Source organism: Balaenoptera acutorostrata, chromosome 1, assembly GCF_949987535.1.
Source record: "Balaenoptera acutorostrata chromosome 1, mBalAcu1.1, whole genome shotgun sequence".
In the NCBI taxonomy this organism is placed as follows: domain Eukaryota; kingdom Metazoa; phylum Chordata; class Mammalia; order Artiodactyla; family Balaenopteridae; genus Balaenoptera; species Balaenoptera acutorostrata.
This window is the reverse complement of record NC_080064.1, coordinates 78091569-78163657: the sequence shown is the minus strand read 5'-3', so window position 1 is coordinate 78163657 and position 72089 is coordinate 78091569.

The window sequence follows — 72089 nt, the reverse complement described above, 5'->3', positions numbered from 1 at the left end:
GAACAAACACTGATCTAAAGACTTTTTAAGCATCATCTTATTAAATCTTCAGAACAACATTATGAAGAGTTACCGTTATTACCCCCATTTTACAGATGAGGAACTGGGGCAAAAAGACTTTAACTTTCCCAAGGTGGAGGCAGAAGTAGACTCAGTCTCAGCCCCCACTTAAGCACTGTGCCACACCTCCCTAATTGAAATAAATAAGTATTGCTGCTTAAAGTTAAAATCTCAGTTGTCTAGAAATGTTACTTGTATGAATTCCTGATGATGCATATAAATGAGATATTTATGCATATATTAAAATAGCCTTAATTACAACTAGGCTGCAGTTATGTTGCCTAGTAAAGTCATTCCCAGACTTTCTTTAGTGATAGATAAGAATGTTTTTACAATCAAAGTTTTGAGTGTTTTCTGTAGGTGGAGGTTTACATACAGCATGAAGATAGCTTCAAGGTTGACAACTTGCTGTCAAGATACTTAGGAGAATGCTGAATTTACCCTGGAACTTGAGGTTTACAAAATCATTAAGCCTTGTTTATGTTATTCCTTTGCTTCACAAAAATATTTTTTTTACAGACAGTACAGAGGTAAACTTGAGCTTTGCTCCTGTCGGAATTATCTAATTTCTAATTAAGGGAGCCTGATTTAATGAGATTTTCCTGAATAGTTTGGATAAGGCTTGGATGACTGACTTTAAGTGATATGTTGGGTTTTTTTTGTTTGTTTGCCTGTTTGTTTTTTTACTAATCATTTGTTGCTTTCATAATTGATCAGTCCAGCATTTCTTGTAGAGCCGGGTAATTAGGCATTTGTTATAGACACAATGGGACTATGAGATGAGAGATGAGAAAGAAGAGCCCAAAGGGACTCACAAGCTGCTGAGGGTCCTCACCTCTCTGCAGGCTGCAAAGGGGCAGGGGATTTGTGGCAACCAGAGTTGGAGGCCCACCCGTGACACTGGTCATCACCAGGTGAGGTTTCCTGCTCACTACTTCTGCTAAATGTTAGAGTCTGTTCACACATTAGTGTCTGAAATTTGGTGAAGTTAGTGCTAATATCAGCTGCCAGAGCAATTGCATTTCTCCACAATCTCTTTTTATGTACACAAGACTATTGTAAATCACTAAAAATTAGGGAGGAGACAGCCATCTGAAAATCTATTGGTCATCATATTATTTCAAGATGATGAAGGGGACCACAGAGTAGAAGATCCCGGATGTCTATAACAGTTTATCAGAATTGGTTAAATTCAATTCATTGCTTTGATAGTTATGATAGAACAAGCAAACAAAGTGATGATGTTGGCTACCAAGTCATTTATTTAACCTTATTTCACCTCAATTCTATATTAGTCATGTTCCTGACTTTTAATAAATATATTTCTAGAAAGTGAATATGCTCTGGGTTTTCCAACTCTCTGCATATCCATGGAATACACCAGATTTAAAAAGCAATGCCTTTAGGGAGACCCTGGTTTGTCAGCTTGGAGAATTTACTGTGAACAGACAAAAGACAGCCCAGCACAAACTGCAACTCAGCCCTCACACATATAAACACGTGCTCCCATAACCCATTTCTTTTAATGAGTAATGAATTACCTCCCCTGTTTTCCTGAACTTCAGTTTTTTTCCAAAAGGCTATGCAGAAAAATGCATTGAAGTGGAACACCCAGGTAAGATGAGACAGTCAGTTCAACCCATGTTATTAAAGAAATTGGTTCACCTTTTTGATTCTGTGTCATTGTAGTTTCAGCCATTAATTTGTTCAATAAGCAGTTTGGTATGTTCTGGGAAATAATGAATATTGATCATAAAATCGATCACTTATTAAGAAACAGACTAAGGGAAATTGTTTATCCAATCAATTGTAATTTTTGATTTGTTATTTATACTTTCCAATTTTGTCCACCCCTCCCCGAGGCTCTCCTGTACTCAGGAGCACCAAGGGAAACGCATATAGACACTGGCTGAAACTTCTGAAAGAGCACAAAACCCCATACATTCGCTTTAGAAGATAAAACACTTGCACCCAGTTAAAATGTCTGTAGGAGCTCACAAAGATTTTGAGTAAGCCTGGAAAGAGAAGTTGATTACTTTGGATACATATGATATTTGTTTTACTTGAAGTGTTCCTATTTTTTAAATGTTTTGGGTACAATAGAAATGAAATTCACCACTCTTAGAATTTTCTGAAGCTGTAACAATGAAAATGTGCCCAGTTGGGGCAGGTTTGAAATAACTAAGTGATACAATGTGCAGATGGATCTTTCAGGGATGTAGGGGGCGGGGGGTGGGGGGGAAATACATGTCCTTTAAGATCCTGGAAAAAGGGACCACGTTCCTCTTGTGCAAAATATTGATGAGTACTTTGATGAACCCTCTGAGGAAAGACTGAGTGAGTCCCGCTATGAAACAGCAGACCTGATCGCCATTCTAGATGTCCTTGTTAAAATGAGGAGTGAATCAGGTGCAACCTCAGAGCACATATGTTTCTAGTTTCATTTTCCACTTATGTGGAAAACTAGGGCTTGAAACCAATGTATAAACTAATCTCATTCCTAGCAGAAGTGATTCCAACTTTTTGCCCTTTTCTCACAGTGCATCTAAGGTAGAGAAAATGTAACTGCATCCCCAAGTGGCTAATTAACTTTCCCTGGGATTTGTGAGCACCAGGTGAATATATTGCTGATGCTCATACTTCATCTGAAATGTGATTTTGAATATCCCTCTGGCCGCAGACACAGATGAAAATTGCCTCTCTCTCTCTCTCTCTCTCTCTCTCTCTCTCTCTCTCTCTCTTTTTTTCCATACTGTTTTCCAACTTTCTTAAGATCAGAGCCCTTCATTCACAGCTTGTGGTAGCGGGCCTAATTTACAACTGAAGTTGCAAGTTTAGATGGTTAGTGGATATCTTAATGGTTCTAAAAGCTGGGAGTCCTTTGTTAAAGAACTAAAAGGATTGCCAATTTGATGTTATTAGTTGGACATCCCACTTGCATTTATCTTTAGACTTGACTACTCTTTCATTTTTCACCTGCTTTTACCTGTTACCTTTGCACCTTTCCTCTGCGAACTAGTCTTCAGTTTAGTTAGTTCATACGCCTCCTTGCGGTAAACCTGCTTTCAGTACAGGATTGAGAACTACTAATATGTGATATGGTAACAGTCTTATGAGCATTGTGTCACACTGCGTCCTTGTGACCATCTCTTCAAAGTGATTTCTTTTATTAATCTGCTTCATGTCTTTTTATTTCCTCCTCCTGGTTTGTTTTCCTCTCTTCTCTTTCACCCTACCTCTCACAGAACCAATCATCACTTGTCTTTTGCATCTTCAGCAACTCAATCCTCTCTGGATCTCTCCCTTTTGCGTATAAATCAAGGATCTCCCTCTCCTTACAAAGCTTGAATACCAGCCCAGCCTCACTATCCACCCTGCCTCTGCCCTACAAGCTAAGGTCTTATTTCTCAACTTTCCTTCCTTGAAAAACTCCAAGAACAGGTAACTGATGCTTACCACCTTACTCTTCAGGATATTGCTGTTTTGTTTCTAAAAAGTGGACCTTGTATTCACTGCTTTCACTTTTTTTTAATTAAAAAAATTTTTTTTTAACTTTTTATTTTATATTGGAGTATAGTTGATTAACAATGTGATAGTTTCAGGTGTACAGCAAAGTGATTCAGTTATACATATACATGTATCTCTTCTTTTTTGAATTCTTTTCCCATTTAGGTTGTTACATAATATTGAGCAGAGTTCCCTGTGCTATACAGTAGGTCCTCGTTGGTTATCCATTCTAAACGTGTACATATCAGTCCCCATGCTTTCACTTCTTAATCATCATTCTTTAACCATCTACACTCTGGTTTTTGACCCTGACTCTGTTTTTAGAAAGAAGCAATGATCATTTTATTCCCAAATCTTTTGACCCCTTTTTCATCTCTAAGTTACATGACTTACCTGCGGCATGTGATATTTTTGGACCACACCACCCTCTTTTGTTCCTCTGACATTTATTGAGTGCCTGTATTTTTCTAGACACTGATTTGGGCACTTGAAATGTATCCATGAACATAGCAACTAGAAATTTCTGTCTTTGTATTCTAAAGGAAGAATGCAGACAATAAGTAATTGATATACTAAACAAGAACCATATTATCAATTGTGAGACATACAAGGCTGGCAAGTGAGATGCCTCAAAATTTAAGGTGGCACTCACTCCCAGGATTGGCTCTTGTCCTACCTTACATCTTTAAATTTTGTGCCCTAGATGTCTCACTTGAACTGAAATGGGGACAGCCAGTGCAAAGGCCCAAATGCAGGAGTGTGCTTGTTAGGTTCTAGGAGGAACAGTGATAGAGTGGAGAGAGTGAGCTGGGGCAAGTAGTGGGAGATGAGATCGGAGAGGCAATGCATGGAGAGGTCAGGTGGGCACTCGTAGTTGTTGGTCATTATAAGGTCTTTGGCTTTAAAAGACTAGAAGCAAGTGAAGGGTTATTGGGCAGAGGACTGATGTGATCTGCCTGCCAGTTAAAAAGTCCCAATGGGATTGCTGTGTTGGGTTGAGAACATTGTGGGGACAAGGGTAGAAGCAGGGATGATTGCCTCGATCTTAGGCACGAGGAGATGAAGGCTTGGATGAGACTGGTGGAAATGACAAGGGTGAAAAGTGGTCAGACTCTGAACTGATTTGGAAGGTTGGGTCAACCTGATTTCCTGATGGACTGGATACAGGTGTGAGAGAAAGAGAGGAGCTGAAAATCATTTCTATGTTTCTGGCCTGTACAACTGAGCAACGTGCAACCCTCCTTCTCTGGCTTCCAGGAGAGCATTTTCCTGTTTCCTCTTCTATGTTTCTGGCTTTGTTGTCTTTTTCACATGATCTTTTCTTGCTTCTGCCTCATTATCATAACTCTTACCTCTGCTGTTTCCTCAGGCTTCTCTCTCTTCCTGTGCTCTCGCCCTCATTCCCTGTCATGACCTCAACTCTATCTTGAATGCACCCAAATTCCTATCTCCATTGCTAACCTCTCTCTTGGGCTCTGATGCTGTATTTCCAGCTCTTTATTTTCAGATTGTCACCCTCCCAGTCATCCAGGATTGAAACTCTTTGTCCTTCTTGAACTAGTACCTATGTAACTATATAAAGAAAATTTTCTTCACTAGGATTTCTCTTGGGGAGAGGCCAATTGATGCCTGTTTGCAGAAAGTGCTTAGAAAAGATATTAAGATGAATGGTGAGCACCTTGCAGGGCTCTGTGAGTAACGGAATGTGGTGTTTGAGCTCCTCTCTGAGTGGGGAGCTGAGCCCCAAGACTTGATAAGCATGGCCTTGGGGGGTTGGGCTATGCAAAATCTGGAGTAGTAAGTAAGGACAGTGCTGGTTTGCATAATAAATTTGCTGATAAATTTTAAATTCTTAGGGGAAAAATCCAGAAATGGGAGATAAATGCTAACAAGGCTAGATACTATGTTGGAGAGTGAAGAGAGAGAGAAAGGCAAAGTAAAATTTCATATACATCTTGTGACAGGTGGGTGAGAAAGGATTGGGAGAAGGTAAATATCTGGTTAGGGATTTTTGAAGGCAGTGACTACCTTGATGTACAAACGTAAGGAAATCTCCACCTGTTTTCTTCATAAAATCTTCAGTGACAACTCCAAATACACTAATGGTTTGATTTGTTTGTTTTTTGAGATTGAAATCTTTGGAAGAGTTCAACAGATGCTGAGTCCTGAGCTTGGGTTGTGGAGGCTCTAAAAATAAAACATCCCTTGGGGGTGAAATGACTGGAAACAAGCGAACAGCTGACTCCTGCCTTACCCCACTCCTCTCATTCCCACAGTTAAAGACTGTTACCTTTCCTCAGTAATGTCCCATGAGCCTTTTTCTCTCCGTGGCCACCAAATTTATTTTCTCTCATCTGGAGATATGTGGTAAGGTCCTATTAACTGGCCTCCTTGCCCCTTGCCTTTTTCTTGACCAGTATATTCTTCTTAGGACTTCAGATTAATTGTCTTAAAACACACTTCTAATCATATTAGAGAGAGAAAGGATGGAGTTTCATCAGCAGAAAATTGCTCTAGCCTGAGTGGGTTTTGTTTGGCCTCAGCCAGATAGCACATTTTCCCCTTTAATTTGAATGCCTTTATGTATATCTCTTGTTTGCTATAGTTTCCATCACTCCCTGTTGTTTGACACCCAGCCTGCCTCACTTCCCTACATTGTTTGTATGCCTCTGAAGTCATTTGAGTTTATACTCTTACAAGTTAAGACCACAGGTGTTGAAGTGAGACAGATGTGACCTTGAATCCAGCTCATCTACTTGCTCTGTGATCTTGGACAAGCTCTGGGAGTAACCTGAGCCTTAGTTTTATTCTAGGTAAAAGAAGAATAAAAATAACTATTTCTTTATGAGGTTGTGATGATTGTATAAAATTATATTAGCCTCTTGCATTCCTATATACTAATGATGAAAAATCTGAAAGTGAAATTAAGAAAACACTCCCATTTACCATTGCAACAAAAAGAATAAAATATCTAGGAATAAACCTACCTAAGGAGACAAAAGACCTGTATGCAGAAAATTATAGGACACTGATGAAAGAAATTAAAGATGATACAAATAGATGGAGAGATATACCATGTTCTTGGATTGGAAGAATCAACATTGTGAAAATGACTCTACTACCCAAAGCAATCTACAGATTCAATGCAATCCCTATCAAACTACCACTGGCATTTTTCACAGAACTAGAACAAAAAATTTCACAATTTGTATGGAGACACAAAAGATCCCGAATAGCCAAAGCAATCTTTTTTTTTTTACTTTTATTTTTTTATTTTATTTTATTTTTACACTGTTATCTATTATTTACAGGCTTTATAACCGTATTTTACTTAACTATAATAAAAATCAAGTTTACATTTTAAGCCTAGATATAAAATTTGTTTTGTTTTCTTTTTTTTTTCACATACACACACTATATTTTATTTTTACAAGAGATAAATAGACTGACACCAGGCATTGTACATGGATGACCACAACAAAAGCAACAATGATTGCAATTACCAAACATGAAACACATTCATACTATGTCATAATATTGACATTCAGTCCAGGAATCCTCCACTGTAACAGCTCCTTTACTTTGCAGTGAAAATTGATTTGTATATTCTTTGCCTCTGAGTCCTTGTGGGATTTTTTTTTTTTTAATTTAGACAGAAAGTCACAAAAATTATACTCATCCTCATCAGTTCACTCAGTCCCATGTAATTAATTTTTTTTATCTTGATCTTTTGTTAGCACTTTTATGAGTTCATCAGTTTTTCATTAGAGTTCTGAAAATGCTTATTCATTCAGTTCAGCAGTACAGTCAGTTACCAGAAACCAGTACTTGTCAGAGTCTTTTCCATGAATTTCTTAAAGATGAAACCCTTTTATAGGAACATATTTGCAAAAGCATCAGAGTACACCCAGAACTGTCTGTAAATGACAAAGGCTTAAAAATGACCACAGTTAAAGATTTGATGAAAGTTCATAATAATGCAGTTGACAAGAAGATTAGTTATTTCTGAGATATACATTTTAAGGTAATAACTAGGATTATGACTTATAACATTATACCAGAACATATAAGATTTTTAGAAATTTCATGTAATGTCTGAAACATTTATATTAACATATTTCCATACAAATAACCCAATGAAAGTTTAGTATTAGTTGTTTTGTTTGTTTGTTTTTTTATACTGCAGGTTCTTATTAGGCATCAATTTTATACAGCCAAAGCAATCTTGAGAACAAAAAATGGAGCTGGAGGAATCAGGCTCCCTGACTTCAGACTATATTACAAAGCTACAGTAATCAAGACAGTTTGGTACTGGCACAAAATCAGAAATATAGATCAATGGAAAAGGATAGAAAGCCCAGAGATAAACCCACGCACATATGGTCACCTTATCTTTGATAAAGGAGGCAAACATATACAGTGGAGAAAAGACAGTCTATTCAATAAGTGGTGCTGGGAAAATTGGACAGGTACATGTAAAAGTATGAAACTAAAACACTCCCTGACACCATACACAAAAATAAACTCAAAATGGATTAAAGACTTAAATGTTAAGCCAGACACTATCAAACTCTTAGAGGAAAGCATAGGCAGAACACTCTATGACATAAATCGCAGCAAGATCCTTTTTGACCCAGCTCCTAGAGAAATGGAAATAAAAACACAAATAAACAAATGGGACCTAATGAAACTTAAAAGCTTTTGCCCAGCAAAGGAAACCATAAACAAGACCAAAAGACAACCCTCAGAATGGGAGAAAATATTTGCAAATGAAGCAACTGACAAAGGATTAATCTCCAAGATTTACAAGCAGCTCATGCAGCTCAATAACAAAAAAACAAACAACCCAATCCAAAAATGGGCAGAACACCTAAACAGACATTTCTCCAAAGAAGATATACAGATGGCCAACAGACACATGAAAGAATGCTCAACATCCTTAATCATTAGAGAAATGCAAATCAAAACTACAATGAGGTATCATCTCACACCGGTCAGAATGGCCATCATCAAAAAATCTAGAAACAATAAATGCTGGAGAGGGTGTGGAGAAAAGGGAACACTCTTGCACTGTTGGTGGGAATGTAAATTGATACAGCCACTATGGAGAACAGTATGGAGGTTCCTTAAAAAACTACAAATAGAACTACCATACGACCCAGCAATCCCACTACTGGGCATATACCCTGAGAAAACCATAATTCAAAAAGAGTCATGTACCAAAATGTTCATTGCAGCTCTATTTACAATACCCAGGACATGGAAGCAACCAAAGTGTCCATCATCGGATGAATGGATAAAGAAGATGTGGCACATATATACAATGGAATATTACTCAGCCATAAAAAGAAATGAAATGGAGGTATTTGTAATGAGGTGGATGGAGTTAGAGTCTGTCATACAGAGTGAAGTAAGTCAGAAAGAGAAAAACAAATACAGTATGCTAACACATATATATGGAATCTAAGAAAAAAAAAAAAAGGACATGAAGAACCTAGTGGTAAGATGGGAATAAAGATACAGACCTACTAAAGAATGGACTTGAGGATATGGGGAGGGGGAGGGGTGAGATGTGACAGGGTGAGAGAGTGTCATGGACATATATACACTACCAAATGTAAAATAGATAGCTAGTGGGAAGCAGCCGCATAGCACAGGGAGATCAGCTCGGTGCTTTGTGACCACCTAGAGGGGTGGGATACGGAGGGTGGGAGGGAGGGAGATGCAAGAGGGAAGAGATATGGGAACATATGTATATGTATAACTGATTCACTTTGTTTTAAAGCAGAAACTAAGACACCATTGTAAAGCAATTATACTTCAATAAAGATGTTAAAAAAAATTATATTAGCATAGAATAAGCCCTTAAAATGATAGTAATTAATTTGTATTTTATTCCTCTATACTGAAGGCTTCACAATTGCTTATTATCTTCTAAGAAACCAAACTTATACCAGACCTAGCCTCTGGACCCTAATGCTTTGACCCTGATGTATCTTTTCTAGCTTCATCTCTCTCTATACTCCCATGCTCAGTGTATCCATCAACCTGTTTGATGTTCTTCAAATAGGCCCCATTTATGTCAGTTTGTGTGGACTTGCTTATGCCTTCCCCATCCATTCATATGCCCTCTTACCATAGCTTTTCCTGTCATAATCTTCCTCACTTTCCAAGACCCAGTCGAAATAGTCCTTCACAAAAACTTTCCTCTTCCCTACAGGTGGAAATCATTCCTACCCTTGGCCAAGACTTGATGGCCATTTCAAGGCATAGATCACACCTGCCTTGCACCTTGAGAATTTAGTTTCTTGTTTCCTTGATTATCAGCTCTTTGAAGCATGGACCATGTTTATACCATGCTTGTACATGGTGGTTCCTGGCAGTCTACATTTACCTCTCTCATTCCCCAAAAGATCCTGAATGCCTAATCTGTGTGGGCCTCCAACACCATACCTGACACTCAGCACGCATATATTGAATGAAGTAGTAAACAGGTGAAGAAGTGTGTTAGTAAATGAATGGTCAGCCAGTGAAATTCGTGATGTCCTTACTCTTGATTCCTTTTGGCAGTGGAGTCAGATCAGCGTCTAAAAATCTAAGGTATCCTAGTTCTCAGGAGCAACAAAGGGAGTTCTTTGGAAATGTAGGTTCTTTTAACCGATTCTGGTCTCTAATAATTAATATCAAGTTATTATGATTTTTGCTCTCAGCTGCCATTCTTAGCTTACCTCTCTTACAAGTACCCAAAGAATAAAACTCTTATGAGTCAGATCATTGCCTTTTATTACCTTTGTCCTTTCTCCTTTTCTTTCACCCTGTCTTAACATTGGTCAGTTTCTCTCCATTCCCTGCTATTAAAGAGAATTTTATTTTGTTATTTCCTTAAATATTAGGGAAAGTATAACTCTCTTAAGATTATACATTTGTGTATAACATACAGCGTGTGTAGGGAGCCATATACATAACTCTCTAAAGGTTATGTATATGAATTTGCTTTAAACAAATATACTGCATTTCCCTTGCTCATCCCTTTAAATTTCAGGTTCTTAATATATGCTCCAGCAGTGTTGAGCTGTGTTAGTTAAGAGTTTCCAGGAAATAAAGAGACACATCGCAGTTTCCTTGGCTATTGCACAGATGCATGGAAATAAGGAGAACAGGTACTCACTCTAGTGATTGAGCATTCGGCTTCTGGACACCTGAACCATCATGTGGGAAACTATTCCAGCAGGCTGGTAGCAACTCCAGCGGTATGCCCTTCTTGTGTGGCAGATTCCTTTTGACCTTGCTCCTCCCTCTGTTTCCACTTCCCTTTTCCCTGCTGCATTCACTGGTGGCTTTTCTCTCTGTTCCTCTCTCTATCTCATGGCTTCTTTCTGTTTAATTGTTGCTTCTACTACCATATGGCTCTTCCTAATTTGTGGCTTCAGTTCTGCCCATGTGTCTTTCAGAGTGTGTGGCACACAGCTCTTTATAGATCTCTCCACATGTCACCTTCAAATTCCCCAAGGTGAAGACCTGATTGACTAGTTTAGTATTCAATATATAAAGACACTCTTGGTTAGAATTTTGCACTGAGTCACTGTATGGACTTCCTGTACGTCAATTCCACAAGTGGCTGACTTTGGAACAGGTACTAATTCCTTGTACATACATTTAAAATAAAGATTTTAGGAATAGAGATCTGAAACTGCAGGGTAACCCATGTATAACTAATTAGATGTGACTATTCAGGAGAAGATTTTGTGTCTAATAGGTTCTCTGGGTAGACAATTATTTACCAATTTTTATTTAATTTAGAAAATATTTTCAATTATTTATTTATAAATTATGTCTATATAGGACAAGTAAACCGGAGACTTTAGTTCTCCTATGAAGTTGCTCACTATAGGTAACAATATCTGATGATATATAGGACATCCAAGAATCATAATGCTGAAAGGGGTCATAGCAATCATCTTATTCAGTAGTTCTCAAACTTATTGATCTCAGGACTACTTGACAATCTTAAAAATCACTGAGAACCCCAAAGAGCTTTGGTTTGTGAGTCGTAACTCTCATTACTATTGTATTAGATATTGAAAGATAAAATTTCAAGTATTTATTAATTCATTTAAAAATAATATTAATAAGTGCGTTATCAATAAATAAAATAACATATTTCTACGAGAAGCACTATATTTTTATTAATGAGAAGAGTGACATTGTTTTACTTTGTTTGGTAAATATTTTAAGGTCTGGTTTAATGGAGGATACCTAGATTTTCATATCTGCTTCTGCATTTACTCTTATTGTGATATTACGTCTTAAAAGATAAACTGAGGCACATTAAAATTTTCAAGAGTTTTTTTGAGCATGCATGGATTCAAACTGGTCAGTGCCAAACAAGGTGGTTAGGAGCAGTCCACCAACAGGAGCTAGGGGCAAGGTTTTTATAGAGAAGATGAGAGCAAAGCAAAGAAATTATTTGATTGCCTATAGCTTAAGGTTGCCTTATTTGGGAAAGCTAAGTTGGCTGTTTGTGATTGGTGTTCTTAAGTTTTAGTTTCTTGGATTTGGGTGCATTGGCTCTGGCTTAGATTTTGGTTTGCTTATGTAGGCTACCAAGGCATTAGAGCTACCTCGGTCTAATGGCCTCCTCATGTAGCCTCTGGAAAACTCCAGTGGATGCTTGTGAGCCAGTGAGAGTAAAATGGGCAAATGACCTTTTAGTATTATTATGAAAAGAGTTTTGATCTCACAAACAACCTGAAAGGAATTCAGAGGCTTGCAGTGTCCTTGGACCACACTGAAAACAATTAAAGAATCTCATTTTATAGAGGAGGAAACAAAGGCTCAGAGAAGTGAAGTGACTTGCCCACGGGCACACAGTAAGTTGATGGCAGAAGTGGGGTTAGAACTCAGCTATCCTGTTTCTTCACTGTATCTAGATTCAATTACCAAAGGAACAACTCAGCCCACATTGTGACTTGAGGAGTTGACAAAATTCGAGGTCTGCACTTGTTTCCTACTGCAGAAACTTGGCTTCAGGTAGTTCACTAGGCTCTGGGGGATGGAGTGGTGGTATTACACAGCTGCCAGAAGGTACGCAAGGATGAGAACACTCGATCCAGGAGACATCATCCTTTCATTAGCCTGTGTGTGCTGGAGTTTCACTCTAAAGCCTTATGTACTGAAGGTTTATTATAGAAAAATAGACAAACAAATCAGAACATAAGAGGACACGATTGGTTCACACCAGTCACTTCAGCATTTCCCAGGTTAGAGCAGACGGGTAATTCCTGAAGCACGAGTCTCCATTATTGCCTTTAATTTCCCCACGGCCCATGACGAACATTGTCCTGTCCCTTTGTTTCTGCTCTTGGCAGGAAGCCATTTCCTCCTGGTTAGACTTAATTGGAATCCAACCCAAACGAGGATAGGACGGGCTGCCATGTTTTGGCACTTTCCTGAGCCAGTTCTTTGGGGAATATCTGTGTTCAGTGATATAATGATGTAATACAAGGCTTATTGCACAGTACGTGGTATTAAAGGAGGAATGCAATTTTAAAATCCTTTAAAGTTAATTTTAAGGCAACAAAAAAGAAGTATATTTTTATTCAAATTTTCACTCAAATACATTTATCTATATGTAATATGTATATATGTAATATGTATATACATGTGTGCTTGTCTCTGTGGGTATATGTGTGCATATGTGTGTGTATGTATATATGCATACATACATGTTTCATCCTGAATTTGAATGGTCTCTAAATAATTATAGTAGTAAACACCCTCTTTTTAGAGCAGGTGCATGTTGCTTTTGGAGAAACATATGAGAAACTATTCAAATTATTCAGTTTTTTGTTTTTTTTTTCTTTTATCGCAGTGCGCGGGCCTTTCACTGTCGCGGCCTCTCTTGTTGTGGAGCACAGGCTCCAGACGTGCAGGCTCAGCAGTTGCAGCTCACGGGCCCAGCCGCTCCGCGGCATGTGGGATCCTCCCAGACCAGGGCACGAACCTGTGTCCCCTGCATTGGCAGGCAGATTCCCAACCACTGCGCCACCAGGGAAGCCCAATTATTCAGTTTTAAACTTGGAATTTAAACTGTGACCTTTCTATTGACAGCACCTGACTAAGTATATGTGCTTTAACACATAAAAACCTTCAGATTATCTGAAGTGATTAATTTCTAGAAGTTTTCAGATTCAAAAATAAAATGCTATTTTGTGTATCTAGTGGCTTTTTTCCCTTTTGAATGAAGAATTTCCATATTACATAATCTTTATGCTTCATGACTTGAAATGTAAGGGTCCAGGTACATTTTGTCTCACAGTGTTTATGCTGTTGAGAATGTAGCTTATTAACCCCTGTGCTATGAGGTGGGACTATGCCCTCTTCCAAAGGGAGCTGGGGAGAATGACTGACCAGCGTTCTGCGATTCCATTTTCAATTTTCTCTGATTTTGCAGAGTATTCTAATCTTCTCCAGATGAGTGGAATTGCAGCCCTTTTTACTTGACAGCCAAAGACAAACACCACGCTGTCCAGAAGATCGAGTGGCATTTTATTCCTCTGTTGACATTCCTGATGAGATGGGCAAAACATCAGGAAATTCTCCTGCGAAGACTTTCTAAGCTTTTATAATATTAGGACTAACATTTTCAAACTGAACTAGTATACCATAATCCTTTTTTCCCCTGAAAATATTGATAAATTTTCCTTACCGAAATAATTATAAAGAAAGAAGGTTTTGCCTGCTATTTACCAAACAAACTCAAAATGTTGTTCTCTGATTTACGGGGTTTGTTTTTCAAAGATTTCACAGGAATTTTGGAAGTCTTTTATCTGCCTTTGTTTTTGGCTGTGTTGGGTCTTCGTTGCTGTGCGTGGACTTTCTTCTAGTTGCAGCGAGCAGGGGCTACTCTTTGTTGTGGTGCGGTGGCTTCTTTTGTTGCAGAGCATGGGCTCTAGGCACGCGGGCTTCAGTAGTTTAGGCACGCGGGCTCAGTAGTTGTGGTATGAGGGCTCTAGAGCACAGGCTCAGTAGTTGTGGTGCACGGGCTGTGTTGCTCTGCAGCATGTGGGATCTTCCCAGACCAGGGCTCGAACCCGTGTCCCCTGCATTGGCAGGCGGATTCTTAACCACTGCGCCACCAGGGAAGCCCTATGTGCCTTTTTAAATCTCATTTTCTCAGCCTTGCATCCCCCAGGTAACCATAACCTGAATTTTTGGTTACTCATGCTTTTGGGTTTTTTTTATCTGCCAATTTTTAACATTAAATAAATGGCATATGCTCTATTCATTCCCCTGTGACTTACTTCTTTCCTAAAGTGTTACGCTCTTGAGATTCCTCCATTACTGTAAGTTTTTTTTTTTTTTTAATGGAAGAAGACCAGAAATCTAAGTTAAAAGTGGTCATTTCTCTGTTACCTTTTTTAGATGATCTCATCAAGTTTTTAGTTGCTTGATCACTTATTCCTCTCAAGTTGTGCATGTTGTGGTTTATTTGTATTTTATGAAAGCAAATATTACTCATCCATGATTAGTTGAGAGGCCTTCGGGGCCCACCACTATCAACCACAAACAAAAAAATATCTCTAAAAATGCCATGTGTACTTACAATTCAAGTATGTTTCCTCTGCCAGGTTAGTTTAAAAATTGGGTTAAGTGTCTTCAAAAATATTTACAAAATGGGGAGATTGTGAAAGAATGGAACAATAGTGTTTGTAGTCTTATATATGCTAACAAGAAAAAAGACATTTTTACAAGTTTGGAGGCCTAAACTGTCCCAGTTCTGATGAATTGGTCCTTGACAGTTATGAATGGTGGACTAGTTGCATTAAAGCAATGAGAGAGCTAATAGCAGGTTTGAGACTGGGTTTGAATAAATCATCAACCAAGCACATAACAGTGCTGGAAGAACAGGCCATACACTGTGTGCCCATGTGCTCCCTAGTTGCCTGGAGACCATGAATCTTGGGCATCGTAGAAATATTGGAAATATATATTTTTTGTCACCTTAAGTTTCCTAAGCCCTTTAAAGTATAGAAACTATTTAAATATTAACTATATTTAGTGTAAAGTTCAAAATATATTTTTCTTTAACACTGACACTATTATACATAAAGTGTTCATGATTATATGTAAGGTGTTTGGTAGCTTTAAAATCAGGGACTATATTTGAAATCTTAAAAGGAATTGACCTTTCTATCACTTTTGAATAGATGCAACACGACTACTCTGCTACCTTCTGGAATCTTTTTCAGAGATGGTAGAATTCCTTCAATATGGTATCATTAAACTTGTAGGAGGTGGAAACCATTACAAAAAGCCCATTCAAATTTGGTTAAAACTCTTCTGAAAATGATTTATTTAATTTATATGTATAAATAATATAACCAAAAAGCAGGAAAAGAGTTACTAAAACATAAGTCTGTACTAAATTAAAACAGAGTGTTTTCATTTTGCCTCTCTTATTATGACAGTTGAGTAATATATGCTGTACTAAATGGATGTCTGGTATGAAGAACAAAGATCAAGAAATGAGTGTTTAGAACAGTAAATTATATGTTAAATATCTATAAATAGCTTAATAAATATATTCTTTCATGTAAAAAGCAGAAAACTGCAGACTACAAAGTAGATTATCCAAATGGTGCTGTTTTGAACTCACCTTTGGAACAGTACACATTGTCTCGTCGAGTTTTAAGTTTCTGCATATAAAACTTCAGTTTTAAAAAAGTAGGTACTTTTGAAATGCATTTATTTATTTTTTTCTTGTGTCTCATTTCATCCTTGAAATTATTTAAAGTGACTTATAAATAGCTTATTCGGTTCAGGGGGTCAGAATTTATAGTTGAGATAATCAGAGAAGAGAGAAAATAAGAGTTAGTAAATGAAAGCCAGTGACCAAGAATTCAAAGATATGTATCCATGGTCCTATGTATTTGCTAGCATATTTTCTTTTTTTTTTTTTAAATTTATTTATTTATTTATTTAGGCTGTGTTGGGTCTTCGTTTCTGTGCGAGGGCTTTCTCTAGTTGCGTCAAGCGGGGGCCACTCTTCATGGGCCACTCTTCATCGCGGTGCGCGGGCCTCTCTCACTATCGCGGCCTCTCTTGTTGGGAGCACAGGCTCCAGACGCGCAGGCTCAGTAGCTGTGGCTCGCGGGCCTAGTTGCTCCGCGGCATGTGGGATCTTCCCAGACCAGGGCTCGAACCCGTGTCCCCTGCATTGGCAGGCAGATTCTTAACCACTGCGCCACCAGGGAAGCCCTGCTAGCATATTTTCTATAGCACAAATATATCTCTGAGTTTCCTAGCAACCAGGGCAAGGAGGGAAAGGTGCTTGGTTTTGTGAGTCCATCAACAGAGGAATGGATAAAGAAGATGTGGTACATATATACAATGGAATATTACTCAGCCATAAATAGGAACGAAATTGGGTCATTTGTAGAGACATGGATGGACCTAGAGACTGTCATACAGATTGAAGTAAGTCAGAAAGAAAAAAACAAATGTATATTAATGCATATATGTGGAATCTGAAAAATTTGTTATAGATGATCTTATTTACAAAGCAGAAATAGAGACACAGACATAGAGAACAAACGTATGGATACCAAGGGGGAAGGAGGGGGCGTGGGATGAATTGGAAGATTGGAATTGACATATATACACTATTGATACTCTATTCAATGCTCTGTGGTGACCTAAATGAGAAGGAAATCCAAAAAAGAGGGGATATATGTATACATATAGCTGATTCACTTTGCTGTACGGTATAAACTAATACAATATTGTAAAGCAACTATACACCAATAAAAATTTTAAAAAATAAATAAAAACAAACTTTCTGCTCTGGACCAACTCAGATTTTTGTGATACTGAGAGCAAGGAAAATTTCTTTTAAAGTTGTATAGCTAATCTAACCTCTAACCCTTAGATTACCCTTAAGGTTAGCCCTAAGATCTACCCTATTTTTCTGTGAGTATTTTTATTTCATTTTAATGAGTAAATAGTTTAGAGACAGTGGAACTCTCCTCAGCTTCAGGATAAGGATGACTCATTTTGATGCCATAGGAGCCCCCAAAAAACAGAACATAGTATTTGTGCTGTAATTAATTATAATTCAATGGCCTCAAAATATAGAGTTCATTTTCCTCTGATGTAACAACCCAAGCTGAGCAGTTGAGGTCAGCAGGTGGCTCTACTCCACATTCAGGATCCAGGTTTTCCCATCCCTTTGCTCAACCATTCTCAGGCCGTTCCCATCATTTCACAGGTGATACAAGGTTGCTGTGGTATCTAACCAGCTGAGGGGCGAGAGCATTGAGAAGGCACACCCAGTCTCAAGGACTAGGCCTGGAGGTGACACATTTTACTTCCATCCATAGTCCATCGGTGAGAACCATCATGTTCCAAGATTCAAGAGGGGCTAGGAAATATAGACTAGCCATGTTCTCAGGGAACAGAGAATAATAGATTTTGGTAGAAAAGTATCAATCTTTTAGAAGAAATATTTTCATAGCTCTGAGGTCTTGTCCGTCTGCTGAATACCTAGTAGCGTATTAAGTTGAATTTTGGTGATCTAACCTGAGGGAATGCAGAGAAACTAAAACTAAACTCATTTCTTCTGGTTTTGATTCCATATCTGCTCTTCGTTTCTTCCTTATTTTCATTTAATGTTCTTTCCTAACTTTTTGTGCTTCATATTCCTTAATCAGGTTGATTCTCTTCCTTTCTTAACTTCCTATATCCAGTCCATTACAATCACTGACAATACTACCCCTATAGTCTCTCCCAAATCTATTTCACTTGTCCACTGCCACCACCATTGGCCTAGACAGGCATTTCCTTCCTCTTGTCTGGATCATCGCCTTCTAAATAGCCTTCCTGTCTTCAGTTTCCTTCCCCTTCATTGCATTCTACACATAGCTACTCTATATCCTCCTTATTTTTGACAGCGACTGTTGTGTTCCGGAAACTGTGTTAGGGGAACAAGGATGAAACAGATAAGAAAACTGCCCTCAGAAAGCTTGTTGTTTTAGAAGATAATGCATGCACTCGCTCACATAAACTACACTATAATGTAAAAAGGTTAGTAATGAAGTTGGAGATGTTTAGATCACAAGATTCATGGTGGATTACCTACCAGATGAACTCTGTGACATCGAAGTCTTATTTGGGGGCTTCCTTAGAAATAGGGGGAAAGAAATTTGGGGGCTGAGCACTATAAACTGTAGTAAAAAATAATCAGAGGAGAAAATGGCCACATTAGCTTTTCTAGAGTCATGCTCCTAGAAGTCCCCTGAGGCAGGGAGCAGAGGGGCTGTTCTATCTCTGGGACTCAGGGCTGTGGTTGGTATTGCATCATTCCCTGCTAGGCTCTGAGGATTTGGCCTATGTTCCTGGAGAAGGAAAATTAAATTTTGGATAAGAAAAGGATTGTTTATTCATTCTAAATGTGTAACATCTAAAATTTTCTGAAATAATTTGCATGCCAGGAGAGAAAATTCTCCTGAAAGGCGAGCAACAGTAAAGCCAGACATGGAAACCAAAGCAGGTACAGCATGTATCTTGTGCAGGAAAGGAAGCCCCCAGATAGTCTCTCTTGCTTTTATACTTTTTTTAGGAGAGAAGTGGGACAACTTCTAGACCAGTGGGATGGGGTTATGGTGAATTTGGAACATTGGTATACTTTATAATTATTTCTGAAGTCTTTGGTTTTCCTGTGGCCAATGGAGCAGAATGATTCAACAATTCTAGTTTTGTAGGGATACAGAGAATGGAGGCATGGATCCTTCTAGAGGATAAGCTTTATTTTTATCCCAATATACAAATAGTTGTTTACAAGTTATTTCTCCTGTGTTATCATGCTAAATTATGAGCTCATTAAGGGAGTGGCAACATTATCATATAAGATGCTTTCAACTGTTACTCATAAAATAACCCAACACAACTGGCTTAAACCACAAATAGTTTATTAGCCCACATAAGAAGTCCTGAGGTTGGATGGTCCTAGGATTGGTTAATTCAGTGGTTCAGTGATGTCACCAAGGACTCAGTCTCTTTCTAACTTTCTCCAGTGTCTTTCTCAGCAAGTCAGCTTCCTTTGTGGTGGAATGAAGTGTGATAGAAGGAACAGATTCCAGGCAGTGGAATGACATGAACAAAGGCACAAAGTCCAAAGGCCACAAGGCAAGATAGGAAATAAGAAATTGTCTTATTTGACTGAAATATAGTAATTAATGGGGCTTATGTTGAAAAAGGTATGTTGTAGGACCCCGAATATGCAACTAAGGAGTTTGGACTTAATTCTATAGGCTATTTAGAACCATGGGTACATTTTAGCTAGGGCAGTGATAGAACCAGGAAAGGGCTATAGGAATATGAATCCAGCCTGTCAGCATGGTGGGCTGGAGAGTCGAAGGCCTAGAGGTGGCCTAAACCAGGATGAAGCCTAAAGCAATAGCTCAAACAAGTGGAAAGAAGGTCTGAAATAGGGTAGAGGATGGGAGAAGGTCCAGAGAATTATGGATACAAGAGCTAGTACAGAGATAGAATTGACAGGATTTATTCACTGGTTTGGTGGGAAAAGGGAGTTGAGGTGTCAAAATGAATAAAATATGTCATTCATGCAAATAGGAAACACAGGAAAGGGTATGGGAAACAACATTTGTTGAGCATATCCTCTATACCAGGCACAGGCATTTTGCTACAGTGCAGTAATTCACTTCCAGGACATATCAGTGAAGGAGGTTTATTATCCCATTCTACAAATGAGGAAACAGGCTAAGGGAGAGGTTTAAGAAATGTTCTTGTGATAGAGCAATTAGCAGATGGAATAGCTGGAATTTAAACTGGTTCTTCTTAATTTTGAAGTTCATGCTTTATCCTCTCTATCTTCTAAAATGCAAGGAGAGACTGATTTGTTTTTATTAATTTTGCTCTTCTGCTCAAGAGTCCTCAGTGGTTCTACATCACCCTGGAGAATGTCCTGTTACAGGACATGCAAGGGCACCCAACCTCTGACTTCGACTTGCTTTTGCAGCCTCATCTTCCATTACAATGTCTTACTACATCCACCCAATAATGATGATTATTATTTGGAATTCCGTAAGCACACCAAATTTCTTCCTTCCTTCCTTCTTTTCTTTCCTTTACTCTTCTTTCTTTCTTTCTTTCTTTCTTTCTTTCCTTCTTTCCTTCTTTCTTTCTTTTTCTTTCTTTCTTTCATCTCTCTCTACTCCTTGTTACCTGCTTTCTTTTCCTAGAATGCATTTCCTTAACTCTCCTTCCTGTGGGAATTACACATATCTACTTCCTCCATCACTCTTTTTCTGATTATTCATTTTTACTCACTCTGAATTCCCAAGTACTTTATTTGTGATTACTTTAGTAACATATGTACACATCTTCCTGACAAAGCTATAAGATCCTTAAGGGCAAGAGTGGTTTCATCAGCCCTCTTATTCCATGTAGAATGTCTTATGAGACCCTATGTTTATAGGAAGTGAGGGATGGAGAAAGAAAGGAAAGGGGAAAAAAAGAAATACAAGAGAAAATAGAAGAGAAGAATGATACAGAAAAGAAAAAAGTAACTTGAAGGTTACTTTCAATTATATTTGTAAAGTATACTTTATACTTATTAAAGGGTTATGCTTATTAAAGAATGGGAAATAGCCTTTATGAAGAAAGACTTGTCAGAGTAGTAAGGAGATTTTAACAATAGGAAGTGGATTTATATTAGAATATATTCCAGTGTGACTTAAGGAAAATCTAGTCAACATTTCAGAACTGAAAAGGATTCTCAGTCATCTTCTAGAACAAAACTATAGTAAGGAATAAAGCCACAACATGGAACAAAGTACAAATATCCCAAATATTCCTAGAAATTTTTGAAAGAATTGATAATCTATTCTGAGAGATTCTTTCCTCCCCTTGTGATTCATGCCACATCATGTTCGACTTATTTTATGTGTCTCTCTCCCTCACTAGGGGCAGAGGTTGGGTCTTACTAATCTTTGTTTTCTCAGAGTTCAGCACAATGCCTGGCACCTGGTAAACACATAATCAGTCTTCACTAAATGAAATTATCTGTACAATACACAGCCATGACACAGGCTAAGGGGATTGCCAGTGCTGAGCTGTATTCACAGGGAATAAAGCAGGTTGGAAGGTTTGGTAAAATCTAGCTTTTGTTTAGCCATTGATTTAAGCAATATATCAATCAGTATACTATTAATTTGGGGGTTTTATTTACTATTTTATTTACTGAGCACAGTACTAAAGAGGAGATAGGTGCATACAACATGGATCCTGCCTTCCAGGAGTTTGTTCTTTGCAGTTAACCCTAAAGTGGGGAGATACAACCAAATTACAAGAAATAAAAGCTATACCGTACAAAACTATAGTTATACCTTGATCGAGGTCTCTGCTGGAAATGGAGTTTCATTATAACAAAGTACACATGAAGCAGAAATAGAAGAATTGGTCTTATGGACAACGTCAAATTGCCTCTGTACAGGTCTTCTCTGTGTAACCATCCAGCTGAAATCACATAGGACTGTTACATACCCATGTTGACATTCATGTCGACTATTGCATTTTGGTGTCAAGGAGTCTTATCTCCGCAAATGATTGCCTTGTAGCAATTTAAAATTTTGAGCTTTAATTAATGAAAAGTTTTGCCTTCTATTAAAAGAGCTTTATGAACTAGCAAAAAGGTATAGAAATTTACATAAGTGCATATCTATTTCTGGCTGGCTGTCTATTTACCTATCATCTAGCTATATTTGGCTTGGCAGATAGTGGGGCCTTTGGGATTCCATCCATGGTCTCTCCCTCAGAAGGGCGCTCTTCTCTCTTATAGGGATCTTGGCTCCTCGTGCTGAAAGCCTGATTAGATGCTTCTTGGGGAAGAGGAAGCTGTGTGTATTCATTGTCAACTCTGTCAGGGGCTTGCACTCAATGTTGTTTGATCCCAGATGTACTAGCCTGAGGAAGCTTTTCTTTTTTTGCGTTTCTTCTTTCTAGTCTAAATGCATATCAGATAAAGGCAGTAAACTCTCCTAATCCTAATCAAATTATTTCCTCCCTTTCTTTGCCCTAGAATGCATATTTTATGTTCCCCAATATTCTTGACATTCTTTCAGTTCAGTGCATTTTTGCACAATAGCCCACCTATTTGACATTTTGGAGTGCACATTTATGCTTCTAATATTAGTTTCCACCTCAGAAAGTTATTACATCACATGCAAATATTAACTGAAAAGACATGGCCCCAGCCCCGAGGTGCTGAGAATCTGGGAAATGTTTTTAGCAAAGAAGTGTGTTATCAATTGCAAAGGCCCCATATTAATGGAGGAATCCATACATAGTGATAGGAGCTAATTGTGTGGCACACATGCTCAGTGTTTCTGGGATGCAGGGAAGGAGCATTCAGTCATGGTTAACAGCACACCTGGAGGCTTCCCGGGTAGGTAATCCTCATGCAAAGGCCATGAAGAATAAATAAGATTGAGGTTTATCTAAATCATAATCAATACAGAATCATAGCTTCAGAGTAGAACAAGCTTCAGAGAAGAAATTGGTGACTTTGGATTCAGAGATGTTTTGTCATTAGGAATGTGGGTAGATAGTCTTCCCATCTAAGGATTCAAACAGGCATGAATTCAGAGTGCACTTGAATTAGGTCTTAAGTAGGTATAATGAATACACCAATTATTTTCTTTTTGTAAACTAAATTAGTACAGGTTCAGCATTTCTTTATTAAAGTGCTTTTTTTTTTTTTAAAGGGAGTTCAGTCAACTGAGACTTTTTTTTTTCCCAGAAAGCTCTGCTTTGCATAAAGCAGCTACATCATAAGGGGAAAAAAAAAAAAAAGATGGGAAAGAAAGCACTAGCTATGGTTAGGGAGAGAAATTGAGTGAGTGAAACTAAGGGCATGTGAAGAACAGTCAATATCCAGCAACAGCGGCAAAACAGTTTCAATTTTCTGGATTATTAATTCAAATTCACACGCACATGCCAGTTAAAATTAAAGGCCTCTTTTTACTGCACTAGTTTAAATTAAAGATTATATTCTGCTCCACAAGTCTGAATTAAATTGCTTATTTTGCACACCAAGCTCTCATTTTAAAGCTAATAAAGAAAAGACATAGCATGTACGTGCAAGCTTGAGACAGGAAGGGTCTAAATTACTACACCTGTTTCACTTGGGAGCTACTTTATTAGTGTTACAAAACTTGGCTTTCAATTTGGCACTCAGCAGCACATTTAGAACAAGGATTTCTTTGTTTTGACAGAGAAGCCATGGTAAATGAATGACGTTTGAGCTAGGTGTGAAATGTGAAGGTACAAAATTAACTGGTAAGGTAATTACTGTTCTAATTCTGCATAAACAAGCGTTTTGAAAATCATTAATAGTTCAGGGAAATAATGTTAGTGATTAAATAAGGTGGCTTGCATCACTGAGCACAACTAAGCTCCTTTAATTACATTTGAAAGCAAGGGAAAGCAGCTAATTAAAATTAGCACAAGGTTCCTGAATGACCAGCACTGCACTGTTGCTCTAACCTGTATAATTGTGTGTTTATTAATACGTCTTCATTTTCCCTCTCGAGCATTTAACAAAATTATTTAAAATAACTAATAACCTTTAAGGAGTAAATGTGACTGAATTCAGTTATCAAAATGAATACTGCAGGTCTTGCTTGGGCCCACTATCAATTCCCTTTCCTAGTGCCCATTAACATTGCTGGGAGCTCCATGGTTGAAACCCAGCAAAGCGATGCCAGGCACTTTGTGCCATTGGGGGGTTACCATCCCTGGCAATGCTTTATGGGATCCCGGCTTGACCACTCATTGTCCCTTTTAGGGAAAGAACAATGTAATTTGGGTTTAAATGTCTCACTTGTTGACTGTTTTCAGAGCCATTCATTCATCCATGCATTTAACTCGTTCATTTGTTCATAAATGTCATTCCGTCAATAAAATTTACCAAGCTTTTAGTACTGTTCCTGGGGTTATAGAGATGAAAAAGACATAGTTCCAGGCAGAACCAACTATATAATTTGCAGGGCTAATGCAAAATGAAAATGTGGAGTCTCGCGCAAAAATCATCACGGATTTCATGACAGAGCATGAAGTCAAGTGCAGGGCCTGTTGAGAGTGGGACCCTGTGCAACTGTACAAGATTTGCACCAGTGAAGCTCAACTCAGTGAGCTCAAGTTGTAAGATTAATACCCAGGCAAATGGCGATAAGAAAATATGATTCCTGTATGCAGAAGTGCTTGTGGGCAGAGGAATGGTTGTCCAACCCTTGGAAAGAGTTCTCACGTGTGCTGGATTATACAGATGACACCATGAGTCACTGCCTGCTTCCACTGAATACCCAAGCGTTTACCTGCTGGAACCAAAAATCAGTCCTCAAACCATAAGCTTCCCAAAGAGAGTAACCCTGGTTATTTAGATGGAGATAGAGATTCAGTAAAAGAATTTAAAAATGTGCTCAAAATGTGTTGACTGTTGAATAAACAGAATAAAATGACCTATTATGATAGCAGCTAATTTTTTTTTTAGTGCTTGTTGTGTGCCAGGCACTGTTCTAAGTACAGTACAATAATGATTTCATTTAACGTTCCAAGCAACTCTACAAGGTAACATCTTATGGAAAAACCCAAACTAACTTTTTGGCCAACCCAATACAATCATTATCCACATTTTACAAATGCCAAATTTGGGGAAGAGAATTTAAGAAGAAACTAAAAGTGACAGAGCTGTATTTGAACTCAAATGGTCTGACTCCACAGCCTGTGTTCTTAATCACCATGCTAAAAGATGACAGGGGCAAGGATGATTGCTCTGGCTAGGTCCCCCTTTTCTGCATTTCAACTTGTGAGTATAGATAGACTTGGATTATTTGAGAATCTAAAATGTTTGTTGCATGTCAATCAAATAATTTTGGAGACATGAGATACAAGGGGGAAATTTCAATTATTTTTCAACTTAGGGAAAATAATTGTTGCTCTAGTGTTTGAATGGGAATTTATATATCAGTGGAAATTTATGTTAGTGTTGTCATCAGCCCCCTGTGAAGTGGCCCAGTGGACATGGTAACTACTATCAGGTCCAACATCTCTGGGAGACACCCAATGGTATTCAAGTTTTTTCTTGCCCTAGAAAAGGTTCTAACCTCAGGCTGTATACCACATGTAAGAGAAAGGCTGCAGAAAATTTTAAACGTTCTTTTGTGTTTTGAGAAATTTGAGTTTGCATAAAGTTTACAATAAAGTACTGATGTGATGTGTAAAGATGATCCCTGATTGTCACACTAGCCTCCAGAAATTTTTTTGAGAAGGAAGAATGGCTGTAGGACTTGATCTACTCTAAGACCACAAAGGAAGCCTGGAGGGGAATACTAAACATCTCCGTATAACTGTTCTAAACAAGATTTGCAAGAAAGTCTTTGCTTGCCCTCTCCCTTTTTTGTGTGTGTGTAAAGGAGGTTGTTTCTTCATTCTCCTTCTGATTTTTTTTTCTTTTAAATTCTACCAGATGTGAGAGGGAAACCAAATAATTCAGCAGCACTCAACAAATTTTTATTTTCAAATTATTCCTTTTACGACCATTCGTTCTTGGCTTTTTCTCTGTAGATCCATGTGACCACAGGTCAGATGTATTGACGTAGTTGACTGCACAAGTTTTCATGCTTTTTGTCTGTGTGGCCTCATGTTTAACATGATGAACATTAATTCAACAGGGTTAACCAAAGGAGCTGGGGATAACTGAGGCTGTCTAAGGGATTTCTTGGTGGTGCTTTGTTCTGTTGTAGCTGAATTTCATTTAGCAATGGCAATGAAGATCTAGCCATTCTCTGATATTACAGTTGCATCATTTCATATTAAATGTTTTGTGGACTGGGAGTGAAAAACCCTGAAACTACACCATTCACTTTATTTCCAAGTTACCCAAACCCACAACAACAGATGATAAAGTTTTCTTACTTAACATATTTAGAAGTCTTAGCTATTTGCTTAATTGAAAATTAAAACATTGGAAGTCATACAATTTTAAATGGGGGAGGGATCATTAGGCTAACAGATGCTTTTAAATTAAATGATACATTGGAAGTGTTCATTGATAATCCCAACAATAATATAAGCTCCACTTTTATATTTCATCCTGTTCTTAATCTACTGCTCAAAGGCCCTTAAGACTCACATTCTTCATTTACTTTATTAATTTTAGTGATTTCTTGGATTGGACTTATCCAGTAACTGATCTGAGCATAATTATACTTCCATGTTATTTCCCCCAATGTTTTCCTAACCCACTGAATGTTGATGGTTTCTCTGCAGTTCTTCTGAAAATGTACTTTCAAAGATATTCAGTATCTTCCTAACTGTTGAATCCAGTGTTTTTACTTACTCTTAGTTCTCCTTGACCTTCCTGCATCATTGGACATTGTTGAAAATTCCCTCTTTTCTTGAAAAATTCTTCTCCCATGGGTTCCACAGTCTTCTCATGCCCTGGTTTGCCTTCTAGCTCTCTGACTTACTCTCCTTGATCTTGTTCATGGACTGCATCATCTTTTCCAATTACTTGAATATAAACCAATGCAATTTGCACTGGTTTTGCTAGCCATGCTGGTAGTGTCCTGTGTGATTTGTAGGAAAATGTCTTTTCCTTTACATTACTTGTCATAGTTTGCAGTTCTTTGTGTGATTATTGAGTTCTCAATAGATTGTTTGCCATGTGAATACAGTATTTGTGTTTACTTTTCTCATCAGTTCCCACCTAGCATTTTGCACAGTGTTTGGAATGGAGAAAGCACTTGATAACTATTTGTTGAAAGAATAAGTGAATTAATGAGTAAATGAGAAGTTTCTATGTCTCCATCTTGTTATTTCTCCTGTGCACTTGTCTTAGGTCTTCAGCTGCCCACTGGATGCCTATACTTTAGTGTCCCCTGTCACCTGAAATGCAACATGTCTAAAACCAAATGGTCATTATTTCCCAAACCATATCTGAATCCAGCTTCTAAGACTGTCAGTGACCCTATTATTTCCCCAGTTACGGAGATTCTAAATTATTGACTCACTCTTGACTCCTTTCTATTTGCCTTATATACATTTTCCTTCTATGCATTTCTATTTACTTTATGTACGTTATCTCATTATTTCTCATATGCGTTATCTCATGTTAGTTCCCATAATATACCTATGGGTTATACTGTATTTATATATATATATATATATATATATATATATATATATATATATATATATATATATATGTATGTGTGTATATTAGGGTTCCCCTTTGAGGTGTAGATAAATTGTGTCATCAAATTCACATGACTACAAAGTGGTGGAGCTGGAATTTAAGACCAAGAATGTATATCAGAATTCAGAGCTTAGACTCAGAACCGCTTTTCATTTTTATTTACTACCTGGAAGTTTTTCTTTCCATTCGCACCACCCAATCCATTTCCTCATCCCCTTGAGCCTGCACTATTATAGATTTCTCAGAAAGTTTCTCTTTATTTCTTTCTCTTTCCTTGCTTTTTACAATGGCCTCAAAATACTATTGTCTACTCTAACTTTCCATGACTCAACAATGTCTTTGAAATAAGATCCATCTGCTAAACTTTATTTTAGGGTCCTCTCCAATCCCATCTTCAGCTAAATGTCTAGTCCAGCTCTAAATATAGCCATAAATATATGCTACCTTCTGGCCAAGTGCACTTAACTGCTTCCCCTATTATGCAATCTGCTTTAGCATTACTGTCTTTTACACTCATGATCTACTTGCTGTTTTTTTAAATTATTAATCTTATTCTAAGTCCAAGTCATATCTTAGCTCCTCTGTGAAACCGTTCCCAATTGCTCCATTTGATAATAATCTCAGCTTCTTCTGAATTTCTTGAAATACTTATCTACAATATTTATTTGATATTTGTTTACTAAAATGCCTTATACATAGTTCCTAACAAATCCTTGTCAAATGAATGCATGTATTATTTTATTTGTAAGTTTTCCTAGTGAGTCTGTAACATTATAAAAGTTAGGGATCACATCTTATGCAAACCTATAAACATTATCTTTGATTATGACTTAATCTAGGACCCCTGAATACCTAGGTATTTTATTCTACTTGTCTTATAATTACTCTATTTTATGTGGAATACAGCACAACTTACTTCCCTCTAATTAAATTTAATAAGGAATTATTGAGCACTTATTGTATGTTAAGCCCTGGGAACATAAAGATAAGTAAGACATGATTTCACAAAACCTAAATGTCTCTTAGGAGGAAATAAGGACATTCAATTGACTATAAGGATGAGAAAAATTCTCATGGCATGATAGTGTTCTGGGAAGACAAAGAAGAAAGATATTATTACTCTCTGGGATGGTAGTAGTCAGAGGTCTTTACAAAGAAGGAAATTTTGACTTAGGCATTGAAAAGGAATACTATTTCATGAGGTGAGGAATAGAAGGAAAAGCATTCCAGACAGAGGAAACATCATAAGCAAAGGCTCAGGGGTGTGATGGGGTGTGCACATTTAGGGATTAGCAAGTAGCACAGGATGGCCTGAGCTTGAGGGCGAGTAGAGGAGATGAGACTGGAGCCAGTTTATATAGGGTCTTGAATGTCCTGTAAAGGCTCTGAAGTTTACCTGAGAAACAAAGGGAAGCCATCAGAGGTTTGGGAACTGCAAATAACATAGCTAGAACTATGCTTTTGAAAGAAATTCTGTTTGTAATGTGGCAAATGGTTTCATGTGCAGGAGCCTGGGAGCAGGGAACCCAGCGTGAGGTCAATTTTAAGCTTTAGCAATAAACGTTGGGAACTTAAATTACGGATATAATGGTAGGATGGATTCCCAACACATTTCAGAGATAGACTACTTAGATTCCAAAGATGATGCATCAATTGACAATGTATATTGTCAATTACTGTAGTATATATATTGTCAAATATTGTATTATATTGTCAGTTGTTCTTTCCCCTCATCGTAATGATTTGCAGGGTTGTATTCACCCACCATCCTCAGCTTCTCTTATGTCCAAGAGTACCTCATTATTTCTAAGTTTGAGGGGGGCGCTACAGGATAGAGAAAAAGAACACAATTCAGTGGACCAAAATAAGGATAAACCTGAAACCTTTTCTCTTTAGCTCTATATTTTAATCAATTCTACAGTTGAACTAAAAGAACCACCAGAATAAATTATGGGATATCTCCCACTAGGGTCTTTCGTTGCATTTCAGAGAGTTCTACGTCTCAAATTTTGTAGGTAGGTCATGTTTTATCCAGTGAAATGTCTTTGATAATTCATGGTCAGTCGTGTGGACGTAATTTTCACTTGTGTGACAACAGTGGAAGGTTCACATTCCCATAACGAGGAGTGGGGATTGAGGAGGAAAGAGTGGGAGTGGAAAGCTGGGAACAGAGTTTGATTTGGTGTTGTAGCCATCCTGACACTTTCCACCTCTGGGTACTTAGTTTATTTTAAATCTCAATTTCTCATTCCATTAGTGTTTTGCTTTTGTAAAAAGGTGCAGACTCCTTAACCTGTTCTCCATTTCAATGATGTTCTCCTCGAGAACACAGAGCCAACAAATTACTTAAAACAGCAAAGTGTCATGATTCAATAGTCATAACTTTTCTTCTTATTAATAATGGTTTCCCCTCTGAATCATATCTACATGTCAATCACATCAATAGACTACAAAAATGCTGTTTGGCAATGTTACAAAACACAGACATCTTGGAACCTGTTACTTTCTATTTTTTAAACCTTTAATACTGAGCTAAAATTGATAATAAATCTAAAAAATAATCAATAAAGATATATTACATTCTGTTAAAAATTTAGTGTAAATCTTTCAGCCTTTACAAATTATGACATTATGGTGGTGTATACAGGTGAATTGTAAATTAGGTGTTTTTAAAACACATATGTTTTTAATTAATGCATGATATAATACAACAATAAATACAACCAAAAATAAAATGCTAATTTATATTTTATATTTAGATATAATCAAGTCAGGTTAAAACAGACACTTGATGTTTCCTACATTGATTCAGCATTTATATCTCAGATGCAAAAGGATCCAATGAATAATAATTTACATATATATACATTTTAAACAGTAAAAATAGATGGAATCATACATAGGTTTGCATGGGAAGATAGTGGAATACTAGAAAGCAGTACAATTGTGAGATGTAAAAACTTAGGAAATTCATATGCAATTTAAGAAAGATGTAAATTATAGCTCCAATTAAATTATGCAGTAAGTATTTGAGAGTCTCTATTAGTATATCCTATGCATTCTGTGTTCTTTATCAGTACCCTTCATATTTTTCAAAATTAATAGGGACTTAAAATATCTATATCCTGGCTTGAAAGATTTTTATCTCTGTTACTGTTAGGGTAGGTCTGGAATGGTGTTGGTTGACCTTACAGAGGTAGCCAGTGAGTCAGGCTAACATAGAGAAGGGGTCACTTAAGTTTTTCTCTTTCTGCTGGTGACCTGGTTTTTCAGGTATGAACTGCTCTGATTAATAAACTTACACAGCAGCAAGGACAGGTGATAATGAATATAAATCCTGGCATTGCACTGACTGTGTGACCTTAGGCAAGAAATCTGACCTTTCTTTACCTCGGTTTTCTTATCTGTAAAATAGAAATCAGACCATTAGGGTTAAAAGACACCATCTATGTGATGACAAAATAACATTGTGCATGGTACATAGTAACTCTCCATAAGTGGTAGCTATTGTTATCATTATGACCTGGAATTCCACCTTCTTCTTTACTCTGACTTTACCTTGGGTTACTTCCTGATTTTGAGAACCTAGAAAAGGATTTGCTTTCTGTTGGCTGAAACTGTTTCATCTCTTTTTTGTCTTTTAATTCTGACTTGGTAGTTTACATTGTTGTCCTATTGTCCCTTTTGCTTTGTCTTTTGGCCATGAGCCCACTGACCCAAGATTTGGATGAATTCGGTTTCATAGGAGCTCAGAACTGTCTTCTCTTTTTCGGACTCATTCGACCTACTCTCTTCCAGTTGTAGCAACTCCAAATCCCATATTTGTCTTGCACTCCTTGCCTTCTCTCTCTTCCCACATCAGTTCATCTTCAAGTTCATACAATTCTTTATTACCTCTTTTACATCTGTCGCTTCCTTTCTGATCTCATTGCTACCATTCTATTACAGTTTCATACTATTCCACAGGTGTGCTCCCTCCTTCTTCCTACTTCTCTTGTACACAGGTACTACATCAATCTTTCCAAAGTGCTGCTTTTCACTTATCACTCTCACTCCCACACCCCCTTCAGAAAACATTGACTATTGAAGTACAGAGACACCTTATCTCACATTTAAGACTTTAATTTCACTTCTCATCACTACCTTACATTCATTCATCAAATATTTATTTTATGCCGGATTCCATAACAGGCAGTGTCGATACAATGATTTAAGAATAATTAGACAAAGTCTCTGCCCTCAGGAAGCTTATAGTTTAGTGAGGAGATTAAAAAAAAAGGCTTCCTCTTGATATCACATATGTTCCTATTTCTGTGCTTAAAGGACACTCCCCTCCTCTCCATTGATCCTAGTCCTTGTTTTCCTTCAAGTCCTCCTGAAAGTTTTTCTTTCTAGAAGCATATTTGAAAGGATGGAAGTTGTGAAAGCCTAATTCACTGCTGGCTTCAGGAAATGCTGCTGCTGGTTGCATTCACTTTTGCTCTCTAACTCATTGCACTGGCCTCCCCAAAATACTGGGTAAAACCACCAAGCATCTCTCTTCCCATCTTCTATGACAGATCTTCCAATCTATTACTTTTACAGAATCTCTTGGAGGAAAAGAAGGAAAAGATACTATAAACAGCTTGATTTCTCAATGTCTTTTCTGCTTGATTTCTTCGGACTTACTTTTGTTTATTTTAGGTCCTAAGAACATGGGTAAAAGCTACTTACGATTCTCTGACATTCAGCTCAAGTTTCCTGTATGAGTCAAAACAAACTAGGAGTTTAAACAGTTATTGGACCCTGGAACATTTAGTGAACATATATTATACTTAAGAACTCTGCTGGTTTTTATGGGAGGATCCCGAGATAAATGAGAGGCAGTTTCTAGCTCCTGTCCTTCTAGAGTTGTCAGGGGGTAGATATTAATTTTATCGGGAAGACATAGGAAAACAACCAGTGCCACTGTGAATTCTGTCTCCCAAACATTTCTTAATAACCATTCACTTAATATCCATTCATAGTTCACATCCATTATTATTGCCTAGGTCATGGCTCACTGTTTGTTGTTAACTTGTCTCTCAACTTCAGTCTCTCACGTTCTCTCCTCCCCCAATGAGAAGGATTTTTAAAAAATAAAATTGTATCACCTCTACTGTGCCATTATCCTCTTTCAAAATCTTTCTGTGACTACTCATTTCTCTTAGAATAATATTCAAACTCTTTATCCTGGCTTGCTAGGTCTTTCAAAATTTGATTCCCTAGCATTATGTTTTTATTTTTTCATTCAGTAAATATTTACTGATATCTACTATGTGTCAGGCAATATTCTAAATGCTACATATACAATGGGTCTCTAAATTTGAGGCCTCCGCTTTCAGGAGGAGTTGAAAAAATAAATAATTAAACAAAGGACTAGGATAATTTCAGAAAAAGTTGTTTCTGTGAAAAATAATTTGAAAACTTTGAAAAGATTCAACAAAAACTGCTAAAAATTCGTTGTCAGATCAGGTGTAGATAAGACAGCTATAAAGTTTTGGGAGAATTCTATAAAAATCTGCATTCAAATTACTTCAAAATGTCTTTAAGTTCTTTCTCTACCCTGAAAAATATCTAAACAGGAAATTATAGATGATGTATTACAGATACGGTTTATGCAACAGAAAGAAAGTAAGATGCCAGTGAGAGGGTTCATTCTTAAAGAAAAGGCCTTATCTCTATCTCAAATGTTTGATAGATGAACATGTGTTTATGGTGTAAGTTAAAAAATTGTTTAGGGTTTTTGATATTATATTTTATGTTTCTTTACTTAAATACCATTTTTAATCAACTGATCAAATACAGATTACAAATCTTTTTTTTTTAAATTGAAGTATAATTTACAATGTTGTGTTAGTTTCTGGTGTACAGAAAAGTGATTCAATTATATATGTTTTTTTTCATATTTTTTCCATGTTAGTTTATCACACAGATTCCAAATCTTAATGGATAATGAGCTTCTACTGTACTAACAAAAGCTATGAAAAAATAAGACAAGCTAATGTTGTGGAGGGCAACATGGGGTGTGGGTTATGGTACAGCGTTAGCTTCGGTGATCAGTACAGGCATTTTGTTTGGCACTGCCTTTGTAAACTTTAGCTTCTCTTTCAGGTGCTTTCACATGCTGTGCTCACTCCTGTGTTCCTTAATCTTCACACATGCTATTCTTCTGCCTTGATTATTTCAATCAATTTCTACTCTTGTCTCTTTTCCTTGGCTGGTACCTATGTTCCATTAGGTCAAACTGAGATGTCTCATTCTCCTAGAAGCCTTTGCTGCCTTCCCCAGGTCTGGATTAGGTGTCCCTCCTTTGTGATTCCTCTACTCTGTCCCACATGTAATAATTGCCTGTCTTCCCTGGCACATGAATCTTTGCGAGGACCATGGTCTTGGTGTATTTTATTTTCTCCTATTTCCCTGTTACCTTGCATAGTGCTGGGTATATAATGCTTGTCAAAGACATATTCATTGAAAGAATGCATGCATCATAACAAATGAGTAAGTTCGGGATGAAAGAAGAGGAGGACCTACACAGTTAAGTGAATAGCATGAGCAAATATTTCAAATTTCTGAAGAATTTTGTGCAACATAGAAGAGGAGCCATATAATGCTTTTGAAGGAACCCTTCAGCATATTACAACCTCACAGTGAAGGGGCTATACTAAGTACACTATCTATATACAATTGGGATTTTTTTTCCTGGGGTGAGGTCAACTGTAGTCAAGGGGACAGTAGTGAATACATGGCAAAGGGTTAGATATTAATTACTATGAAGAGGAAATCTCTTATCCTGGTTGTTTATAACCATTGTTACCAGGAAGAAAGCTTGGCACTAGAGTTACTGATTTGTTTTTAGGGGGGAAAAATTTCTATACACCACCAAATATTTTTAGGCAGAACAGGCCATTTAGTTACTCTAAAATACATATTATGAAGTGCCAAAATTTCAGATTTTAATTTTTTAACTTGGATATTATAAAGGCTAATCAGCTGACCTACCTCTGTAAACTACAGGAATAGTGAAAGAACGTCCAGAACTCAATAAAGATTTTGATTAGTTGAGAAGAGAGGTAAAAAGAGTAGGTTTATAAATATACTCATATGGGAAAAAACACAAGCTATTAATAACAAAATAGGAAGAAAATATTTTTTAAACTATGCCATAAAGCTATTCATTATACATTGGAATTTAGTATAAAACGGAGCAACTAGAAACTTCTATCTTAAGGGATTCATTTACTGAAGTACTAATGCAAACTAAGAAGAAGCCATCTTATCTCTAAGAGTACCTCTCAGCATGAGTCCTCAGGGGAAGCGTTAGATCAAGATTCCAATTTGTTATCTACAATTCATTTACATGCCCATCTCATTGTACCCCAGGATCATCTGTATAGCACATGTAAAAGGCATCTTATCCTTCATCTGCTAGCACCACATAAAACGGGGCATTTCTAAACCAACAAGATGCCCTGTGATCTTATACATGTATGCTAAAAGTGGATGTTTTCTTGCTGTGATGTTTTTAATTTGGTTTACAGACAATTTATAAAGCTTTTTGTTAGTAGACATGGCCACAAAAGCAGATTTTTTCAGGCCTCTGGAGTCAATTGGTTTAAAAAAAAATGCAGACACATATTTTGTATTATTTGGAGCTATAGTTTGGCAGGATGCAAGATATATGTTTTTATCCCCCTAGACTTGAGAAAAAGGTCTTGGAGAAAGCACTCTCAGCTGGTATAGGGAGATATACAGGGAAGATCAGGTACCTTTTTAATGTGTTTTTTTTTTTTTTTTTTTTTCCCACTAAAGGCCTGATGTTAGAGGACATTGACTAGTGACAAACAGTGCAATTTTCTTTGTATGTGAACTAGAGCATTTCAGCTAAAAGCTTAAAGGAGCTTACAGGTAAGATGTCTTGGCAAGAGTTTCTCCCCTGAAAAAATACAACTTAATAAATGTGCAGTGACTCTGTTTGGACCCCCTACCTGTCTACAAATACAAAATCATTGTCTGCTGCCTTAAACTCATGCCTCGTGCACGCATGAACTGTCCCCTTCTGAGGTTTATTGGAGTGTATTTCATTAGAACCTCTTCGTGGCATTGTGAACCTGATTGTAATGAATGGGCTGAACTCTGAAAGCACTGGGCACTGACCTGCCATCTGCTGATATCCTAAATCAGGCCATTAGAGGATTCCACAAGAAAGAGCATGCTGTTTATAGGTTAATTTATCTCTCATTTGGTTCAACTAGATGTGTGTTTATAAAGGTCCTCTAATTGAATCTTATAGGTGCCACAGAGATCTTTCCATTTTAAGGAAGTCTTTGGGAATAAATGCAGTCAGTTCTCAATTATCTATGGTAATGGGGACCTGACCATTATGGATGAGCATAAGACAGAGGCGGTTCTCTATCCTCATTTATGTGATTACTTTTAATACTTCATCCCTATCAAATATTGAGCTATAACTGCTGCAATGGCTGATCTTGGTCACTTTCCTATTTATTTTGGCTGATAACCCTCCCATCAAAATGCTATAAACAAACAAAAAAAGCCCACTGATGACCATGTGTATCCCTTTGAAACACGGAGTGTAGAGATACTGATGGAGACAGATGTAGGAACTCACTTGATAAATGACACAGTGCCATAAGAAAAGTAAGGCTTTCCTAGTCATCTATAACATACATATGTCCTGGTGGCCTGAGACAGAACAATAATAATGATAGTGATGGTGGCAGTGTCTATTCATTGAGCACTTACTCCATGCCAAGGCCTGGACTAAACATTCACATTTATTTGCTTAATCTTCACAACAAATCAATGAAGTTGGAGTAATTGTTATCCCTATGTTTTATTTATTTATTTATTTATTTTTGGTTGCGTTGGGTCTTTGTTGCTGTGTGTGGCCTTTCTCTAGTTGTGGCGAGCGGGGGCTACTCTTTGTTGTGGTGCTCAGGTTTCTCATTGCGGTGGCTTCTCTTGTTGAGGAGCTCGGGCTCTAGGCACGTGGGCTCAGTAGTTGTGGCTCATGGACTCTAGAGCTCAGGCTCAGTAGTTGTGGTGCACAGGCCCAGTTGCTCCATGACATGTGGAATCTTCCCGGACCAGGGCTCAAACCCATGTCCGCTGCATTAGCAGGCAGACTCTTAACCACTGCTCCACCAGGGAAGCCCATCCCTATGTTTTAGATGAGGAAACTGAAGCTTAACAGAAATTAAATACTCACCTTGCATGCAGTGCTGGTGAGGACCATGTGGGGATGGCAAGTAAGGTATGTCTGACCCCTGAGCTCTCCTCTGCTTCCAGAATTGGCACTCCCACCTTGCCTCGCCTCATGTGAGGCTCCCAAGAATCCACCACAATGCCCGGGGCACCTGCTTGTTTACCATCCTCTTGGTAAGCACCCATCCCCTTCTCTTTCCACATCTTGATTCAACAACTTTTAGAGGTTGGTTAACTCTCTTGTACAGGTTTCTGGTACTGAAATATCGTGAAATGCTGTTGGTGTGTGAGATGACCCTTCTTTACAAACAGTGATCACCTACACTCTACAGTCTGGGAAACCATCTCTGCTTTAATTTGACGCTTTTTAAATTCTCTACTTGATTTTGCCCCCTTTTGTCAGAGCAAACATATAAATGCTTCATTTTTTCCTTTTTATGTTTCAACTACATGGAGCACCCATGTCAATATATTACTAAATTATTGTTATGAATAAAGAGCATACTAATCACCTGGAATGCCTACTCTTTGATATGTTGTTGTCCTTGTACACTTTGTAGCAGTCAATTTCTAAATATTTGAAGGTTTGTGCTTCCAGTACTTAGTTAATTCATTTATCACCTACCTTTGAGGGATAATTGTGGGTGCATAATTTTAGCAACATCATTATGCCTGTTGATATAATCCAGAGCCGCTACAGTGGTGCAGCCTCTGATTATATGTTCAGTTAACTGCCACATGTTGTCAGTACCTCTCATCCACCAGGTTTTCTTCTGTTGGATACTTATAATAATTTATAACAAAAATAGTCCTGCCAGGAATTGTCACGGCAACCCCACGGCCTCATAAAATCACACATACAAGTGACACGTACCTTTATTTTCTAGTCTGCATTTTTGTCAATGAAAGCTTGGGGTCAGGCTGCCTGATTTCTGGTCTGAGCTCCACGTGACTTTGGGCAAGTCACTAATGTTTCCCAGGAACTACTTCATTTAGGTATGAAATGAATATGAAAGTGTTTGGCTTGCCTAACTTCACAAGATTATTGTGAGGTTCCGTGGGAATCATATTTGACTGCACTCTGAAACAGGTAAAGCAGGGGCAAAATGTGACATGCGATTACTCTTAGTCTTGACACTTATTTTCCTGATGTTATATTTATACACACTAAGAAAGATTTTTACTTTCTATCTTATATTTGTGCTGTTGAACAATTTTTATCTGTATGTTCATAGTAGAAAAAACAGTTATTTTCACATTTTTTACTATATGTAAACTATCTAAAGGCAGGGACAAAATTTCATTCTTCTTTCTTTCCTCTTTGAAACCTAGACTTGGGAAGTGTTTTAGCTTCAAGTGCCTCCGTTCGGTGGCTTGGTGGTTGTTTGGTTTGAGGAATGTACATTGTTGGCATTAACTATGCACTTTCTATGGTCTTTATGTATTAGGCTTGTGAAATTAGAGCTTTCCAGTGCTGTGTGGTACTTTGTCATGGAGGCAATGGTGTTACAATAATGCCTTTGAGTCTACACAGGGACATTGGAGAAGAACAAATTATAACCGTGCACCCAGGACCACAAAAGGCCTCCATTTTGATAATATCACCCGCCTCCCCAGAACAGCCCTGCTCCACTTTTCCATTTTGCTGATGTAGTCATTTGGTTTCGATCAGTTTTTTTTTTGTTTGTTTTTTATTTTTAGTGAAGACATTAGTGCTAAATATGAAACTAATATCCATGTATCCAACTGTCCAAAAGGAAGAGGAATACAAAGGAACAGGGATGCAACTGGATTATAAGGTGACTTGTGGGAGTTTAAAAACAGCATCATCTGCAGGGGAACAAATTAGGGAAAGATGCTGTGTCTGTGAGGGAACAGGCAATACCAGGGCCTTCAACTTGGGAAGAGTCTGGGCTTGTTTCAGCTGCCACTCACTGCCTTTGTGCAGGGTGCAAACTGCATGGTGACACATTGTAACCCTGTACCTAAGGGGCTAGGAGCTCATTTGCCATTGAATGGAGCATAAACAGACCTCATCCCACCATGTGGACCAGTAGAGTGATGACTCTGGGTCCTGGCTTTTGGAGAAGGGGAGAAGCACAAAAAGGTGATGTCCTTTATTGCTGAAAAATCAGACATCACTGAGAGAGGAAGGTGGCATTTCTCCTAGTGGGAAGACAAAACCCCCAAGCTCTGATAAACATATACAGTAAGTCCCCTACATACGAATGAGTTCCATCCTGAGAGCATGTTCATAAGTCCAATTTGTTCATTAAGTCCAACAAAGTTAGCCTAGGTACCCAACTAACACAACTGGTTATTTAGTACTGTACTGTAATAGGTTTATGATACTTTTCACACAAATAATACATAAAAACAAACACAAAAAATAAAGAAAACATTTTTAATCTTACAGTACAGTTCCTTGAAAAGTACAGTAGTACAGTACAGCATCTGGCATCGAGTGAACGGGCAAGAAGAGTTACTGACTGGAGGAGGGGGAGGAGGTGGGAGATGGTAGAGCTGAAGGATGGTCAGCAATAGGAGACGGAGGGCAAGCTGCAATTTCACTCGTGCCTGACGTTGATGGCACAGGTTCTGGTTCCTTGCTGGATTCAATTCTATCTACCCTCTTGAAAAAATGATCCAGTGATGTCTGGGTAGTAGCTCTTTTTTTCTCATCATAGATAACACAGTAGCACTGGATTGCATTCTGAATGCTGCTGAAACCTTCACGTACCAGCTACATCACCACTGCTTTTACGCTTGCTTCTGGACATTCTGGGCTTGAAATAAAGATATTGTACTACTGTACTCTATACAGTACTGTACAGTAAAGTACACAAAAGCACAACCACTTGTAGAGGATGCACGCTTGTGACAGTGTACACCAGACACGTGAACTAACTTATGTGATTGGACGTTCGAACGCACGTTAGCATCTTTGGAAGTTCGCTATTTGAGGGTTTGTGTGTAGGGAACTTGCTGTACTAGGCTGCCAAACGCCAATGTCAAGTGGGCCTATAGAGTGGCTACTCTCAACACCAAGTTCTTTCCTCTCCACCTGTCTCCTACCTCACACGGATTCTCCGTTGTTCTTTTATGACATCTCTCTTTTTCTTTACCCTCGATCTGGCATTTTCATCTTAGTCAGGTTTTATCTGTGCAGGATTACGGTCAGGAAAAGGAGGTGGCTGAGTGGGTCTTGTCCTGGGGGGCCCATCAATCTCTAGGGCATGGCTCTGAGTATATGAAGCCAAGTATCTCTGGAAATATAATGGTCGACATTAATCTATTCCATAAGTATTAATCAGGTATCTACAATGTGCCAGGTCCCAGCAACACAGCAGTGATCAATTCAAGCTATTTTCTCTGCCTGAATATTTCCCCATGACCTGTCCAACTCCTCTTCCTTTTCCGTCAGGTCTCAATTGAAATGCCCTTTCTTCACCCTCCCAACCCAAACTCCTATAAGTTTTAGGGGTCTTTAATACTGTCTTTCATATCATTCTCCACTTCTATTGCAATGGCATTCTTGCTTGCTAGACTCTAAGTTGCATGAGGTTAGGACCATGGATGCTGCAGCTCTGGGGCCCAGCTGAGTGTCTGGTATGTAGTAGTCCCTCAAGCTGGTTGATGAATGAATGAATAAATGGATGAATGAAGGAATGACTACCAGGCATAAGGCCCAGTTAATGCATCTTTTGATAGACCTTTATGAAAACACTGTTATGCATTTGAATGGGAGGTATTTATCTACTCTTAAAACCTAATGAGCTTTTAAAAAATTCCTGAAGTTCCCTGCTTAGGTTTTCCCTATAATCTCTGCCCAAGTGATCATTTTAACAAGAGTATTTTAAATCAATATCAGAAAAAAATGTCTTCTTGTCAGCTTTAACAATACTACAGCCATCTTATATGACAAAAGGGAATCTCATAATTTAGCTCATCAGGGTGATTTATAGGGGTCCCCCCGGGCCGCGGACTGGGACCGGTCCGTGGCTTGTTAGGAACCAGGCCGCACAGCGGGAGGGGAGCGGTGAGCGAGCGAGCGAGCTTCGTCTGCCTCTCCCCATGGCTCCCCATCGCTCCCATTACCGCCTGAACCATCCCTCTCACTGCTGCCCCCACCGCCCATGGAAAAATTGTCTTCCACGAAACCAGTCCTTGGTGCCAAAAAGGTTCGGGACCGCTGATTTATATGACTAGTTGTGGCCTGCTGCTGCAATAAGGCAACAGCGATAAATAACAATGCGCTGGGATATTTTCATTGTAAAACGGCCATTTCTACGGCCTTTGATTGATCATGGTGACTGTAATCATGACTGAAACCTTTCATTAACCTTTTTCTATTTAATTTCTTGTTTTGAGTTAACATCATTATAAATCCTATTTCCATGAACAATACAACAGGCGCCCTTTCGAGAAGCACCTAAACTTCCTGGCCCTGTGGCTGCTGGACAAGAAGCAGAAACTAACCTTTTCCCCAAGCAAATCGGAAAAAGAAAGGGCTTCAAAAAGCCTCCTCTGTCTGTCTTCCCTCCTAGCGAGGTCTCATCATGATTTGGGGACCCCCAGTGAGCATAATATTCTAAAGACCCATAAAACATTATTTGACATGAAAATTTTGCCTCGCCTACGAGCTGCTGCTAATGAATTACATATGATGCAAGAAGCAGCATGGGTGAAATATTTTTATTAATACTAATAATATTTTTGCTTATACAGCAACTTTTGTTAGAGAAAACTGAGTTGGAAAGGAAGCTTTAAAGCCATACTTGAGGTAAAATTACTGGCGCACAACTTTTTAGTCTTGCCACTGCTCCTTTCCCATGCTGGGGGCCGGGGGCTGAGTCAAAGCGAATGTCACTCATCTTAGAGAATTTCAGTCCAAAGATTCCTGGACCTACATAGAAGAAGAGTAAAGTTTTTGTTCCCTTGTCTGTTTTTAAGGAGCAACAAATAAGTCTTCCTTTCCTTATAGTGTGAAGTTAATTAAGTCCCACTCGAGAGAAAGTAGTAATGAGAGTTGCTGTTGTTGGCTGCCAATGGCAGAGCACTTATTGTGTGCCTAGCTCTGTCTTAAGTGCTTACATGCACACATATAATTTCCACAACATCCCTGTGAAACTGGTGTGATTATATTTATTCTTTAGATGTGGTGAATGAGATACAGAGAGGTTAAGCAACTATCCCTGCTTGCCCAGATGCCTGCTAGGAAATGTTCCCACCTGTGACCCTTCTGGGTTCCAGCCTGAAGAGAATAGAATAAGCTGGGCAACTGTTGGCACATGCTCATAAGAGCATCCTCTACTTTTGGCAGTTAATGCAAATTCCCTTGCCTTCTATTCCTCTGGTACATGTACTTTCCTCGGTTCCCCACTAGACTGTAATCTCCGTGAGGATGAGGATTTGAGCTTGGGTTTATAAAACTTAGGTTTTTGTAACTAAAAACCAGGACATATATTTTAATCAGGGCATAAGGTGTTTTCTCATGGGAACAATGATAAATGATTTTGAAATCAGGACCATTCTGGTAAACTGGGGACATATGTCACCATAATTACAGTTGTCTCCCTTACACATGGATTCACTTTTTGCCGTTTCAGTTACCTGTGGTCTGAAAATATTAAATGGAAAGCTCCAGAAATACACAATTCATAAATTATAAATTGTGTGGCCGTTCTGAATAGTGTAATGAAATGTCCTGCAGCCAACTCTGTTCCACTTGGGATGTGAATCATCCCTTTGTCCAGGGTATCCTTCCCATTAGTCTCTTAGTAGCCCTTGGTTATTAGATTGACTGGGTATCAGAGTGCTTTTGTTCAAGTAATCCTTATTTCACTTAATAATGACCCCAAAATGCAAGAGTAGTGATGCTGGCAATTTGGATATTCTCATACTGTGCCTAATTTATAAATTAAACTTTATCATCAGCATGTATGTACAGGAAAAAACACAGTGTATATAGTGTTTAGTACTACTTACGATTTCAGGTATCCACTGGGGGTCTTGGAATACATCCTTCATGGATAAGCGGGGACTACAGTATTGTACCTTCTTTTATTGGAAGGGCCAAGAGGAGAGTAATCTGCTCTATCATTTTTAGGCTAAATTTATAGGGGGTGTGCATTTTTGGTAGAGAATTGGGACCTAGTACTCTGTGTTACATATTCAAAATGTCAGTATCATCACTCTTTATGGGATATTCATGCTCCAGGGAATTAGTTTAAATTAATATACAATACAGAATGTAGAATTACTTATTTTCATTCAAGAATATGCCTTTTAAGTTATATCTCTATGAAATGTTATTTATATCTGAGTCATGGCATCTAGGAAACCAAATAAACAATCAGAGACACTTGGAGACCATAGAATGAGGTCTCCAAGGCTATTGTTGACCCACAGAATTATTCCTAGTCCTTTAATCTATAGAAAATATCTACCTGGTGGCCTGAATTCTTGGGCCCAATGTACAGAGTCTAATTCTCCACTGGACAGCCCTGAAGAGGTATTAAACTCTTTATTATTTAACCTTCCACTTTTTTGTATTGTTATCAGAAACTTCCAAAGAAACCTTGGCCATTTCACCAACAAACCATCTCTTAATTTCTGTTTCTTATGTTATAGAATAGTGTTTCTCTGACGGTATTTTAAGTAGTCGCCGGTCGCCTGGCGACTGGCCTTTATATGGCCTAATAACATTTGGAATGCATATTAACATCAGAGACACATTGCAAATCAGCTTTTAGGTGGAGTAATTCCTGGACAGGGAGCCACAAATGACAAGTCACTTCCATTTACATTGATTCTGTTACCTTCAACTTCAAAAGGAAACATTCTAGGTGGATCAGTGCAGTGTGGTACCAAAGGGGAAAGAATTGGGGTCTGAAATTCAAACAAAACCTAAGTTTAGCAACTCAGCTCTGTTAATTTCTTAGCTTGACCTTGGTCAGCTCACTTAACATCTTTGAACCCCAGCTTCCTTATAATAATAATAACTACCTGATAAAATAAAAGATAATGAACGTGAAAGTGCCTGAGAACTCTACCATGGTTTACACAATGTAGTTCGATATTTTGATTTACACTTAGTTTGGGAACAGTAATATGTAGGACACTTTAAAGGGCAAGTCACAAATAATCCAACACAACTGACTAAGATATGATAATTTATTGGATTAAGTACAGTCAGTTCTGCTATAACCTGACATATGCCTTTCTAAAAACCATACGGTAAAAGTTATGGATACAATAATTGTCTAAACCAGCACTTCCAAACAGAAATATAATGCTAACCACAAATGTGAACTGCATATGTAATTTAAAATGTTCTATAGAGCTGTTAAAATAAACAGGTGAACTTAATTTGATAGTACATTTTATTCAATCATATATCCTAAATATTATTATTTTAACATATAGTCAATATAAAATTTATTAATACCTATTTTACATTCTTTTTTTTCTTTTTACCAAAAAGAGAATGTAAAAGACTGTATTTTATACTTATAGAACAGCTTAATTTAAATCAGCCATGTTTCAAGTAACCGCATGTGGCTAGTGGCAACTGTATTGAAAAGACAGCCTAAGACCTGGGTCATATGCTGTCCCTTCGAGCAGGAGCTGGGGTTCAGTGCCCAGAATACATGGATGGAGAGCAGGGAGCAATGAATGGAAACTGGGGTTTATTTCTTAGAAAAGAGAGAATGGAATCTATAGAAGCAAAATCATCTTTACCATCATGATCATCATCGTCACCCTCACAAAATCTCACTTTCAAGGAATTAAAATTCCAAATCTCCAGGCCATTTTAAGCTATACTCCATTTAAATTAATTCTTTTGTTCAGTGAAAAGGTAGCAGTTCCACAGAGAAGGTGCTTGGCTGGGATTTAGGAGGTGGGATTTTTGGCTGACTTCTACTAGCTCTATCAGCTGTCTGACTCAGCTGGACAAAGTTCCTTGGTCTTCACTCTTCACCTCTTATATTAAAGGGTTACAACAGGTGTTTTCTAAAGTGTTTTTCAACTCCAATTTAAAATCAACTTTATTGAGGTATAATTTATATATAATAAAAGTTACCCATTTAAATGTACATTTCAATGAGTTTTTGACAAATTTAACACACTCAAGATACAGAAAAATTCCATCTTTGAGAACATTACTCTGTGCTCCTTCCCAGGCAATATTCTGTTGATAGATACTTAGGTTTTTTCTAGTTTCTGGGTCAAGTAACTTAAGCATGGCTGAAGTCAGGGGTGAAATGGATTTGGATAGATTTACTGGGTCATATGGTAAGTGTGTTTTTAATGTAAGAAGCTGTCAAGGACTTCCCTGGTGGCACAGTGGTTAAGAATCTGCCTGCCAATGCAGGGGACACAGGTTCAAGCCCTGGTCCGGTAAGATCCCACAGGCCACGGAGCAACTAAGCCCACACTCCACAACTACTGAGCCTGCACTTTAGAGCCCGTGAGCCACAACTACTAAAGCCCATATGCCTAAAGCCCGTGCTCCGCAACAAGAGAAGCCACCGCACCGCAACGAAGAGTAGCCCCCACTCACTGCAGCTAGAGAAAGCCCGCACACAGCAACAAAGACCCAACGCAGCCAAAATAAATAAATAAATAACTTTATATTAAAAAAAAAAGCTGTCAAACTGTTCTGTTTGTATCACTTTATAGCAGCAATATATGAAAATGCCAGTTACTTCACGCCCTTGCCAAGACTTGGTTTTGTCAGTCTCTTTAATTTTAACCATTCTAATGTGTGTATAGTGGTATTTTGTTGTGGTTTTAATTTGCATATTTCCCTGATGACTTAATGATGATAAACTTCTTTCCACGTGCTTATTAGCCATTTGTACGATCAACTTTTGTGACATGCTTATTCAAATCTTTTGCCCATTTTTATAACTAAGTTGTTTTTCTTATTATCATTTGTCAGCTATAGATAAAGCAAAAAAAATTTTTGTCTGTACCTTGTATTTTATTTTCTTAATATGTTTAGAAGAGCAAAGACTTTTACTTTGAAGTCCAATTTATCAATATTTTATTCTATGACTCAAAGGCTTGGTGTCTTGATCTAAGAAATCTTTACCTACCCCAGGGAAGATTTTTTGTCCTACACTAATCTGGAAATTTTATTTAATAAAATTTTAGTTTCATTTTTTACATTTAGATCTATTATCCATTTTGAGTTACTTTTGTGTGTGGTGTAAGGTAAGGATGGAGACTGATTTTATTTCAAATGAATGTTCAACTATTCTATTGTTTTTTTATCTTTTCCGCATTAAATTATATGCAGCATATATATATATATATATATAATTACTGTATGTAACAAGTAATAATATATATAATATAATAAAATAAGAAGAGTATATATATATATAATCTATATATCTTCTGTGAAATGTTTACACCATAGATTATTATTTTTAACTTTGTGTCTCTTGTTTGAAGCACTTTGGGAATGAGAGAGCTGAGCATGAGTCTCTTTTCTGGATGCAGTAGTGAGGAATTAGGAGGAGAGCTATACGTCTGGAGCCTTGACTACTGATACCACCTCACATCTATGCTCAGGATAGAATGCTCTGAGGGTCTTATGTAGAAGCAACTACTGGTCAGACTCCACAGGTTTGGATTTCTGGTGACTCTTTCTCTCCTCCCCTCTGCATCCTCCCATCTACCCTGTTCACATGGCCACTGCGCCAATTTCAAAACACTTTACCCCTCTGCTTCCATGGATCTGTCCCCAAATGTATAGTGCTTTATACACAAGTAAACTAGATCTGTAAGACTAGAATACTCTAAAACTATTCATACTAGACTTGTAAGGAAGACAGTGTTTCTATCTTTAGTAGCCTGGAAAATAATTTACATGTAACTCTGGGTAATGCATACTCCATGAGCTAGGATGTCTCTTGTTTTGAAATGTCCTTGGCACAAAGAATGCTAAACTGGCCCCCTCTGTAACAACTTCATCATTGTTTGTGTTTATTTTGCACTGGTTTGAGCTGGTGCATTGCTCAGTTTGATTTCTTGTGGTTCTTGCTTCGTTTTTGTTATCCTTCCATTACTTTTTAGCACCCCGTCCTTGACTTCATAATACTGGGAGAACCTGCCTGCAAATCTGCTTTTGGCCGAATACAGTATCTTCATCTTTGAGGTCACGTTTCAGGCTTTTGTTCAGTCACAAGTTCTGTTTGGATTTATCCTCGGTGTGTCTACTTGAATATTCAAAAAGTCATCAGCTAGTCTAATTTGTTTTTTTTTAGCCATGTAAAAGACTGATTTGCTTTGACAGGTGGATCAGAAACAGAATTGGAGCTATTTTATCTGGACCTAATTAAACAACCTTCATTACCGGCAGATATATGTTTGTGACTTAAAATTAGCATGATTGGAATTAAAACTCAAAATATAAGGCATTGAATTCAGATATGGCTCATTTAAAAATAAATTCCATACATTTTAAATGCAGCAAGTCTGGCTTTTAAATATCCTATAGTGACAAATTCCATTTAGGGTTGTGTGTGTGAGTGTGTGTGTGTGTGTGTGTGTGTGTACACATGCACGTATGGCTGTGGCTGTAGATAATAGTAAAGATATGGCCCATATTTTTTGAACAGTTCCAGAGCAACATTCTGAATTATGAATCTTTAGTAAAATATTTTAAAAATCTCATTTCTTTTCCTCCCCTCCAACCCACAGGTGTTGAGTTCAGCTTTGAGGATTTTATGTAACTTTCTTTAGCCTCAAAGGTTACCTTCTCTAATCAAATTATTTCTATTCATCATTGTCGAGTTTCTGAGATTTTGTGATTGCTTTTTATTATACATATCCTAATTGTGTACAGACGTATATATATCTAGACGCAGTGGAACCAGCTTAAAATGTTCTTCTACATGTAACATTTAAAATAATATTAGATTTTTCTTATAGTATTTTACTTCCTTAACCTTTTGAGAAATGTTTTAAAAGATTTGTGTGTTTATACACACACACTATATATACACACACATACAGACACACATATGTACATAAAATATTTTTGTAGTTGTAGATGTGCATTCTGAATAATGATAGGAACTTAGTAATTATCAAAGTATAAATTTTTGTCTTTCTTTAGACTTTTTGAGGGTTATTATGCACTGAGATATAGGGGCCAGATTTTACCTTATGAAGAAAAATAAAAGGTTGAATAAAACATATTGACATTTCTGTTCAACATTAAGGCTGCAGGAATTATGGTGGATTCCTTTTCCTAACAAACATTAATATGAGATTCCTGGTGTGATGAGAACTGGATATCAAGAATCTAATCCCTCCCCTTGCCTTCGTGCATCAGAAGCCCTCTCCAAATTATTAAAATTCCAGGTCTTTTGTGATGCATTGTTGCAATTTTAACTGCTTTAAAATGCAAGAAAGAGCATGTCCTTAGTATTTATAGCCTCCTTTTGTACCTAAAATTTTTTTATGAAATATAAAATAAAGCATTTGTGCTTATCCATGTCCTTTTAAAAATGAGAGTTTCCTGATGGTCCCTTCCTTTTTATGCTTTTCCGAATCAAAACAACTGTTCCTGCGTGTTTGTCACCTTTGGATTTGCTCAGCCTGTCCTTGCTTCTGATGAGCAGTCTAGTTCAACCGTTGCTCTTGCTCTTGATCTGTGTTCAGTCATTTCCCTTCAAGTAAAAGAGGTCCTGACTCAACACGTGCTCAGTGGTAGGAACTGCTTTCATTTGTGTTCCAGGTGGAGTTATTCATTTTTCCCTGCACATTGTCACCACCTTTGAGTCCTTCTTGAACCCCAGCTAGTGCATATCTGAACTTAGGTGGTTGGAATTTAATTTGGGAGCATCAGAATGAGCTACTTGGCCAAATTTGAAATGTTTAAGTCCTTAGACTTATTTTCTCCTTTGTTATAGGCAGCTGTATCACCTTGTACAGAGATGGTACCATTCTGTCCTTCTTTCTCCTTAATGGAGTGAAGACGATAACAATATCTTTACCCAGGCTTATTGGGGGTTGTCTGACAACTCCCTGAATTCTGGAAGAAGCTCCAGAGAACTGGCCACATTCAGTGAGACGTTAGAAAAGGGATTTCTAGATGTTTGCCTTACCCATCACTGTGTGAATGGTTGTGTGATTGTAAAATTTTATCAGCCTTCCTTTGTCAAAGCCCATTACATCTCATAGCATTCAAAAATGTGATTAATATTTTCAATTTTTGAGATAGGCTAGCAAGTTTGAATCTGAGCCTCCTAATATCCAGGCTTTGTGACCTTGAGCAGGTTACTTAATGTCTGTAAGCTTCACTTTCCTTACCTGTAAAACCAGATAATTATAGTCCCTCATTCAGGAGAACAGAGGATAAATAAGGGGAGGAAAACATGGTGGTTGGGGGCACAGACACTGGGGCTAAATGGCCAGCATTCAAGTGCATTCCTCCACTACTTGTCATGTGATTTGGGGCAAATCATTTAATCTTTCAATAGTTCAGTTTCATTTGAGAATGTTGATTATAATAGCAGCCACTCACAAGGTTGTGCGGGTTAAAGCACTTTTATACCTTTAAAGCACTAATAACCACCCCTGGAACATGGGGGGGGGTCTCATAGAGTCGTTCATTCAACAAGTGTTTGTGAGGTACCTACCATGTGGCAACAATTATTTTAGGTGCTGGAGACACAGAAGTGAACAGAAGTCCCTACCCCCTTTAACTTTCATTCTAGTGGGTGGAAGCAGACACACCATACAAAAAACAAATAAATATATAACAAGAAGTATAGAGAAAAAAGGAGTAGAGAAAAAGGATAAGGAGGGTGACAGGTAAGGGTGCATTTTGAAATAGAATAGTCAAGGTAGGCTTACTTGGAAGATGTTATTTGAGCAAACACGTGAAGATGGGAGGCTCATGTCATGTGGTCTAGGGAAGGCCACATGTGGCTCAAAACCCTTGGGCAGGAGACTCAGAGTAAGCAGAGGGTGACGATAGTGTGAGATGAGGCCAGAGAGAAGATAAGAGCCAGCTTGGCGGTCTCACAGGCTACCATCAGGAGTTTGGCTTTTACTGTGAGTGAAAAGGAGAGTTACTGAAGGGTTTCAAGCTGAAGAACGACATCATCTGACACATTCTATAAGGAACACCCTGGCTGCTAAGTTTCGATGGACCATAGGAAGCAAAGGTGAAAACGTGGAGGACAGTTAAGGGCTACATCTATGAAACCAGATCAGGGATGAAGGTGTCTGGGATCACGATGGTACTGGAGGAGATGAGGAGATGTGAGCAGAATGTAGATACATTCTGAAAGTGTTGATGTTGGAATTTGCTGTTATCATTATTAAGTAAGATAATCCATAATGCTTTTGAAACATTGACTGCTGCAGAGTAAACATTTATTAACAGGTAAACTGGTATCAGTCTGAAATTTCTTTTGCAAATTTGGGAGGAAGCTGAGGCTTCTTAAATGTCCCAGGAGGATTTAAATATGATGTCAGGAAGGACTTCACTCACATGTACAGAAAGCCTTGTGAAGCCCTGGGTTAATTATCTAAAGAAATTTGAATTCTACTTTTCTAAATCCTTTCATTTAGGAAACTACTTATGCAAAGGTTTCTTAGTTGAATGATCCATTAGATCAGGAGTAGGCAAACTACAGCCTGGGGGCCAAGTCTAGCCCACCTCCAGTCTTTGTAAGTAAAGTTTTATTGGAACACACCAGGCTCATTTGTTAAGTATTGTCTATAGCTGTTTTTACACAACAGACTTTCATAGCTGCAAAGCCTAAAATATTTACTCTCTAGCCCTTTACAGAACACTAGCCTTAGATGAACACTTATGTGTGACTCAGCATCATAAACACAGAATTATTATCATTTAGGGCATAATTACAAAAGTATATAGTACTTAGCAATGAATGAAGATACCCAAAGGTACTCATAAATATGTTCGTTTTGGAGGAAAAGTCCAAGTGTTAGAACACTTTCTTAGGAAAGTGTCATCATCATAATAGTACCATTTATCTATGCTTTACTATGCTTCAGGTGACTGTCATAACCACTTCATATTCACTAGCTCATTTCAGCCTCACAACAATCATTAGGAAAGATAATAGTGTTAATCTTATTTTACAGATGAGAGAATTGAGGTACAGAGGTATAAATGACTTGCTTAGAGTTGCACTCTTGTGAAGTAGCAGAGCCAGGGATGCAAATGTAGGCAGTGTGGCTTCAGAGACCATACTTTTCACCTCTGTGTTTTACTTCTATTCAGGCAACTTTTTAATAGTTTCTTTGCTAGATGCCGTGTGTGTGTGTGTGTGTGTGTGTGTGTGTGTGTGTGTGTGTGTGTGTTGCTTCTTCCAACAACAGATTCCTGAACTTGGCTATTGAACCTGATCTTGTGAGATTGCTCAATGCCTGGATCATCAACAGCTCTGTCTGTTATTTAAGTTGCTGCTGCACAATGATGCCATTCAGCTGCTGAGGGACAGAAAAAGGAGTGGAAAAATTGTCACATCCCTAATTGTATTCTTTCCTTTTCAGTCCATGGAATAACCGAAAGACAGTGCCAATTTTGCTGCTTGTCTTGTTAAGTGTGAAGTTTCAAGGAATAATACAAAATTAATTTTCATATGTTTATGAGTTTGTTCAAGCTGAGGGGGTTCTTAACTCTTGAAATTTCAATGTTGGGCTGCTAAAAATGGATATAAGTTTCTTTTAAGTAACAGGCCATTTTAGAATAAGATTATATCTGTCAGAAATGAAAATACTGTATTTATGCTTCATTGTAATCCATTCATTGCTTTAAGGGCTCTAGGTTCCCCAGGGAGCATTAAAAATCCAAATGATGTCCCTGAGTGCTGGGTTTTGCATTTGGATCTCTGATTTAGCTTACGTATAAAAGCACAAGCTGTCTGACAATCACCTATTGACAACACGTTTGAAATGAAGCAGCTCAACTTCTGGCTACAGTCTACAGTAATTTTGGATCAAACTGTTCCTTCCTTCCCACCATCCCGTGGCCTATTTTAGATTATAACATGAAAATAACTGTGTTTTCCTGCTAATTTCACCCGTTTTTGGTTTACTGCCACTCTGAAGATGCAGCTGCCACAGATCAGAAGTTGCAAGCAAAGAGGGTGTTGTGGCTGTTCAAAAAGCCTTCTTATTCCTGGACCAGATGCCAGACCTCCCAGAGCTCGTCCAATGGCAGAGTCTGGTCCAGAGCCCATAGATGTGGCTTCTTGTCGTTTTTCTTTTGTTGAAACTTGTCATTCTTTCTCACACACAAAATCCATTCCCAAGGCAGTGGTCTACATTTCAAGAATTTCCCCAAAGACTGAGATTTCAATTGCTCTAAGAAAAGGAATTAAGGGGTAGCGATTTACATGTATACGTTAAACAGATTGAAATAAAAGAACTCACTAGTTTCTAGTGTTCTTGTAGATTAAGGGAAAATGAAACAGAAATAATGCCCCCCCCCCAGTTTTTTCTTTTTTTTTTTTTAACAGAAGGGTAGCCATTGTGCAGAATGGTGATAGGGGACAGAAGTGCTAATCTTTCTTTCTTTCTTCTTCATTTCCTTCTTTCCTTCCTCCCTCCCTCCCTCCCTTCCTTCCTTCCTTCTTCTTTATGTCTTTGTTCTAACAAATAGTTATTGAATGCCTGCTATAACAGACTCTGTGGTAGACCCTGAAGACACAATTATAAACAAGACATATGGAATTCATAGCCTTTATAAAATTTACTGGAAGAGACAGAAATACAACACATAATTAACAATAAATTATGCACATAATTATGTGATTACACTAGGTAAATTCTGTATAGAAAAAGCATAGAACATGATGGGGGAATAATGGGAGCTTTAGGCTGATGAGCAGGGGAGATTCACAGGGAAAGTGCCAGGTAAACTGGCCCTGGAGAGATGAATAGGAGAAGGCGAGAGAGCAGGTGCGGGCAAAGATATCCCTGGCAGATGAAGAAAGGCCTCTGCAAAGAAGGACTGAATGAAGACAGAGTGAACTCAGAGCTCCTTGTGGGGAGCAGGGGGATGTGAGATGAACCTGGAGAGGTAGTCAAGGGCCATAACATGCAGTGCCTAGTAGACATTATTTACAAATCTGGTCTTTATCCTAAGAGCAACGGGAAGCAACAGAAGGATCTAAGAACTTAGTATCTGTGTATGTATATTTGTGTAAATGGTTAGAATGCAATATTTGACGGCGCTGTCCTATGTGTTTAAGAAGGTCACAAAAAATTCCATTGGAATACACCATCATTCTCATGAGAGGCTTTATCCTTAAATGCCTAATCCCATTTCAATATGGCAAAACTAAACATTTTCTGTGTCTTTCAAATCTTCAAAAGTCTCATGAATCATCATGAGTAATTTTAGCGATTGAGTTAGTGGGAACTGGATTCAGAAGAACCAATGAGTGGGCAGGGTTTGGCTTACTGATTTTTGGTACACCTGAACTGGGGGAAACTTTGGGAAATTAGAAAAGGGTAGAGCAGAGTTCAAGAATTCTTGGAAACTAGTCCTCTTTTTTTATTTGTTCTTTTGTTTTTCCAGTATATCTGAGAACTGCAAATGTTACAATGGATGACATTTAAATAATATTTGCCCTAGATCTGGACTTTCCTTACACAATGCACCAGACTGTCTGCTGGCAGCTCCATACCATTTCCCATCTTCTATGCACTACCAGTGTTGCAGGGGCTTTGAAGCATAAGAACTAAATTTCTTAGAATCTCTGCCAGCAGAAATCTGCTTTCATTCCAACAGTGAAAGACACTTGCACAGGAGATGGAAGGCAAAAGAGAAACAGAAACCATCACTGCTTCTGGGTAGCATTGGGTAGGTGTCACAGTAGGGCAGATGGCAAAGGTAAAGTTTTGCCAGAGGTTTCTGGGTGTTCTCTTGCAATTCCTCAGCACCGCTTAGGTGCTGGAGACAACTGAGTTCATCGGTGTCAGTTTCCTTAAATTTATGCGTTTCCTGATATCCTAAATTTTTCTGGGTCTGTGCTCATATGATTGTCTCTGCTTAGATATATACTTCGTCTTGTTCTCCTATTAAACCCATACATATCTTCCAAGATCCAGCTCAAAGATATCTTCTCCTTCTCCACTTTTTTTTTCCCTCATGACTTTCTCCCCAACAACCCCAGCTGAAATAAACCTCAATAGCAACTTATATGTACACCTAATACAAAATTATTCTATTGTTTCCTGTTTGTTTTGTTTTCTATTTTCACTAGATAGTAAGCTTTTTGAGGAATAAAACTCATTCTTTTTTTTTTAATCTCAAGAACTTAGAACTCAATAAATAATCATGGACTTGAAACGTTGACTTGAAAGGGACTATCACCTATGTGCCATGGGTGCAAAAGAATAGTTAGCAGAACCTCTAGAATATTTTTCATTAAAGGCAAAAAACTTTTTGAATTGATCGAATGCTTTATAAAGTAGCCTAGGGAAAACTTTGACTTTAGTCTTGTCCTGCAAAAAGAAGAAAACTACTAAAGGAATTTTCTTGCTTTTCAAACACTGATGTTTTGAACATGTATTTTTTTCAAGATATAAAAATGTAACTCCTGCTAAAGCCTTTGGGCATATGTACAGTTATAAATATAACATTAAAATACAAGTGTATGTCATAATTTAATTGTATCATACAACACAGGGAAGGGAAGAGAGTGAGGACTGGCATATAGCTTGCAGTAGAAACTTCTCGTGGGTAGCCAGTGATATGGGGTTAGAGATGATAAAACAGAGCATGAGCAAGCAGTGAGGAACTTTATAGCAAACTAGGAATGCACTGAAGAAGAGCAATGTGAGGGCTTTGGCATGTCATCTGGCAAAACAATCATACATAAGTCTCCCAATCACAGCCGTTGATAAATCCAAGTAGCAGTTTTAGATCTTGAGTCCTGATGAGGTGGGCATAAACACAAAGGGTGGGCTAAATGACAAAATCTTTGTGCTAATACTCAACACCAAGGGGACTAAATTCTTAATTTTCATGAGTCTCTGGCTCAGTGTGGAATTGTGAGCAAGTTATTCAATACCTTTTGGCCTCAGGTACCTCATCCATTTATGGGGATAACAATGTGTTACTTTTACTTACTTCACAAGATTGTTTTGTTCTTTTCTTCTGGACATCTACATGTTCAGTTCCAGAGCTGACTCCAGCCAAGATTCTGAAGTAGAGAAGGTTTTTTCTTGGTAACGTCCCATGGCCAAAGTCAGAACTTCGTCTTCCCCTCTGATTCCTCATTCTACCATGGCTTCTCTTCCTAATGGATCCTGCTAGATAGCACAGTAATTGTTCTTTGAGTTATACGTAACATTTGCATAACAATTTATAATGTATGTGAGGATTTATTTTACCCTTAAGACAGCTTTGGGAGATAGTAATTATTATAATCCACATTTTTATATACTAGAAAACAGAGATACAGGTAGATGTTAAAAATCTTGCTCAGAAACATAGACTCAATAAGTGGTATATCTGGATTTGGAACCCAAGAATTTTACTTAAAAAAAAAAAAAAACCCTAATACTTTTGAGGGATACATGAAATCCTTGAAGATTTTAAGATTTTGGAAAACAAAAGAATGAGCTTATATAAGAGCTCCCTGGGGGTCCATATTCATCTTGTCCATAGTTGAATTCCCAGCTCATAGCAAAGTGCCTCACATGTAGCAGTTACTATTTCAAAATAGCAATGAATGAATAATAGTGAGTGAAGAATAGTATGATAAATGAATGAATGATAGTAGAATGGCATGATGGTATTGATCTATGTATCTATGTATTTGTCACCTATCTATATATGTGTGTGTCTATGTCTTGTATATATACATTTATGTATGTATATGCATATGAGTATATATATATTTGTTTTGTTTTGTTCTGTTTTGTACAAATGGATTGTCATCCTTTCATGGTATTCTTTCCATTTCTATTTCTTTTCTATTCTATTTCTTTTCTTTACACAATGGAGAAAATTCTAGCTGGTCATCATTAGAGGATATTTTTAGATTTTTTAAATAAACTTTTTACTTTGGAATAATTTTAGACATACAGAAAAGTTGCAAAGAGAATGAAGAGAGTTCCTGTATACCCCTCACCCAACTTCCCCTAATGTTCACATTCTACATACCAGGGTTCATTTGTTAAAGTTAAGAAACCAACGGGGCTTCCCTGGTGGCGCAGTGGTTGAGAACCTGCCTGCTAATGCAGGAGACGCAGGTTCGGGCCCTGGCCTGGGAAGATCCCACGTGCCGCGGAGCGGCTGGGCCCGTGAGCCACAGTTGCTGAGCCTGCGCGTCTGGAGCCTGTGCTCCGCAGCGGGAGAGGCCGCGATGGTGAGAGGCCTGCGCAGCGCGATGAAGAGTGGCCCCCACTTGCCACAACTAGAGAAAGCCCTCGCACAGAAACGAAGACCCAACACAGCCAAAAATAAATAAATAAATAAATTAATTAATTAAAAAAAAAAATTCCATCACTGATTAGTCTGATCCGTTTCCACTTGTTTCAGTCAGCATCCTTGGAAATGGTTCCTTTGTTTACATACATTTGGCGCATCTCCCATCCCTAATTTGATCACCTGCACTTGGAAAAACTGGTAATTTCATTTGAAGATTCAGGTGCCCTCATTAAGGAACAAAGCATTACATAAGCTTCCTGCTGGCTGAACAATTTAAAAAAAAAAAAAGAAAAGAAACCAACGTTGATATATTGCCATCAATTAAACTTCAGACTTTACTTAGATTTCGCTAGTTTTTCTACAAATGTCCTTTTTCCATTCCAAGATCAAATTCAGGATACTACATTGCATTTACATGTCACATCTTAGTCTCCTCTGGTCTGTGACAGTTTCTCAGTCTTTCTTTGTTTTCACGACCTTGATACTTTTGGAGATTACTGGTCAGTTATTTTGTAGAACATCCCTTAATTTGGGTTTGTCTGATGTTTTTCTTCTGAGTAGACTGGAGTTATAACTTTTAGGGAAGAATACCACAAAGGTGAAGTGCTCTTCTTGTCACATCCTATCAGGGTGACATGTTATCAACATAACTGATCACTGGTGACATTGATCTTGATCATCTGGCCCAGGTAATGTTTGGCAAATTTTTCCACTGTAAACTTACTCCCCACTCCTCCCCTGTACACTCTATTCTTGTGGAGAAAGTCACTAAATCCAGTCCAATTCAAGGGCAGGGAAGGTGGGGGATAGTGGGGAGAGGGCACTAAGAACCACCTTCTGGAGGGAAGAGTATCTATGTAAATTATAAAAATTCTTCTGTGAGGAAGGTTTCTCTCTTCTCACTTATTTATTCCTTAATTTATTTATAGCAATACTGGCTCATATATATTTATTTTATACTTTGAGTTATAATCTAATATGGCTACTTATTTTTTTGCTCAAATTGTTCCAGCTTTGATGGTCTTTTTTAAGATTTGCATTTTTAGGGTCTCTCACTTATCAAAAGGGCTCCTCCATACCAGTCCAGCACCAAAAAATTGCTCAGCCCAGGACTTAATCTCATGACCTTGACGGCTCCTATTATATCCTCATGTTGCAATTGGTTATAGATTTCTTCTCTGTGTGGTCAACAATTCACTGAAGTCAGTCACATCTCCCTTCTTCAAGACCGCTGCTAATGGTCTCAAACCATGATGTGGGGTTCCTAAGGCTGCTTTTGGAAAGCAAAAGCTGTAAAGGGCCAAGATCCTGATATTTCAGCACTTCAAAATGATCTTTGGGAATTTGGAGAGGAATGGGGGAAATAAAGTCACATGAGATTCCATTAATTATTCTCTTGGTGTCTTTGATTTCAGTAGCAATTGGAAGCTTAAGAGAGGTGATGAATTTGGTCCAGAGTGAGCTTAGTTGAGAAGGAAATGAAAACAGAGGTTTAACAGGAAGATTAGTGGACTTTCTACCTCTGGGCAATAAACGTCTGCTTTGGTCCTCGCTAATCAGTTTTCCACATGCCTCATGCCATTTGCTTTACTTAGGATGAGTTCTTAGAGCTCCATTAGGAGGTGTTCAAATCACTGTTTCGAACAGGCTTTTTTTTTTTTTTTTCCTTTCCCAATGCCCTCCTTTTAACCCACTTCCTTTTTTTTTTCTAAATGTGCACACAGAAAGGTCTGGTCAAGGGGGAAATTATGCTGATTAGGAAGCATGGTCCAATTAAAACACACATGATGGGGAAATTGATCCAAATATATAACTCTAGGATAGAGAGGCCTCTTTCCTGCAATAAGAGTGTACAAATTTCATAGCTCATAGTTCAGAGCAAAGAGAATTGGCGTCTGATAAATTTGCATGTATAAAACAATCAGAGCCAGCTAAATAATAATACATCTCTGGACAGGAAAGGAAAACTATGTAGTTTCCTTTAGCCCTGTGATATTTAGAAAACGTTTACTATTTTTTAAAAGGCAGAAATAGGAAGATTAGACAAATGTAGGGGACAAATTGTCCTTAGTTGTTTCCCTTCACACCTGTAACCTCTTTCTTCCTTTCTTTCCCCTCCACTCCCACTCAAACCTTAGCAGTTTTCTCATCCCCTTTTCCCTCACTTTTTAATGAGCTTTTACACCATAAGGTCAGGACTCAAGCAATGTTGTGAATCTAAAATTATTTCAGCTTTAGGAGATAGGAAAACAGAAGCTTAGGGGACATAAAGGAGATTGCTCATTGTGAAATGGCCTTTGAAATGCTCCTCATACCCTCTGTTTAGTTTTGAGAAAGTTTCAGTTGTTGACAGATTATGTAATCTGTTCGCTCACCGATAATTTTTTGGCACGGGGAGATTGTACAGGTACTTCGATTTTAGCCAGTCTCTAGTTAATAATCAATAGTCCTGTTCTCTAATGAAGTGATGGCCTTGACACCCTGGCCTTTGTGCAGTGTTAAAACAACATTGATCACTATCATTATCATACGCCCTTGATATACTGAATAAGGACGTATATATCAATCTTAGAGCAAAGTAACATTTCATAAATCTTGTAGAAATAACCAATATTGTCCAAACAGGCATATGCTTCTTGAGAGCAATGTAACAGAGGAGTCTAAGACACAGATAATTTATAATTTATCTCTAAACTCAGATTGAAGAAAGACTCAAAAGTAGCATTTAGTATAACAATTGTTTCTATAGGTGCCAAAGGAGACAAGGGAGGCTTTTGATTTTCTTTTTTATAGAAGATGGCAGTGGGAGGAGGGCTCCTGTGGCATTCTGGGTGTGGAGGGTTGGAGGAAGAACTGAATAATTTCTCTTTGTTATCCTTTCTGAACTTCAGTTTAAATTTGGTGTTAATTTTAAATGACCTGATAATTGGAATCATGGAATTATATGGCAACAACTTTACAATGGAACTGGGTCTCTTCCATTCAGGTTGAGGAACTGCATGAAAATGGATTTGTTTTTCCAACAGACTCTCTTTGTCAGAATCACAGATTTCAAAACTTTTCACTCAAATTTAATATTTAGTCTCTTTATAAATAGCCTCTTAATGGGAAAAAACAATATTATTGTGATCATTCTTATTATCCTAGTATTAAGGGATTGAATTATTCCTTATTGCTAGATAACAAATGATACAAAATCAGGAATAATGGATCAAAACTTCAAGATAAAATTTTTTCTTACATTGGTAGCATTGCTCTTCTGAAACAATAGTCATGGTTCAGAGTGTCTGGTAAGCACCATCATCACAAACATAGAGACATTTGTTTACAAAAGTAAGCCTACACCCAATAATTCTGAGAATCAGGGTGTGAATAATCCATAGCAATTACTTCTCTGTTACAGAATTATCCCAGCACAGTCCATAGAATTCCAAAACAGGTAAACAAGAAGAAAAAAATGCAACAATTTCTTGAAATTTGCTGAATTCTCAACAAAAGGAGAAATCCATTTAAAAGTGGCCAAAGAGGGCTTCCCTGGTGGCGCAGTGGTTGAGAATCTGCCTGCTAATGCAGGGGACACGGGTTCGAGCCCTGGTCTGGGAAGATCCCACATGCCACGGAGCAGCTGGGCCCGTGAGCCACAGCTGCTGAGCCTGCGCGTCTGGAGCCTGTGCCCCGTGACGGGAGGGGCCGCGATAGAGAAAGGCCCGCGCACCGCGATGAAGAGCGGTCCCCGCACCGCGATGAAGAGTGGCCCCCGCTTGCCGCAACTGGAGAAAGCCCTCGCACGAACCGAAGACCCAACACAGCCAAAAATAAATAAATAAATAAATAAATAAATAAAGAAAATCCTTTAAAAAAAAAAAAAAAAAAAGTGGCCAAAGAGAGCAGAAGCCTTAACCAGGATGCAGGCAGATGAAACACCAGGATGTTTTATAGTCATTAATTTAAGAATGCAAAGATGGTCTCCTATTTTTATTTTATCATTCTTATTTCATTTAAATGTATATTTATTTTTTATTTTTACTTTATGTTTATCTAAATGCATTTATTGTCATTAATGTAATGTAATGTGATGAATGTAAAGATGGCCTCCTACTTAAAAATAAACACCAGTTTTGTTTTTTAAGGTACAAAGAGGTCTTGTTCATGAAAAACCAGATGACTGTATATAACATTTGTGTTGTATGTTATGTGTGTGTCGTGTGTGTGGGTGTGTGGCTTTGTGTATCTCCACTCTATGCATATACGTAGTTCTTATTAGCGCTACTGTGGATATGCCCACCAAACAGAAAAATGCACCTCTTTGTAAGTTGAATGTGAAATAGATGTTTTATGAAACTAAGGGATTGAATTATTAATTCAATCCCTTATTTAATTTAATTAATTTAATTTATTTTATTTAACTATTAAATACTAAAATCTACTTAGATATGTACAATATCTACAGATACTTAGTCTGGAGGGTAGTAATTTAAGTTGAACTAAAAAAATCCAAGTCTACAGCAATTTTCCATTCTTTGGCTTCTTCTTCAAAGATTATTATTTTACAATTTTATTTACAAGGTATTTTTGGATGTTACACTTCAAAAATTGAGTAGAAGGAGTAAAAGGAACACCAGCTCTTTCTGATAGCTTGTTCTCAGAAACATTGAGGCAGAGAATGAGAGGGATGTGGGTATCTCTATGCCCGTGTATAGATATTCAGCTGTTTGTAGCCTTTTTGGGTCCTCATGCTTAGTCAAAAACACTCATAAAGAAAGCTGCTGATATTTGGACCTAAATAAGAGGGAGGGTGTGTGTGTAGGGGGGTCATCCACATGACTAAACCCTGAAGCCTTTTTCAATAAATGATTCCCTTCCCTTAAACAAAAGAGGAGAGCTTCCAGCTGTGTCAAACCTTTATTCACTAATCTGTCAAAATGTAAATATTTTTACAAATATATTATTTACTAGGTAGGAAGGTGGGGAGGTGGTGGGATAGTAGATGAACACAGATAAAGGTGCCAGCAGTAAGAGCTTTATGACCACTCCAGACCCAACTGTCATTCCTTCGGTACTTCCTGTCAGTCCGACTAAATTCTGTCATCCCTCAACCTGGTTTAAATTAACAGGTAATTTGTAAATGTCACTTCAGGTTAGGGCGCTCATTTTGTTTCTACTCTACCAATGCAAAGTCTAGGACTAATTTTTCTTGTCTTCTTTTAATAGGATTTTCATTTATAAATAGAATTATGTTCTGAAAATAAATTACAGTAAGTGATGCACAGAACGGGTAGCAGCAGCGCTTTCATAGAATTTCAAGCACCTACATCAGAAGAGATTAATAAAAACACTTCAAAGGCTAAATTCTATTTAAGCAGAAGACAGCTTTTGGTTAATATTTAATCTGAGTAACTGAGATCTTGGTGGAAAATATAATTTTTTAATATCTAAATTAATTTTCAAAACAAAACCATTAATTTTGTTTGGAGAGTTTGTGCAGTGAGAAAGTTTTAGTAATATATTTGTAGAGGGAGAAGTTAATCAATTAATTCTGTGGCAAAAAAAATTAGCTTTTAATATTGTATTTGTTCTAAATGAATTCTTCTTATTTGATCAGGTGTGGTGCTTTAGGATTCTTCTTCCTAAGCCTTTTCCAACTCAGTAGGCAAAGGAGAAGGCTCTAGGGGAAGAATATTTTTTCTAATTACTCTTCCATGGCTGCCGTGCACTTCACCTTGTTCTTTATGTAAAAAGTCTCAAGCTCAAACCCTGAACCCTGAAAGACTGCAAAGGTGGCTAATGGGGTTTATTGTGTGGAAGGCTTTTGGCATTGTCACTGAGCAGATCTGTTCCAGTCATGGAATTTTTTGCAGAGAGGAAAGTGTGGTTGGAAGATGCAGTGGGGAATCTTGTTAGGTTGAAAGGGAAAATGAGAGATACTGCTAAGTCACATGACAAATATTCATCAAATGTTAATTGATTGTTTGAGTCAAACAATGTGTATGTGTACGTATATGGCTTGAATAAAGAAGTTCGTGCAACAGTCAGGTCGATCATTTGTGCCATATTCCCCGTTCTGTTGTTTACTAGCGTTGTGGCTTTAGACATGTCCTTTCTCCTTTCAGAGTTTTAAAATGCATTGTAAATTTAACATCTATGGCTGGTCTGATTCAGCGGGGATTTATGCAGTTGGAATATGCTGTCTGTGCTATAATCCTATTTTGGATAGCTATCGGTGTAACCAAAACCACAGTCTTTACTACTCTCCTAACCAGGATTGGGTATAGCTGAACTGGGAAAGCTTTTGTCTTTCTTCTGTCTTGCAGCAGGCGCAGCACCATTTTAACAGGAAGAGAAAGGAAATCTTTAGTACTTCAGATCTAAAGTTAGTTTAACAGAAGCTCCAGGTTCAAACCAACTACCACTCTGATACTGTGTTCTCCTACCTTCCTCTCTTCATTCTATTTTGCCAACACTCTTCTTGGATTATTCTATGTTGAGTGGGAGATGTGGAGACAAAAACAAATTGTTTTCCGTCTAAGCTTTCACCCAGTTTCTTCTCCACTTCTTTGCTACTGTGGTTCAATGAACAAGTGCATTGCAGACTTTTTAATTCCCTAAGGTGATTATCTCCTTATTTGACATAGATATTTAATAATTAAAGTCATACAATCACATTATAGAAATTTGGGAAATGGGAAAAATCATTACTTATAACCCCACCATTCTAATACACTGTTGCCATATTTCCTTCAAGTATTTTTTCCTATATATCAGCTTTTAAATTCTAATGTAATTTTCATCAGTATACATATCATTCATAGTGTTTTTCTCTTAATGTATCATTTCCTTTTCCCATATTTACACATAGGTTTTATAATTGTCAAATTTTCAAAAGAAAAGATCATTAATTAAAGGAAGCACAATCAAAACTCTTTAACAAATATCCATATTCCACTCATCTTGTAATAGTGATTTAGGAGAGTTTATGTCTACTGCTTTTTGTTATTATAAATGAATTTTCCCCAAAGACAAAGGACTAGCATTTTATCTGAGAAACAGTGCCACAAGGGACATGTCTCCGTCAGTTAAGTGCTGGGCCTGGGCAGGTTCCCACCTGGTAGAGGTGGAGCTCTGCTTTCTCTAGCAAACACATCTTCCCCTTCTGTTTAAGCTTGTTTAGGTACATAAGGACTTCTCTTTGGTAGATGATATATGTCATAAAATATTTGTCTATGACATAGTTCAGAAGCAACAGGAAGAGAAAGTGAGAGACAAACAGATAATGCTTTTTTTCTTCTTGCCTTAAATAATTAGAGAAAAGAGTACTCTTTATAATGGACTATGTTAAAAGCATAAAAAAGTGCCACTTCTACCCAGATTTTTTTATTACTTTAATGAAATATTTAAACATTTTTACTTAAGGCCTTTCCCCTTGAGCCTTGTTTTTTGGGAAAATGATGTAGACTGTTAGGCTGAAGGGGCAGGAAGATGTATTTTAAGTCTCTGAGTCATTATGTTAGCTTTTAACAAATTGCTCTTAAGGAGCAGTGGATGAATTTTCTCTGGTATTTAAGAATGGAGAACTGCTTCCTCCCTCTTACATATATGCACGCATGTGCGTGCACATGCACACATTCAATTCTTAATTGAATGATTTCATTCTAAATTCTTATTACAATTAGAAGCGTTATTGGAGGTGCTAGGTGACCCCCCCCCACACCTTTAAATAATTTGTCATCCTTTTTAAAATAATAACTGTTCTTCAGGTTTTCATTGAAACCATAGTTAAAACTAAAGCCCCAAAGGAAATATTTAGCAAATTTAGCCAGTCCCAATGTTGCCATTACTTTATGTTAGCTTGTGGCAAATCATGTCCTTTTTTTCCCAACAGTATTCTCACTTGAAGCTAGAGGAAATAATTGGTAAGGTAGAGACATATCGTTACCAGTCAACTTCATGAAATTGACTTTAAAAATCTTTGCAAAATATAAAGGGTATGTTTAAGAATAATATTAATTAGGTCTCAGTCAGTTTGCATGTGCTTTTTAAAAAACATGCAATAAAGAAAAAAAAAGAAGACCTGCTTCTTATTTACACAGCCTGGTACTTTGAAATTTCTCATGGCGGAAAGCAGTCCTTCATGTACATAACCTATGAATTATCCTTGAAATAAAATGTTTAATTACAGTTGACATTTCTGAACCCATTGCAGGTGGTGCCCATCTGAAGAGTGACATTGTTTACTACACTACAAGGCTCCAGGCCTAGTGTCAGAGATTATAAACCAATTTCTATCCCAGCTTTAATGTGGGTTTAATATCAGAAGAAGAACTTTACTGTGTAAATATTAAACATTTTGTTTAAATATTAAGTACCAAAGGTCTTTTCCTTTTGATTATTAAAACAGGAAGAGCCCCAACTTTGAAAGAGGTGCCTTGTTGTATTAAGAAAATGACTGGTTCTTTACCTTCAGGTTAATTATCACTGGCCAGAGATGCATGTTCAGGCAAAATGTCAGTTGTCTACACTGTGATTTTTGGTCATTAACTGGCAATAGCTGACTGGGAGTCTGCATTACTAATAATGAGCTTATTAGGAACAGCGCGTTTTCTCTTGCTCTTTACCTAAGAAATAGTCTGATAATACGTGACCAAAAGTGCTGTCTCCTTGCTGGATGCAAGTAGAGCAGGATGGGGAATCTTAAGGAAGTGACCAATGAGTGACCCAACTGTAGCATTCATTGGGTTTGATCACCAAACTGCAAAGGAGAATCTTCTGAAGAGTTGACAAGAAGAGATGCATTGTGAAACACATGCTTGTTTGCCCACCTAAGATTGAAATTAAACCAGGGAAGTGGACATTTATGAATACCTGTCCTACAGACAAATACTCAAGACAGATGCAAACTCTCCTCTGAGAGATTACATCTTCCAAGTAATTGCAGTGGAAGCTACTATGAGAATATTTGCAATTCCTCTCCATTGTGGAAAAATGAGCTATACTTTTTATTCCGTGGTACATAAGGTTTGCTAGCTTTGTATCCTTTTTCTTGTGTATTGTCTTAAAATCCCTGAGTAGAACACTCTGCATCTATTAGGCAGGTATGAGACATCCAGATGTTGCTCTTAAATTGATAGCTGTTGGATCTCTCTTATTGAAGTGTTTTATAAGAAGGCAAATAAACTCTGGTATAGGCTTTTGGTATTCAAATACATTCAACACTTCTAAATATGGAAGTGCCTTTAGAATTCTGTCGGAGAAAGATGATGAAACCAGGCGAATCTTGTTAGGGGAATGTTTTAGAGCACAGTTCTTTTGATGGGAAAAGGGGCCTCTGTTGACTTTCTTCCTAGAGCTGTTGAACCTGTAAATATTTACATACAGAGGGTTAAATGGTGACATTACAAAGCAGCTTATAGAACATGCATCAATTTACCAGTACCTCACAAGCACTTTAAAAAAAAACTTTTCAATTACTTAATCAATTAACCTATGTGTATATTAAACATCTATTTTGTGCCTGGCATTGTGGTGAGCCTTCAGACATTTAAGATATATCTGAAAAGTCAAGATTGTTTTACTTTGATTCAATTAGAAGAGTATTTTACGTATTCAACTGTTCAATGGTAGGAAAACAATGTTGGCTAGTTAGGTGTGATTAGAGTTTACAAGACCTTAGTAACTAGAGAAAGTAGGCTAGCAGCAGTACTAGCCTGAACTGCATGTCTTAGGGAGACTTACATGACAGTAGTAAGAGGGACATTTGGGGAGGGAAGAGACTGGCATTGGAGAGTCCTGCTGGAGGCTATGGCAATAATCTAATGGTAAATTAAAAAGAATTTAGGGTAGTGCAGAGAAAGGACAGGAAAGGTGGTTTGTAGAAAATTTTAAATTTGGTGGTTACTAGTAGCTCTTAAAAAATATGTTTCTCATTATTTTCCTCACATGAGAGATGTGGAAAATAGAGCCCCATGGTCAGAGAATGAGTCAAGGATTTGGAAGGTGTACATCGTCCTCTTGGCCAGATTACTGACACTCTGTGTGACTTCAGACTTTCTTTACCTTCTGGCTTCGCTGCCCCTAGATTCAACATGACTATAGCAGACGATCTAACTATCAGATAAGACTTTTAACAGGTTTTAAGCTTCCTATGTGAAGGACTCTTCGGAATTAAAGGAAATTCTTTTTAAAATCCATAACTTAATTTTTTCTTCATTCCAACACCCCACAGGGTAGAGGGCAACTTTGAATCAAAACTCATACATTGTTAACCTTTTAGATATTAGTTGCCTTTTTCTCATTTATGTGTGTCATTTGTTAGTATACTTCAAAGATTTCCTTTTTGAAAGATTTAGAGTGCTGCTTATTGAATTTAGTAGTTTAATCTGATTCCATTTTCAAAGTCTACTTTAGTGAAATCTTTGAGATCACTCCTTAGTTGAGCTTTCTTTAGTCTTACAGTGCTGTTTTCCAAGTGTGAATATACTTTATTTATTTATTTTTTATACATCTTTATTGGAGTATAATTGCTTCACAATGCTGTGGTAGTTTCTGTTGTACAACAAAGTGAATCAGCCATATACAGACATATATCCCCATATCCCCTCCCTCTTGAGATTCCCTCCCACCCTCCCTATCTCACTCCTCTAGGTGGTCACAAAGCACCAAGCTGATCTCCCTGTGCTATGCTGCTGCTTCCCACCAGCTATCTATTTTATATTTGGTAGTGTATATATGTCCATACTTCTCTCACTTAGCCCCAGCTTCCCCTTTCCCCACACCATGTCCTCAAGTCCATTCTCTCTGTCTGCATCTTTATTCCTGTCCTGCCACTAGGTTCATCAGTACCATTTTTTTTTAGATTCCATATATATGCGTTAGCATTCGGTACTTGGTTTTCTCTTTCTGACTTATTTCACTCTGTATGAAAGATTCTAGGTCCATCCACCTCACTACAAATAAATTTCGTTTCTTCAAGTGTGAATATACTTTAAAATGTGAGTAACATTTTATGGTTAAGAGTCTTCCTACTTTCTGCTAATATTACCTCTTGCCTGTTTGCACTCAAAAAACAATCATTGTCTTCTTATTATATGAAAAGATCTCTGCCATACACACTGAAGATGCACCAAAGTGAAAGATATCTTCGTTCTTCTGAGAACTTACACTAAACCTGAATTTTAAACATAGTGATGTCTATAAGTGGCATGTGAGTGGTAAAATAATCAGTGATATGCATTCAGAACATTCATTAAGAAATATATCCATCACAAAGCAAGCACATGCCCAGTGAATAATATGTCAGGAGACAAAATGTGAACCCCAACTGACGAGGTCTTTGCATTGGGCCCTGGAAGAAGGTAGGGTTGTGATAGGGAAAGGGCAATTCTAGTTCAGGCACTCCTTTTGCAAAAGTATCAAGGCACCAATGTTCAAGGTGTGGCCACAGGTGACCAAGTAGGCCAGGGGGGGCTACTCTGCGGTTTGTACTTAGTCCGTGCTTGCTACACACAGCACACAGATAGAAATGTTGAAAATGGAAAAAAAAATATGGGAATACTAGTAAATCTCAAGAAGGAAGGAGTAGCTGATCAAGCTAAATGGGCCTGTTGCCTTTTGAAAAAATGTAACAATTTAGAATTGTTCAATGGGGTTTCCTTTCTATTCCTATCTCAAGAGAAGATTGTTTTTAGCACTGTGTTTTGGGGTCCCTCATTTCTTGATCAGAGGTCTCCTCCTCCAACTCATGAAAAACAAATGGAGCAATTTTACCCACTCCTGATTTCTATTTCAAGGAACCCGGGAAACTGATTCCATTCTCAAGAGTATAATTGATAGGAGTGCTTCCGCTTCCCTCCTGGGCTCTTTACAGATCATGTTATCCTTGGAAATGTTGACATATTAAAACCCATTCAGTGTGAAGGTTCAGGGATAAGCTCTCTGGAGATTCTTGAAGCAAGAGTTAGTCTACAAGAAGTAGAGCATCCTGGTCTTTTTAGGTAATATTGCTCTGAAATACAGGTCACCATAATTATAAATGGACACTTCTTTTACAGAATGAAAGTGATTGTTTCTCAGAGCTCTTAGAAGAAAAAAGACCTTCATGAATTCACTTGCAGTTCAGGAAAAAACACTCCAAAACATAATGTTGATATGAAAATAGAACAATTTTTCCAAACAAGGGCAAGCACATTAAAGAAGAAATTATGCTTCACCCCAAATTGGATTTTTATAAATTATGTTCCTTCCCGCATACCTCTTGGTGATAGGTATCACTTTTGAATTTCTCAGGAAACATGTGAAATGTGCAATTTTCAAGAGATTTTGACCTGGCTTCTGGTTACCAGGATGAATGAGTAAAATCACTTTTAGTTTTTGAATAGAAGACATACGTGTGTTCACAGTAGATGAACCTTGTTTAAAGGTTTGGGGATTGGGGTTTGGACGGTTGTATGTTTCACATGGAACTGTTGCTTAGACATCTTACACAGGAATTTTTTAAAATTATGGCAATTATAAAACAATAAACATAACTCCCCATCACATCAGTAAAGCAGCACGTTATAATTTATTAATGTATTTTGTTGCAATTCACCTACTTCGGGTTTTATTGAAAACAAACTTTCAGAGAGTATTCTATCTTCTAACTGAACATATTGATATTATTTTAGGATATCAACTTTTAAGAGTCTAGGACTGAACTGCCAAAAGGACTGTATAATATCAAAATATTTTCTTGGCTATTTCATTGTTTTTTATGCACTATTGACAAAAATCAAATTCTGTTTCAGAAACGATTTCGTGTAGATCCATTTCTGTTCTCCTGACATTTTAAACTTGCTTATGTAAAATTATTTCATCATTTTTTTTATTGAAAGGTACTGAGCATTTCACAGGTCACAATATGGAATGGAATATCTGGTATGGAATGAATGTTGAATCAAGTTTAAAAACACAGAAGATGCTAATGTAGAGCAGTGGAATAGTTGGGGCAGGTTCCTTTGTGGCATCGTTACAGAAAGTGCCAGACTATACAGAGGATATACACACAGAAGGGACTGCCAGTTTCCTGCCTAAACAGGCAAAATCAGGAAAGCCTAGATTACCTTTCCTTAGACTTTACTCATGTTTTAAAATACATATCAGCAGTTGTTTATCAGCAGACTTAAAAAAGTTTCTTCCAAGGTACATAACAATTATCAGGTGAAAAGGAAAGAAGGCCAATTTCTTTCTTTTGCATCACCAGTAAAACCTAGCATGAGACATGCTGATAAAATTTGTGTGGGCTGGTAATTTTTACAACCTACTTACAAAGCAATAATATATTTTTAAGATATTCAAATAATATGTGTTATAGAAATTTGAAGGCAAGGGAGATGGTTCTAACAGAAAGAAATACAGCCAGAGGTACCCTTCATTTGAAGAAATGCATAGAAATTATCCACTATTAAGAGTTCTTCATAGAAATGATTGCTTGTCCTGTGTATTAATCCAATCCTATGAATTATAGCAAATGGATTCTTGAATTTTGAAGAAATATGATTACTTATTACATATTTCTAATTCCAAGCAGCACAAACTGAGGAGTTTTCTTTCTATTATCTCAAAACTAAACTCCCGTATCTGTTTTGCCTTTTTGAAAGGTCTGTGAACTGGAAATTACATTTCAACACGTTCAAATTATTACTGAGGCTTGATCCTAAGGGGTAAATTTTCAGTGCATGGCAGTGGGATTTGGCTGTGTAATTCCTATTAATACTAATAACAGTCAATTACTAGACTCTGGAATGTACCTGAATAATTTCTCCTAAAGCCTAAATACATGAAAACAATTTATCTTTGTCAACCTCAGTATTACACAGAGTATAAACCTTCATGGAACCAAAAAGAGAAAAGGTATGAATATTTAAAAAAAAAAAAAAAAGAAGAAAGAATCACAATTTAAAAAAAAGATTACTTGAGCTTGTGGAACAAATTCCTATTGCTTTTTCATCTTATCAAACAGAGACAGGGTTGGTGGGAGAATACTGCATGAGCCAAAATAGATGACACATCAACCTTCATGCAGCACTTGCAAAATAGCCACACCAGTCCCACATGCATTCACTGGGAACGTGATGCTTTGCTGCCCCTGATTAGTGGCCTTTTCCCAGATCTGTAATAAGTTTGGGGGTCTGGACTAAATTTAATATATAGGCCTTCACTGAGTTTAGTCTGGCTCTCATTCTGCTTCATTTGACTCTCCTATTCCCTGAGTTTAATGAGATTGGTAGCCAATACAAATTTAATTTCTCAAAAATGATTCACCCTACAAATCAGCCTTGGAGAAAACATTGCCTAGTGAGGGGTTGACTTTGGACAATATTGTACCTTGTCAGGAGCTTGCAGTGAGCTTGTGCTCTTGGGATTGGCTATGACCCCTTCAGCATTACCCTCTTTACTCACGATGTTCCAGTCCTTGCTTCCCAGCCCTACAAAGCCCACTTCAATACGTTGAATATTGATTCATTTCCCTAACCAGACACCCGTCTCCTCTGGTGGCTGAGGGCAGGCTCCTTCGTCAGAGTTGAAGCTCTGTGACTCTGGACAAATTAGTTCTCCTCTCTGGGCTTCATTGCCCTCTTCTGTAAAATGGGGATAAGAACAGTACCTATCTCACAAGGTGGTTGAGGGAGTGAAAAGAGTTAAGAAGTGTAAAGTTCTTGAGGCAATGTCTAGCATATGATAGGCACCAATAAATGTTAACTATTATAATCCCGCATATCTTTGCATGCCGTCCTCTTATACTTATATGTGATATTTATAGTCTTTCTTATGCCCTCACCTTATATAAGACAGATCTTGGTTTGTCTCCCCAGTCCTTAGGCCCTTATTTTGCTGTTCAGGTTAATGGGAAAGTGAAAAATGGGAGAGAACTAAGAAAGACCAAACTGATCTGGATTAGAAGGGACACACAGAGAACAGAATTTGTTTAGAAAATGGGAAGAAGGAGTGAGAAGAGGAATCAGGAGGCCAGATTTAGGTAGAAGATTTATGTGGGAGGATGGGGAGGTGAAAAGGAGGGGAGGGGAGGGGACGGGAGGAGAGGATGCACCAACCTGGAGAGGAGGTTTAGCATGTGTGACCCGATAGATCACAGCTGCTCACTCTCACATCAGTCTAGAGACTTTGTAGAGGTTTCATTTCTTTCTCTCCCTCCTTTCCTCCCTCCCTCCCTTCCTCTCTCCCACCTTCCCTCTCTTTAACCCATTTTTTCTTTTCCTCTTCTCCTTTTACTTTAACGTGGGGTTGATTTACTTACAGGGAAGGGTTATATGCAGGACCATTTTTCCTCCTGATCAGAAGCACTCAACAGACACAGATACCACCAAAGTTATCCCCTCAGTGTCTTGGGGTGCTCTCCGTAGCGGCATATGCCACATACCCCCAAACAATATTAGTATGCTGTTTGAAAACTGTCTTTTTAATGAACATGTTTTGAGAAGGCTTAATTTCACTTCAATTCAGGACCCCAATAATACGTTAACAGTTTCCATAGCACTTCAGTTCTTTGTAGTGTTTAAA